The sequence below is a fragment of the Phoenix dactylifera genome, chromosome 14 (assembly GCF_051530095.1).
Source record: "Phoenix dactylifera cultivar Ajwa chromosome 14, Ajwa_hap1_PhDact_Kaust_v1.1, whole genome shotgun sequence".
Taxonomy (NCBI): domain Eukaryota; kingdom Viridiplantae; phylum Streptophyta; class Magnoliopsida; order Arecales; family Arecaceae; genus Phoenix; species Phoenix dactylifera.
This window is the reverse complement of record NC_143203.1, coordinates 1,246,858-1,318,946: the sequence shown is the minus strand read 5'-3', so window position 1 is coordinate 1,318,946 and position 72,089 is coordinate 1,246,858. Positions and strand designations below refer to the sequence as shown.

The window sequence follows — 72,089 nt, the reverse complement described above, 5'->3', positions numbered from 1 at the left end:
TCTAAAGGAAAGTAGAAGGCTGGCGGAAGGTGCGGTAACCCTTCGGGTTGGCAACGGGGCAAAGGTTGCTGCTGTGGCTGTAGGCACCTACCATCTGCGACTACCGTCTGGATTTAGTTTAATACTTAGAGACTGCTATTATGTACCTGTTGCTAGCAGAAATTTGATTTCTGTTTCATGTCTAGCACAGGAAGGTCATGTTTTTACATTTGACAAAGACTGTTGTTCTATTTATTTAAGAAATAAAATAGTCGCACGCGGTTTCATGATTGACAGTCTCTATTATTTACATATGGATGTATCTGTGAATGTTACCGAGCAAGATGTGAGTGCCAAAGGATCCAAAAGATCCAGAGATGAGATAAACCAAAAATATTTGTGGCACCTCAGACTTGGCCATATTGGAGAAGATAGGATGAACAAAATGGATAAAGATGGGCTTCTCGGCTCATTGACTTCCGAGTCATATCCAGTTTGCGAGTCCTGTCTTCAAGGAAAAATGGCTAGACTGCCCTTTGTAGGACATGGGGAGAGGACCACTGAAATACTTACCCTAGTACATACAGATGTATGTGGCCCATTCGATGTGCTAGCCAGGGGACGTTATTCCTACTTCATTACCTTTACCGATGATTATTCACGGTATGGGTATGTGTATCTTATGAGACACAAGTCTGAATCCTTTGAAAAGTTCAAAGAGTTCAAAAATGAAGTAGAAAAACAAACTGGAAAACCTCTTAAGGCTCTTCGATCAGATCGGGGAGGAGAATACCTTAGTGGGGAATTCCGGGACTATCTCAAAGAAAACGGCATAGTCTCACAATGGACACCTCCGGGTACACCTCAACTCAACGGGGTGTCAGAGAGGAGAAATCGGACCCTATTGGATATGGTCAGGTCCATGATGAGCTTCACTGATTTACCTATGTTCCTTTGGGGAGATGCCTTACTCACAGCGATTTATTTATTGAATAGAGTTCCCTCTAAATCCGTTCCTACCACACCGTATGAGATATGGCATGGTAAGAAACCAAGTCTGGGTCATCTCAAGATTTGGGGATGTCCGGCCCACGTCAAGCGACTACAGGCGAACAAGTTAGAGGCTAGGACCATAAGTGCTCGTTTTATAGGATATCCTAAAGAGTCATTAGGATACAATTTTTACGTCTCAGAGGATCACAATGTGTTTGTGAGCCGTCATGCCATCTTCTTGGAAAATCAGTTTATCCTTGATAGAGGCAGTGGGAGGAAAATTGAGCTTGAAGAGAAAGTCTCTGAAAAGCAACGAGTCATGGATCCTATAGAACCTATTCATAAGGAGCCAGTACACGATGTCCCTCAACCACCTCGTAGATCTAGTAGAGTCTCCCATCCTTCCGATAGATACTTAGGTATACTTGAAGAGGATACTGGGGAAATGTTCCTAGTGGGAGATAGGGATCACATACAGGATCCCAAAACCTACAACGAGGCGATATCTGATATCGATTCCGAGAAATGGCTGGAAGCTATGAAGTCAGAGATAGACTCCATGCATTCCAACCAAGTTTGGACCTTAGTAGACCCACCAGAAGGTATTGTACCTATTGGATGCAAATGGATCTACAAAAGGAAAATAGGTTCGGATGGAGAGGTAGAGACCTATAAGGCAAGGCTTGTGGCGAAAGGGTATAGTCAGCGCGAAGGCATTGACTATCAGGAGACCTTTTCACCTGTAGCCATGCTAAAATCCATCCGAACATTGCTTGCCATTGCAGCATTTCATGATTATGAAATCTGGCAGATGGATGTGAAAACTGCTTTCCTGAATGGATATCTTGATGAAGATATCTATATGGAACCGCCTTTGGGTTTCACTTCCAGTGATGGAGATCACAAGGTCTGCAAGCTGCAAAGGTCCATCTATGGACTAAAGCAAGCCTCTCGGAGTTGGAACACTCGTTTCGATGATGCAATCAAAACGTTTGATTTCATCAAAAACGAGGAGGAACCATGTATTTATAAAAAGGTTAGTGGGAGTGCTGTCGTTTTTCTCGTACTGTACGTAGATGACATTCTCCTGATTGGGAATGATATTCCCATGATAACCTCGGTCAAGGTCTGGTTGTCAAAAGAATTCTCCATGAAAGACCTTGGGGAAGCATCCTATATTTTGGGAATAAAGGTCTATAGAGATAGATCTAAAAGGATGCTTGGCCTGTCACAGAAAATGTACATAGAGGAGGTGCTGAAGAGGTTCAGCATGGAAAACTCCAAGAGGGGTCTCTTACCCCTAAGGCATGGAATTCATCTCTCCAAGAAGATGTGCCCCAACACATCTGAGGAGATTCAACGCATGAGCAAGATTCCTTATGCATCGGCAATAGGAAGCCTCATGTATGCCATGCTATGTACACGACCTGATATAGCTCTTGCTGTGAGTGTCACAAGCAGATATCAGTCGAATCCAGGTGAAGAACACTGGACAGCTGTGAAGAATATTCTTAAGTACTTGAGAAGAACTAAAGATTTATTCTTGGTTTTTGGAGGATTATCAGAGTTAAAGGTAGAAGGGTACACAGATTCAGACTTCATGACTGATGTCGATGACAGGAAGTCAACATCTGGATACGTGTTCTTGTGCAATGGTGGTACGGTGAATTGGAAGAGTTCTAAACAACCGATCATTGCTGATTCGACTATGGAAGCCGAATACAACGCCGCCTCTGAAGCTGCTAAGGAAGGCTTCTGGTTCAAGAAATTCATTGCAGAGCTGGATGTGATGACATCAGATGCCATAACACTCTACTGCGATAACAATGGCGCCATAGCCCTTGCTAAGGAGCCAAGGTCTCATCAGAAGTCTAAGCATATAGAGCGGCGCTTTCACCTCATACGCGACTATGTGGAGAAGAAATATGTAGAGGTGCAGAGAGTAGACTCCGCGGATAACGTGGCAGACCCTTTCACTAAGCAGCTGAGTCAGCAAAAGACTGAAGCCCACCTTGAGAAGATGGGCCTAAGATATATGACCAATTGGCTTTAGTGCAAGTGGGAGATTGTTAGATGTATGCCCTAGAAGCCAATTTGGCTGACACATTGTTGATTTTAGGGACATAATTTTGTACTTGACTATTTATTATTGAATAAATAAAAGGCATCTTTTTCATTCATATTATTTATGTGTCTATGAATCGTCCAAGAAATTAATAAGATGATGATACATATTCTCAAGAGTTGAGAATTTGAGCCATGTATCATTGGTGATTAATTTCTAAATGCTCCTGATCAAAGGATCATCACGAGGACGGTGATCGATCCGATCAGTGCACAGATCACTCTCCTTCTGGATGGACGAGACTTGAGTCCACAGTGTAGGGACACTGAAGTGATAGTGCAGGTGCTTGTTAGAGAACAAGGGTACTGAGCGTGACCAATACAAGAAGTCACTTGGATGTCTATCCACTCGTCAGTGACTTGCTTGATGTTGCAGTAGTGTGACTGGTCCTTTGACCTGCGGTGCTTCGGCTACTCACAGTGAGGTTATTGTAGTTTGACTGCACACATACATGGTCTCTAGCCATATGGGTCCATGCAGTGTAGATTGGCTGCAGTAAGTTCACTGTAGGAGTAGGGTATGCACCTATATGGAATCTATCGACCTTGATAGATAAGGAGAGATCCTATGTGATTTATAAGACTGAGTTCGTAAGACCTCGGCCGGGGCAGTATGCACAGTGGAGAAAGAGTTTTTCACTATCGAACTCGAGTCGAATAAATCTTGACATATGACAGACGATGGGGTTTGACGAGTTGTCCATGACCTCCGTCCTGTAGGGATCCACGATAGTAGGACTGTATCACATGTTAACTGCACCTAGAGGTTCATCATTCCATTCTGCTGGGTAGCCACTACATGCTGCTAGGTGTCACTGGTGGATGGTGGGACTCATAGGGATTATCTTGATGATCGATAAACCCTAATGAGTTGAGTTGGAATCGTTCCAACCCATTGAAAGGAGTTTTCAATAATATAGTGATAGAGATCACAATATATCTCACTACCAGTTAGAATAGAACCTATGAGGTCACACACACTAGAAGTATTGACCGATCCGATGGTTGAAATCGTGATTAGGAATCACAAGAAATCAATTTGATTGATAAGAAGTTGAAGAAGGAAAAAGGAATTAATTAATTGGACTTGAAACAAGAATCCTACTTCGGGTAGGATACCTAGAGTTCTAATTGGATTAGGACTGGGATTCCTACTTGGAATAGGATTCCTCAATCCTAATGAGATTAGAAATTTTGAATCTAAATCGGATTCCTACTTGGAGTAGGATTCCTAGGAATCCTAATTGGATTAGGACTTCGGATTCAAATCTAATCCTAATTGGATTAGGACTAAATACATCCTAATATGGATTAGGGTTTCTTAAGTCACAATTAATTATTAATCTAATAAATCAATAAGACTCCTAATTGGATTAGGATTGAAGAGTTCAATTGAGTCAAAATTGATTCAAGTTCTAATTGGATTAGGACTTACCTAGATTGGATCCATTGGTTCACCCTTGGGCTAAACCTAATAGGATTAGGGCTTGACCACATTAGGGCAATGCAAACCCTAATGTGGACTAGGGTTTACCAAGAGGGAGGGGCGCAAGCCCCTCCCCCTTGATCCATTGGTGCGGCACAAGAGAGGGGGCCGGCGCCCCCTCTTTGGAAAGATGTCTAGGGCTCCTACTTAGTAGGAACCCTAGATGGCTATAAAAGGAGGTGTGAGGCCGGCGCCCTAAGCATAGAAGAACTCCTCCTTCTCCTTGCCGTGAGCCTCCCTCTCCTCTCCTCTTGTGATCAGCCGCAAGCAAGGAAGATCAAGGCCAAAGGTTGGCGGCATCCTCTTCCTCCCTTCTTCCTTCCAACGCAGGGAAAAGAAAGAAGGCTGCGTGGGGATTCTTCTTCTTCCTCTTCTTCAACCTTCTTCTTCCTCCTCTCAAGCACTTTCAAGAGTTGAAAGAAAGAGAAGAGATCAGCCATCAAAGGAGTCTTTGCAAGGGAGCTAGCACCCCGGGAAGACAAGAAAGCTTTGATCGGTTCTCTACTTCGTGTGGATACCCGTAGAGGCCGGACGTTTGAACGGCTTCAAGCGAACCCTCTCCCATAACCACGAATTCAGATTCGCGGTGATCATCTACCCGCGCAAGGTGAAGATTTGATCTTCCTATTGTTTTTAAAAGCTTTAATTCTTACCTAATTACGAAAGGTCTCGAAACAAGCGTTCATGCGATGAACGTCGAACCCGTGCATGCCGATTCCGCTGCCATCTGAAAAATTTTTGAAATATCAGCGGCATGGGCGGGTTCCCAACAACCCCTTGGCAACCAGACGGGCTTTATAGGTTTCCACCTTTCCGTCTGCGCCTCTCTTTCTTTTGAAGATCCATTTGCACCCTATGGGTTTTATCCCTTCGGGTGGATCAACTAGTGTCCATACACTATTGATTTCCATGGATTCCATTTCGGATCTCATGGCGTTAAGCCATAACTCAGAGTCGGACCTTTGCATAGCATCCATATAGGTAATCGGATCCTCATTGTTCTCATCAAGCTCAATAGGATCTGCATCTTGGACCAAGAAATCGTAGTATCTGTCCACTTGACGCGGTACTCTACCTGATCGCCTTAATGGTGCTTCTACATTGGGCTCCGGGTTTGATCTAATCGAATCCGGTTCTGTGGGTTCAGTAGTTTGTGTTAAATCTTCCATCTGCTGAGCTTCATTAAGTTCAACCTTAGAGGCAACAATTCCTTCACTAAGAAATTCTTTTTCCAAAAAGGTTGCCTTAAGTCCTACGAACACCTTTTGTTCATTAGGAAGGTAGAAGTAATAACCCCTAGTTTTCTTGGGGTACCCTACAAAATAACACTTATCGGACCTAGGACCAAGTTTGTCAGTTTGAGAACGTTTAACATAAGCCGGACATCCCCAAACCCTAAGGTATGAAAGTGTCGGCTTACGCCCAGTCCATATCTCATATGGAGTCTTCTCAACAGACTTACTTGGAACCTTATTTAGTATTATACACGCAGACTCTAAAGCATAACCCCAAAAAGATACAGGCAGACTAGTAAACCCCATCATGGATCGAACCATGTCTAACAGAGTTCGATTCCTCCTTTCGGATACACCATTGTGCTGAGGTGTTCCTGGAGGGGTCCATTGTGAGAGAATCCCATTCTCCTCTAGATAAGTCAAGAAATCACCAGAAAGGTATTCTCCTCCTCGGTCTGACCGAAGGATCTTAATACTCTTTCCAGTCTGTTTTTCTACTTCATTACGAAATTGTTTGAACATTTCAAATGATTCCGACTTGTGCTTCATCAGATAGACATACCCATACCTGGATAGGTCATCTGTGAAGGTTATGAAGTAGGCATAACCACCTTTGGCACTTACGTTCATAGGTCCACATACATCAGTATGTATGAGGCCAAGAACATCGCTGGCTCGTTCACCCTTTCCAGAAAAAGGTGACTTGGTCATCTTACCCAGAAGATAGGATTCACAAGTTGGCAATGATTCACAATCATTGATTTCTAAAATGCCCTGTTGGGCTAACCTGTTTATCCTGTTTTTATTTATGTGACCTAACCGGCAATGCCACAAATAGGCTTCATTGACATTATCTAACTTAGGGCGTTTATTAGAGGTGTACATTACATTCACAGGCAGTGATAGAGTATAAATGCCATATTTCAATTGTCCACGAAAAATTTTAATACCATTCAAAATGATATCACAAAAATTTTCTTTTATTGATAAACAATAACCATTTTTGGCCAAAAGGCCTACAGAGATGACATTCATTAAAAATGTTGGACAATAATGACAATCATCTAATATGACTACTCTAGATTCAAAAACAAGCTGAATGACTCCTAAAGCTAGGACTGGAACTGATCTTCCATCTCCAACGTTCAGGAATCTCTCGTCATTCTTGAATCTTCTACTAACTTGAACTCCCTGCAACGAATTGCAAATATTAATTGGACTTCCGGTATCCAATACCCAAGTGGTAGAATCATAAATTGAAAAATTACAAGGTGTTATCATATAATTACCTTGTGCAGCAACTGTTTGCTGCTTTTTCTTCTTAGGCCTGTTTGGATCAAGGGACGCTATGTAAGCCGGACAGTTCCGCTTCCAATGACCCATCTTCTTACAGAAGAAGCACTCTGCCTTGCTCTTATCGGCTTTATGCTTCTTAGTCTGGCTGGGCTTAGAGACCCCAGCACGAGCTTTCTGCACCTTCTTCTTCTTTCCTTTCTTAAAGGAAGAAAGTCCTGCAGAAGTCCCACCTACCACATTCACCGACTCCTTTTTGAGTTGGTGATCCTTCTCATAGGTCTGCAGTAAACCTAGCAAACCATGATAGGATACTTCAGGTTTAGTCATTCTATAATGACTAAGGAAGGTCAGGTAGGACTTGGGAAGTGAGTTTAAAATGGCGTCCTTGCCCAATTGCTCGTGCAAAGGAAAGCCAAGTTTACTTAGGCGATCGATTTGTTCGACCATGTACAATACATGATCGGTGACCGATGCTCCTTCTCTCATGCGGGCATTGAATATAGCGCAGGAGGTTTTATGTCGTTCAACATCATCAGGTGTGCCGAAAGACTCCTTCAACATTTGAAGGATTTCCACTGGCTGCGCTTCCTCGAATTTACGACTAAACTCATCATTCATCGAGGCCCTCATGATGCAACGCACTGTAGTGCGATTGTTGAGCCACTTCTGATAAGCGTCTCTGATTGCACGTGGTGCATTGGCTGCAGGTTCCTCAGGTGTAGGATCCGATATCACATACAGGATCCGCTCATGCTCTAATACTATTTTCATCTTTCGATACCAGCTATCGAAGTTAGGTCCATTAAGCTTATCATTGTCTAATAGTGTTCGGAGGGACAATGAGTTAGCCATATCTGAAAAATAAAGGAAAAACTCAACTAATCATTATATGATTTATTTAATCCTAAAGACTTGGACTTTAGTCTAAAGTTTTCTCCCACTATTTTAATCGAAGTAATAGCCTCTACCTTTAATTCGAGGAATTACTTTAATTTCCTAGTGGGTACTAGAATCCGCATAGACTGCATACGGGCCCGAGGAAGGCTCGGCCAACCCATGTGCATCTAAGGGTAGGTACATTACCAATTATTTCTCTAAACAATTTCTAGCAATCAATTTTGCCCCAAGTGGTAATCAGTAGGCGGAGGCCTCCACTGAAAATCCTGGTTAGGTCCAACCATTAATGAACTAACTCGATGATACTACCTAATGTATGATCAGGCCCGAGGAAGGCTCGGCCAACCTAATCACAATTAGATAGCTCAAAAAGCTATCATATAATGAAGGATAATTCCAGTATTTAGAGGAACACCAGACGGAAGCGTCCTGCATGTTCAACTGTAATATTGGACCTATTATCATTCACCTTAATGGGAGGCTATGATCTAGTTATCTATATAACTTTATCATTTTAAGGACCTAATAATTTAGAGGATTTTAAATGATATGTAACACTGACCGATAATTCTAAATCCTCCCACTGACTTCACCAAATCATATAGAGGACCAGCTCTTATTGGTCTATTAGACACCTAAATCAGTCACACTGATTTTTCTTAATGGCATGGGTGAGTGCCAAGTATCAAGGTACCTTAATCAAAACTTGATCGACCAAATTGGCCAGGTAAGAGAGATCATGGGAGGGTTACGCCATTAACCTCTTTCCTAGACACCAACTATGTTGGCCAGGTAAGAGGTAGCCCCAATTAAAAACCATGATCAAATGCCGACTTACCTTAGACACCAATTGGTTTATCAAGTTGATTTAGGTTATCCTTGGGAACTCGGGCTCGACCACTAAGCCACAATCAGATCCAATTGAAATGTTTGGATATGATAAACTACAACTATTGAGTTTGATCATTTTATAAACCTTGATTTAGTCTAGTTCAACTATTGATTAGATTAAATCATGTTTCTTAAGTTAGTCCATTTCAATTTGATTTCATGATTAGGTCTAACCTAGTCAACTAATCTGATTGTGCTAACCCATCCCCAAATCCCATGTTCAAATTTAAATTTTAATTCGAATTTCAAATTTTGAATTTTAAATCTTTATTTGAAATTCAAATTTTAAATTTTAAATTCAACATTTAATTCTTTATTAAATGCATTATGATCATGGATTCAAGGTGTCAATTTATTCCAAATATAAACAATTTATATTTAAATTTTGTGGTCATAATAAATTTAAAACTGAAATTTCATAAACATCAATTATGCATAATTTCACAAAAATAAACTATTTATTTTATGATACAAATTAATCTCAATTTTGTGCTAGGACAACCTTTTCACTATAAGGGGTTAACCTTATAGCAGGACAACCTTATAATTCAGCACAAGATTGATATTTTATCAATAAATCTAGATCTAATCTAAATTTAAAAATTAAATCATGCATAATTCTAGATATTATAGGCCAATTCCATCGGCCAACCTGGCTCTGATACCAGTTGAAGGAAAAATTTCCCGAGTTGTCCGATAAGATCGAACGCCAGGCATGAAAAATCAGTTTTAATTTTTTTATTTTATTTATAACAATTATAAATATTAAATTTAACTTTTATGTAAAATTACCTCAAGCCCGTAGCGGAAGTTGGTCGAGGTAATTTGAATCTGGATCTGGATCTAGATCCCTGAAGGTAGCTCTGCGAGGCCTGGATCTGCAAGCCCTCTACTTCGCACGCACGTCAAACTTCGCAAGAAGGTTGGATGATGTTTTTACTCGTGCAAAACAATCTTTTACAAAAAGGACCCTTGGAAGAAAAGAAATCCAGAAAAAGGACGTTCCCTTTTCTCTTTCTTTCTTTCTTCTCTTTCTTTCTTTCTTCGGTTTCTTTTCTCCCGTTTCTTCACAGCACGCCTAAGCCACAGATGCCCGTCTCTTGATCCTGATCACAGAGGGAATGGAAGGGAGGAGAACACACCGGATCTGGGCCGAACTCCAAACCACCAGAGAGAAAGGACTCCTTCCTCTCTCTTCTTCTTCTTCTCCACAGAATCAAAAACTCCTTCTGTCTGACTATTTTCTTCTCAAGAAAATTCTCATCCTCTCATCTTCAAGATGATACGGTGGCCTCAAATAGGCCAACGCTAAGAGGAGTTAAGAGGCGTTATTGACCAAGCATTAAAGAATTCATTTATGGATGAATTTCATAACGCTTGTTTCAAAACAAATGGTGGGAAAAAACTAATGAATCGATGAAAACGTGCCAGATTTCAAAGATCTAAATGAACCGGAATGTAGCCGGTTCAAAACCGAACATTCCGGTCCAGACGGCAAGCCGAACGGAGTCCGGATGGTGGCACGTCGTGGCGTTAAACCAAGGACGGAGAAGACTCTGTTTTTGCTCCCAGGCTTCCTTTCCATCGCGGCTCACAAGCATCTCTTAAGGGTCCATGAGCTTAAGGGTTCATGGGTCCACAGGAGGTATTTAAATGGGATTTAAAAACCAAGTCAGCCGTTAACCATTGAAATGGTTTTAGCCAAATAGGAAATGGGTTAGCCCATTTTGTAATAAAGCAAGCCTATTTGGTTCTAATCCATTTGACTCGGAAAAAATTCCACATGAGTCCGACTCATGGGGAATTCAATTGGGTCCAGTTTCGGCTCGATCCAAGTCCGACTTAGATCAGAACAAATACGAAATTAAATCCCACTTAAATCATGATCGAGCCCAATTACACTAATTTAGACCCAATCAAATCCAATCTCAACAATTGAGTCCTGATCAAGTTCCATTACATTAATTGAAACTTGATTGACCCGAAATACAGACTTAATTAGTTGTTCATCCATGAAATTTAGCATGTACCTCATGTTCAGTGCTAGCTGAACATAGACAGAACCAAATTCCAAATGACCCACAATTTAATTCTTAATTAAATTGGGTCAAGACCTTCTTACTTAGTTTGACTAATGTGCGTGACTCCGATAGGTTCGAACACTAAGCCGGTAGTACATGGACTACTCCATGCACTAATCGAGGTGACCATCTAGCAATGATACCCGACGTCCGGATAGGTCGAATATGCAAAGCAACATTCAAGAACCTAGACGTATGGTTGTTGCATAATTCATCCCTATGACCATCGATGCTCAAGATGACCTCAGAGTGGACTGTCGAACTCTGGGTCCGGTCATCCATAGTGTATTTCAATTAATCAAATCAAGTGACCATCACTTGGTTTACCCTGGCCAAGGTTTTACTGAATTGAAATACAGCGAAACATCAACTCCTATAATCTGGAGCGGTCAATCCCATCTTGACTCGTACACAGACTTCGCGAGTACTTGACTGCACCCAGCATCCTTCCGATTCCTGAATTAGAAATTCAGGTCATCCAGTGCCTAAGTACAGTGAGTTGCTTGCAAGTCACCGTGACAGTCTCAGGTCTAAGGGGTACTTATGCCCATACGCTTTGCGAGCTAACTCCCGACAGTAGAGTGCTACGCAGGTGAGTCACTGTTCAGTGATGATGTACTCCTACATCTCACCTGTATGCCATACAGTGTCTCCACACTTCTTGGTTTAAGAGGACAACCAACTAAATGACACACAACGACCTATACTTGACATAGCTATTGTCCAATTGACAGCTTATCATTTGGTCGCGAACTGGTTTAAGGACTAAATGATAAAACCTCTTTTATCCACTAAATTAGTCCTAAGGACTTCATCACAATACACAGGAGTTCAATTTGAAGATGTAACACTTGTGATGAATAGAAAATTGCCAGAATAAATTTTTATTCATTTTAATAAAATATATACATAATCCAATTTCTTACAATTAAAAATTGGCTTTGGGACACAATTCCCAACAGATTGGCTGCAGTAAGTTCACTGTAGGAGTAGGGTATGCACCTATAAGGAATCTATCGACCTTGATAGAAGAGGAGTGATCCTATGTGATTTGTTAGACTGAGTTCTAAGACCTTGGCCAGGGCAGTAATATAAAGTGGAAAAAGAGTTTTCCACTATCGAACTCAAGTCAAATAAATCTTGACATATGACAGACGATGGGGTTTGACGAGTTGTCCATGACCTCCGTCCTGTAGGGATCCACGATAGTAGGACTGTATCACACGTTAACTGCACCTAGAGGTTCATCATTCCATTCTGCTGGGTAGCCACTACATGCTGCTAGGTGTCACTGGTGGATGGTGGGACTCACAGGGATTATCTCGATGATCGATAAACCCTAATGAGTTGAGTTGGAATCGTTCCAACCCATTGAAAGGAGTTTTCAATGATATAGTGATAGAGATCACAATATATCTCACTACCAGTCAGAATAGAACCAATGGGGTCACACACACTAGAAGTATTGACCGATCCGATGGTTGAAATCGTGATTAGGAATCACAAGTAATCAATTTGATTGATAAGAAGTTGAAGAAGGAACAAAGGAAATTAATTAATTGGACTTGAAACAAGAGTCCTACTTCGGGTAGGATTCCTAGAGTCCTAATTGGATTAGGACTGGGAATCCTAGTTGGAGTAGGACTGGAATTCCTACTTGGAATAGGATTCCTACAATCCTAATGAGATTAGGAATTTTGAATTAAAATTGGATTCCTACTTAGAGTAGGATTCCTAGAAATCCTAATTGGATTAGGACTTCGGATTCAAATAGAGTCCTAATTGGATTAGGACTAAAATTAAATACATCCTAATTGGATTAGGATTCCTTAAGTCTAAATTAATTATTAATCTAATAAATCAACATGACTCCTAATTAGATTAGGATTGAAGAGTTCAATTGAGTCATGGTTCATTCAAGTCCTAATTGGATTAGGACTAGCATAGATTGAACCCAATTTGGTTAATCCTAATTAGACTAGGACTAAACCATGAGAAGGGCACCTAATCCTCTTTGGAAGAGGATTAGGTTAACCAAGTAAGAGGGGCATCAGCCCCTCTCCAATTGGTTAGGGCGACAAGAAGAGAGAAGGGGCCGGCGCTCCAAAGAAAGAAAGTAGTCAAGGGCTCCTAACTTGTAGGAGCCCTTGATGCTTATAAAAGGGGACCTAGGGCCGGCGCCCTAGTGTGTGCTCTCTTCCTCCTCTTGCTGCCGCCACCCTCCCCTCTCCTCCCTTGGTTCAACCGCAAGCAAGGTGCAAGGGAAAGAAGAGCTTGGCGACATCCCTTCTTCCTCCTCTTGGCTTCAACGCATGAGAAAAGAAGAAGGCTGCGAAGGGCTTTGATCTTCTTCCTCTTCTTCATCCTTCTTCTTCCTCCTCTCAAGTGCAATCAAGAGTTGATTGAAAGAGAGGAGATCAGCCATCAAAAGAAGTCTTTGCAAGGGAGCTAGCACCCCGGGAAGACAAGAAAGATTTGATCGGTCCTCTACTTCGTGTGGATACCCGTAGAGGCCGGACGTTTGAACGGCTTCAAGCGAACCCTCTTCCAAAACCACGAATTCAGATTTGCGGTGATCATCTACCCGCGCAAGGTGAAGATCTGATCTTCCTAATGTTTTTAAAAGTTTTAATTCTTACCTAATTACGAAAGGTCTCGAAACAACGTTCATGCGATGAACGTTGATCCCGCACATGCCCCCTTTCCGCTGCCATCTGATTTAATTTTTGAAATATCAGCGGCATGGGCGGGTTTCCAACAGGGAGTGTGAGGAATTCGAGAAAATAGTGGGAGGTACATTTGTTCTAAAAGACCCTAGAACAAATTAGAATCAAGTACAAAATTCTAACTAGAATCTTTACTCTCTGAGGATTATAATGTCAGCTTCTAGATTTTTAACTCATATCCTATAGAACAACCGTTTGACCAAACCCAATTATAAAGACTGGCTCAGCAAATTTCAAAATAGTTTTGAATTGTGAGAAATTAGGGTATGTGCTAGACCATGGAATCCCCGTGTTACCAATCCGTCCGATCACTGATCAGCGTAAGACGCATGCTAAGTGGACGAACAATGACAATAAAGTTAGGTGCTGCACAATGGCATCCATGTCCAATGAATTACAATGCCAGCATGAGAAACATGAAGACTGCCAGGGACATATTAAATCACTTGCAAGAGTTGTATGGTGATCAGAGTCGCGCAGCATGGTTTGAAGTGTCCAAAAGGCTCTTCAAGACCAAGATGCGTAATGGGCAGTCTGTTCACGATCATGGTTTGACCATGATAAAGGACTTGAAGAAGCTTGAGAAGCTCGGCATGACCATGCACAAGGAATTGCAAACGGATTTGATCCCACAATCCCTTCTAGCTTCATATGAACAGTTTATAGTAAATTACCATATGAACAAGATTGTATGCACCAAATAAGAATTGTTAAATAAATTGGTAACTAACTTAGGGACCTTGAAGAGTTCAAAGGGGCATCGTTCTTGTTGTCGAGTTGGTTTCTACTTTCAAGAGAGAGTCTATTTGGAAGAAGAAGAAGCCTGCGAAGAAGCAGAAGACCAAGAAAATGCCAAGCAAGGAAGTTCCAAGAGAAAGGCCAAATGCAAGGAAAAGTGTTTCCATTGCATCATGGACGGCCATTGAAAGAGGAACTGTCCTATATACATGGGAAGCATAAAAAACATGAAGGGTGACAGACCTCCAGAAGGTATGTCAGATATGCTCAGGATACTTAGGGACTGTTATCTGTTGCTAGCAGAAATTTGATTTCTGTATCTTGTTTAGCACATAAAGATTTTTATAAGACTACTGTTCCATTTATTTGAGAAATAAATTGGTTCAACGTGGTTTTATGATTGACAGTCTCTATCACATACATATGGATGTATCTGTGAATGTATCTAAGCAAACAGTGAGTACCATAGGATCTAATAGATCCAGAGATGAGATAAATCTAAAGTATTTGTGGTACCTCAGGCTTGGCCATATAGAAGAAGACAGAATAAACAAATTGGAGAAACATAAGCTTTTGGGCTCATTGACTTTCGAGTCATATTCGATTTGTGAATTCTGCCTTCAAGAAAAGATGGCCAAAATTATCCTTTGTAGGACACAGGGAGGTCCACTAAAATACTTACCCTAGTACACATTGATGTATGTGGCCCATTCGATGTGCAGGCTAGGGGTTGTAATTTTTTACTTCATTTACCGATGATTACTCACGGTATGGATATGTGTATGATACACAAATCTGAAACTTTTGAAAGGTTCAAAGAGTTGAGATATGAAGTAGAAAAACAAACAGAAAAACTCATTAAGGTTCTTTGATCAGATCGAGGAAGTGAATACCTTAGTGGAGAGTTCCGTGATTATCTCAAGAAGAATGGTATAGTTTCATAATGAACTCCTCCTGGTACACCTCAGCTCAACGGAGTGTCAGAGAGGAGGAATCGGACTCTATTGGATGTGGTCCGGTCCATGATGAGCTTCACTGATTTACCTTTGTTTTTTTAGATAGATGCCCTATTTTCAGCTATTTACTTATTGAATAGAGTTCCCTCTAAAGTCCATTCCTACCACACCATATGAGATATGACATGGTAAGAAACTAAGTCTTGGTCATCTCAAGATTTGGGGATGTCCGGCCCACGTCAAACGACTACAGGCAGACAAGCTAGAGGATAGGACAATTAATGCTCGTTTTATAGGATATCCTAAAGAGTCATTAGGATACGACTTTTCGTCCCAAAGGATCACAAAGTGTTTGTGAACCTAGATGCTATCTTCATGGAAAATAGTTTATCCTTGACAGAGACAGTGGGAGGAAAATTGAGCTTGAAGAGAAAGTCTCTAAACAGCAACGAGCCATTGTGCCTATAGAACCTATTTAAGCCAGTACACGTAGTACCTCCTCCACCTCGAAAATATAGTAGGATCTCCCGTCCGCCTGCAAGGTACTTAGGTATGCTTACAGAGGATGTAAAGGAAGTGTTTCTCATGAGAGATAGGGATCAAGGTAAGGATCTTAATACCTATAACGAGGCGATGTTAGACATAAATTTCGAGAGATGGTTGGAAGCGATGAAGTCAGAGATGGACTCCATGCATTTCAACCAAGTCTGGACCTTAGTAGATCCACCAGAAGGTATAGTACCTATTGGGTATAAATGGATCTACAAAAGGAAAATAAATTCGGATGGCTAGGTAGAGACCTATAAGGCAAGGCTAGTGGCGAAAGGTTATAGTCAGTGCGAAAGTACTGATTATAAGGATACTTTTCATCGAGTAGCATTGCTGAAGTACATTCGAATATTGCTTGTTGTTGCAGCATATCATGATATTGTAATGGTGATCACAAAGTATGTAAGCTGCAAAGGTCCATCCATGGACAAAAGCAAGTATCTCGAAGTTGGAACCCTCGTTTCAACGATATAATCAAATCGTTTGATTTCATCAAGAACGAAGAGGAACCATGTGTTTATAAGAAGGTTAGTGGGAGGGCTATTGCATTCCTCGTATTGTACGAGGATGATATCCTTCAAATTGGGAATGATATTCCCATACTGACTAAGGTCAAGGTTAGATTGTTTAAGGAATTCTCCATGATAGACCTTGGGAAAGCATCCTATATCTTGAATTAAGGTCTATAGAGATAGATCTAAAAGGATGTTTGTCCTGTCACATAATATGTATATAGAGGGAGTGCTGAAGAGGTTCGGCATGGAAACCTCTAAAAGGGGATTATTATCCCTTAAGATGGGATAAATCTCTCCAACAAGATGTGCCCCAACACATCTGAAGAGATTCAGCAGATGAGCAAGATCCCTTATGCTTCGGCTATAAGGCGCCTCATGTATACCATGCAATGTACGTGACTTGATATAGTACATGCTGTGAGTGTCACGAGCATATATCAGTCAAATCCAGGCAAGAAGCGCAGGATAGCTGTGAAGAACAGTCATGAGTACTTAAGAAGAACTAAGGACATGTTCTTGGTCTTTGGAAGAATATCAGAGTTGAAGGGAAAAGGATGCACACATATTGATGATAGAAAGCCTATATTAGAATATGTGCAATGATGGTTCAGTAAATTGGAAGAGTTCCAAACAACCGATCATCGTGGATTCTACTTTAGAAGCTGAATGCTAAGCCGTATCTAAGGGTGCAGAGGAAACCTTCTGGTTTAAGAAGTTCATTGCTGAGTTAGGTGTAATGTCATCAGATGCCATAACACTCAACTGCGATAACAAAGACACCATAGCACTAGCTAAAGAGTCAAGGTCTCACCAGAAGCCGAAGCACATAGAGCGGCGGTTTTAACCTAATATACGACTACCTCGAAAAGAAATAAGTAGAGGATCAGAGAATAGACTCCATAGAAAATGTGGTAGACCCATTGACTAAGCAGCTAAGTCGGCAGAAAATTGAAGCCCATCTTGAGAAGATGAGACTTTAAGTTTTTGGGTGATTGGCTTTAGTGCAAGTGGGAGATTGTTAGAAGTATGCCCTAGAAGCCAATTTGGCTGACGCATTTTTATTCTGGGACATAAATTTGTACTTGATCTTATTATTAATTTATTAACTTGGGCATTCTTTTTCATTCATATTGTTTATGTGTCTATGAATCGTCCAAGAAATTAATAAGATGATGATGCATATTCTTAAGAGTTAAGAATTTGAGCCATCCATCATTGGTGATTAATTTCTGAATGCTCCTGATCAATGGATCATCACGAGGATGGTGATTGATCCGATCAGTGCACACATATTGCTTTCCTTATGGATGGACGAGACTCGAGTCCACAGTGTGGCGACACTGAAGTAATAGTGCAGGTGCTTGTTAAGAACAAGGGTACTGAGCGTGACCAATACAAGAAGTCACTTGGATGTCTATCTACTCGTCAGTGACTTGCTTGATGTTGCAGTAGTGTGACTGGTCCTTTGACCTGCGGTGCTTCGGCTACTCACAATGAGGTTATTGTAGTTTGACTGCACACATACATGGTCTCTAGCCATATGGGTCCATGCAGTGTAGATTGGCTGCAGTAGGTTCACTGTAGGAGTAGGGTGTGCACCTATAAGGAATCTATCGACCTTGATAGATAAGGAGAGATTCTATGTGATTTATAAGACTGAGTTTGTAAGACCTCGGCCGGGGCAGATTGCATAGTGGAGAAAGAGTTTTCCACTCTCGAACTTAAGTCTAATAAATCTTGACATATGACAGACGAAGGGGTTTGACGAGTTGTCCATGACCTCCGTACTGTAGGGATCCACGATAGTAGGACTGTATCACATGATAACTGCATCTAGAGGTTCATCATTCTATTCTACTGGGTAGCCACTACATGCTGCTAGGTGTCACTGGTGGATGGTGGGACTCACAGGGATTATCTCGATGATCGATAAACCCTAATGAGTAGAGTTGGAATCGTTCCAATCCATTGAAAGGAGTTTTCAATGATATTGTGATAGAGATCACAGTATATCTCACTACCAGTCAGAGTAGAACCTATGGGGTCACACACACTAGAGGCATTGACCGATCCGATGGTTGAATCGTGATTAGGAATCACAAGTAATCAATTCGATTGATAATAAGTTGAAGAAGGAACAAAGGGAATTAATTAATTGGACTTAAAACAAGAGTCCTACTTGGAGTAGGATTCCTAGAGCCCTAATTGGATTAGGACTAGGATTCCTACTTGGACTGGGATTCCTACTTAGACTGAAAATTCTATTTGGAGTAGGACTGGGATTCCTACTTGGTGTAGGATTCCTATAATCCTAATTAGATTAGGAGTTTTGAATTAAATTTGGATTCCTACTTGGAGTAGGATTTCTAGAGTCCTAATCGGATTAGAACTTCGAATTCAAATTAGAGTCCTAATTGGATTAGGACTAAAATTAAATAAGTCCTAATTGGATTAGGATTTCTTAAGTCCTAATTAATTATTAATCTAATGAATCAAGATGACTTCTAATTAGATTAGGATTGAAGGATTCAATTGAGTCATGGCTCATCAAGTTCTAATTGGATTAGGACTTACTTAGATTAAAACCCAAATTGGTTCACCCTTGGTCCAAACCTAATTAGATTAGGACCTAACCAAGAGTGACCTTCCTAATCCTCCTTAGAGGAGGATTAGGTTAACCATGAAGGAGGGGCACACGCCCCTCCTCCTTTTTCTTGCTTGGTGCGGCAAAGAAGAGGGGCCGGCGCCCCTCTTGGAATTTAATCAAGGAGCTCCTACAAAGTAGGAGCTCCACATGCTATTTAAGAGGAGGCGTGGGGGCTGACCTAGGGTATCATTGAAGCCCTCTCCCTCTCCAATTCGTGGCCCCCCTCTCCTCCTCTTTCCTTGGTTCAGCCGCAAGCAAAGGAAGAAAAAGAAAGGTGGCCTCTTCATCCTCCCTTGCTCCTTCCAACGCAAGGAAAAGAAAGAAGGCTGCAGGATTTTTGTTCCTTTACTATTCTTCATCCTTCTTCTTCCTCCTCTCAAGCATATTCAAGAGTTGAAAGAAAGAGAGGAGATCAGCCATTAAAAGTTATCTCTGCAAGGAAGCTAGCACCCCGGGGAGATAGAAAGTTTGGATCGGTTCCTGCTTCGTGTGGATACCCGTAGAGGCCGGGCACTTGAACGGCTTCAAGCGAACCTTCATCCAAAAAAAAAAACCACGATCATCAGTTTGCGGTGATCATCTACCCGCACAAGGTGAGGATCTGATCTTCCTAAAGTTTTTAAAAGTTTTTAATCCTTATCTATCTACGAATGGTTTTAAACAACGTTCATGCGATGAACGGTTGATCCCGCACATGCCCCTTCCGCTGCATTTTTGTTTTTGAAATTTTTTTACGGCATGGGCGGGTTTCCAACATTAACCAAATCATGAATCAATTGGGTTCAATCTATACTAGTCCTAATCCAATTAGAACTTGAATGAACCATGACTCAATTGAACTCTTCAATCCTAACCCAATTAGGAGTCATGTTGATTCATTAGATTAATAATTAATTAGGACTTAAGAAATTCTAATCCAATTAGGACTTATTTAATTTTAGTCCTAATCCAATTAGAACTCTAATTTGAATCCGAAGTCCTAATCCGATTAGAACTCTAGGAATCCTACTCGAAATAGGAATCCAATTTTAATTCAAAACTCCTAATCTAATTAGGATTGTTGGAATCCTACTCCAAGTAGGAATCCCAGTCCTACTCCAATTAGGATTCCTAGTCCTAATCCAATTAGGACTCTAGGAATCCTACTCGAAGTAGGATTTGTGTTTAAGTCCAATTAATTAATTCCATTGTTCCTTCTTCAACTGAATATCAATCGAATTGATTACTTGTGATTCCTAATCACGATTCAACCATCGAATCGGTCAATACTTCTAGTGTGTGTGACCTCATAGATTCTATTCTGACTGGTAGTGAGATATATTGCAATCTCTATCACAATATCATTGAAAACTCCTTTCAATGGGTCGAAACGATTCCAACTCTACTCATTAGGGTTTATCGATCATCGAGATAATCCTTGTGAGTCCCACCATCCACCAGTGATACCTAGCAGCATGTAGTGGCTACCCAGCAGAATGGAATGATGAACCTCTAGGTGCAGTTATCGTGTGATACAGTCCTACTATCATGGATTCCTACAGGACGGAGGTCATGGACAACTCGTCAAATTCCATCGTCTGTCATATGTCAAGATTTATTCGACTTAAGCTCGAGAGTGAAAAACTCTTTCTCCACTGTACAATCTGCCCCGGCCGAGGTCTTACGAACTCAGTCTTATAAATCACATAGGATCTCTCCTTATCTATCAAGATCGATAGATTCCTTATAGGTGCATACCCTACTCCTACAGTGAACCTACTGTAGCCAATCTACACAGCATGGACCCATATGGCTAGAGACCATGTATGTGTGCAGTCAAACTACAATAACCTCACTGTGAGTAGCCGAAGCATCGCAGGTCAAAGGACCAGTCATACTACTGCAACATCAAGCAAGTCACTGACGAGTGGATAGACATCCAAGTGACTTCTTGTCTTGGTCACGCTCAGTACCCTTGTTCTTAACAAGCACCTGCACTATTACTTTAGTGTCGCCACACTGTGGACTCGAGTCTCGTCCATCCATAGAGAAAGTAATGTGTGCACTGATCTCATCGGATCGATCACCGTCCTCGTGATGATCCATCGATCAGGAGTGTTTAGAAATTAATCACTAATGATACATGGCTCAAATTCTCAACTCTTGAGAATATGCATCATCATCTTATTAATTCCTTGGACGATTCATAGACACAATAACAATATGAATGAAAAAGATGCCTTTCATTTATTTAATAATAATAAAGTCAAGTACAAATTATGTTCCAGAATTAATAATGTGTCAGCCAAAATTGGCTTCTAGGGCATACATCTAACACAGCTTACATGCTACTTAAATGCATCAATACTCAAGGAGATGAACCTTGTTGATACACTTGGTACTAATGTCATTCTCCGAAGGCAGCAATGCCTTACTGAAGAGTTTGTGCCTCGTGCTGATTTAATTCTTTTTGTCATATCATCAGACCGACCACTGACTGAAAGTGAGGTACAGTGGATTTGTCATCCGAGACTAGAAATTTGTGAGCGAACCAAGGTAAGTGACCCTAACACAAATCTTATTGATTTCGAAATGCTGAAATTATTTTAGATATGAAATTATAAATTATATGACTGATTATGCATTTTCTCAAAAATTAGGACCAAGTATAAGTTAGCAAATGTTTCATAATTTTGACTAAAAGGCATCCTTCATGAATACTATATGGTGTATACGTGAATTATGATTATGTAGAAAATTGCATGAAAAGGATGTTTGTGGCATGGTTTATTTTTCAATCTATTTATAATGTATTAAAAGTATGAAATGATTTATGAATTTTCATATTGCTATGTACGGCCCTCGCCAGCGGGTTATCATAGCTCGGCCAACAACCCTCGCCAGCGGATTATAATACCTCGGCCAACAATCATCGCTAGCGAGGTATAATAGCTCGGTCAATGGCCCCGCCAACGGATAATAATAGTTGGCAAAGATTACGGCCATGTCACGGATTATAGTGACCATAGCTGCACTACCGTCTGAGAGGATGATTTTTAAAGCATGAAATAATGGCAGAATTTTACATTGCATCTCCATCTTTATGTATTTGCATGATTGAGCATGCATTGCTTTATGAATTGTTTTGGATATATTGTCTATGAAATGATTTACTTTGCTATAATTGTTAATTTTTTAAAATAATACATGGGCATGTGAAATGTTATGCTTGATTTGGTAAGATGATGCATGGTTACTTTCTGAGCCGCATGGCTCATATGACTCCGGTTGTTTTTTTCACATAAATAAGGTTGCTAGGAGCAGGGAGCCTGAAGACTTTAGGGTTTGCAAAATTGTTTCTAAATGTTCAAATTTTAGAGCTCTGTACCGTTGCCTTTTGGAAAGGATTTTACAAATAAAATGTTAGTTTTGTTATGATAAAATGTTACTTTTGTTATGAATTGTTATTGTGGCTTCGTGTTATTGTGGGCAATAGCTTGCAATAGCACGGCCATGTGACGGACCGGATTTGGGGCGTGACATTTCTGATGCCTATGATATAGAAAGCATGTCTTGTGAGAAGTTATAGAATATGGTAGAGCATCTATATGAGGATAAAGTTATAATGTTATTTTGTAGGGTGTCCATTTTGAATGGTAAGCAAGGAATGAGGATCTTGTTTGAAGATAGTCAGCATATAGAGATGATAGAGCTTGCATTGGATACAATGGAGATTTTTCATATTTATGTGGAACACGAAGAGGTAGTTGATGAAGCAGTCAATGTATCAGTTAGTGAAGTAGTCAATATTTCGGTCAATGAAGCAGTCAATGTATCAGTCAGTGAAGCAGTTAATTTACCAGTTAATTAAGCAATTCAAGAGGGAGGAGAAAGAGTTCAGGTTGGAAAAAAGAGTGAGAAAAGAGTAGCACAGAAATAAACTAAAAAAGGGAGCAATGGAAAGCAGAGAGTAGCAGAGAGACCTAGGGCTTGAAGCAAAGGAAAGAAGAAAGTAGCAGAGGCACGTAGGGCTCGAAAGGGTGTAGTTTCTTCGGATTAAGACTACAGTCCAAATGCTGACAATGAAGATGCTGAGAGCGAAGACAACTATTACACAAATGTTGAACTATTAATAGATGATGAGGAGTTGATAGATGCAAAGAGAGTAGTGAAGGAAGCAAGAATTAGAATAAGAATATGGTTGATGAGGTTCAGAGGAGCAGCCACCACTTATGAATGTGAGTATAGGACCAAGCCATTAGAGTGTTACTTTGGATGAAGTAGAAGAAGATACCGGATACTACAGTGTGTATCTTGATTCTTTAGAGTTTGATACCCCTATATTGACATGAGGGATGTCAAGTTTTGTGAAGGTATGACTTTCAATACAATAGAGGAATTCAAAGATGTTGTGGTCAAGTACAGTGTTGCTTAGAGGTATGATCTGAGGTTTAAAAAGAATGAGGTCAATAGAACAGAGGGCAGATGCACATTCAGGGGTTGTCCATTTAGCCTATGGTATTCATTTGAGAACCCTATAGATAAATTTCAAATTAAGACTTGTGTAGGAGAGCATAGATTTGTTAGGACTTATAAGACTATGCAATGACTGCCAAGTGGATTGCAATAGAGTTTCTAGAGAAGTTGAGGGTATGTCCTACTTATAAGCCAAGGAAGATGAAGCATGATATCAGGACCAAATATGAAGTTGATGTAACTATGTCCAAGTGTTGGAGGGCAAGGCAAATAGCACTGGAGAAGATTAGAGAGTCTCATCATAAGCATTATGCCAGACTATATGATTATTGTAAGGAGCTTAGGAGCAACAATGGCACTATAGTGATCTTGAAGGTTGATAGGACTAATGATGGAGTGTAGTTCTAGAGGTTGTACATAGGGTTTGAAGCACTTAGAAGGGGCTTCTTCGTAGCCTCCAAGCCCATTTTTGGGATTGATGGATGTTTTCTAAAATGGATTTGTAAGGGTGAGCTGCTAGCTTCCATTGATAGAGATGCCAACAATCAGATATTCCCAATTGCATGGGCTTTGGTTGAGTGGAATGCAAGGACTCCTGGCTTTGGTCCATTCATCTTTTGTTTGAGCATCTAGGGCTTGGAAACAGGCTAGGTTGGTCAGTTATTAGTGACCAACAAAAGGTAGTATACACTTTAGCTACTTACTAATTTTATTATTTTCAAACTTTAACTTTTATTACATATTTATATGTAGGGTTTCACACAACAGTTAGTGAATTGTTACCACATGCCAAGCACAGGCATTATGCAAGTCACATATATGGAAATTGGAGGAAGAGGTATAAAGGTGAAGTTCTAAAGTCCGCCTTCTTTAAGATTTCAAAATCCCCCAAAGAAGGGAACTTCCTTGATGTCGTGGATGAGCTAAAAGGCTAGGGCTATCAGAGAAGGCATAGAGAAACTTCATAGAGGTAAACCCAAGAAACTTGGGAAGGCCTTCTTTAGTGCCTTTCCACAGTGTGATGTTATAGACAATAATATGTCAGAGACATTCAACTCATCCATAATGAGGGAAAGGAAGAAGCTGGTGATTGAGCATGGAAGAGGGAGGACATTGAGAATTGCCATGGAAGAATATGCCCTTGGATTCAAGAAGAACTTGAGAGGAATAAGGCTGAATGTAGGTGGTGTGAGGTAATATATAATGGAGATAGGAAGTATGAAGTGACATACAAGAGGCAGTCTTATGAAGTTAGTTTGTTGGATAGCAGATGTGCTTGCAGTGCTTGAAATCTAACAAGTATACCATACATTCATACCATTTCTGCAATATAGCATAAGAATGATGTTGTTGAGGATTACGTATCAGAGTGTTATACCAAAGACACTTAGAGAAGGTGCTGAATTTGTTCTTCAACCTGTCAATGGGGAAAAGTTGTGGCTTAGGATTGGTGTAATGGCAATGGTATGTCCACCTATGAGGGTAATGACAGGTAGGCCCAAAAAAAATAGAAGGAAGGACCCACATGAGGATTCCAAAAATCCTCCCAAGCTTTCTGGAGCTGGAAGGCATATGACATATCATAAAAGGCAAGTATGCCCTAAGAGCAGTGAGGCATCATCAAGTGTTTTAACTCATGATCTACCACCAAAGAGACCTAGAGGCAAGCCAATAAAAACCTAGGTTATGATCTGATTCTTAACTTTCTTTTTGACTTTGGCAAGTGTTCTAACTCTCTGACAATTGTTCTTGTGTTATGGTAGGATACAACCAATGGGCTTAACAAAAGAAGGCAAGTAAAGCTGTCCATAAGGAGAAGGATTCAAGGCAATGAGTGGCGGTAGCATGAGCAAGGCTCCGGTGAAACCAGAACAGGTTAAAGAAAGAAAGGTTAACAGTGTGATAAGGGCTCTATGTGTCACCTAATACTAGGAATTTTTTTTTTTTTTTGGTAAGATTCATATCCATTTGCTCCTCTCTGCCACCTGAATATGCTAATACAAATGCACATTCTCACAGGGATTAGGTAGGGTGAGGCATTTGATTGGGGAAGGTGGAAGCTCTACTACAAGGGGTTTACTAAAAAATCATTTAGATGCCAGAAGAAACATGGTCATTGGTGAATCTAATCAGCCTATTTCTTCTCAGCCAAGCACTCAGGGAAGCAGTGTTGGGAGGACCAACATGTAGGATCAGTGTGTTGAATAGTCTTGGGGGAACCAACTTTTGGAACGGTTACTGGATCAATATGCTTTCAGTGTGCTGCCAATGGATGTTGCTTTGTTCTATCTCTAGATGTTAAGTTCTGTCATTGGGTGTTTGTTTTCCATGCTTGTTTTCGAGCAGTGCATTAGACACTGTTAGATAGTGTATTATAGGTTCAAAGGAAGACTATGAGACACTACTGTCAATAAATATTTTATAATTTGTCTGTATTTTGTTAGACACTGTTGTCTATGTATATTATAAGTTCAATGTTGGACAATGTGTTAGACATTTGTTTGTACTTTGTTTTAAAATTTCAATGGAAGAATGAGTTTTATAAGTTCAATTTGTTGTTCATACTGTTAGGTAGCAGCAGCATGAGGTTTTAGAGCTCATACCATTTATGAGTTTAATGAGTAATAAACTGAGTTCAACTTGTTGTTCAATTGAGTTCAACTTGTTCTACAATGAGTTTTCGATTGAGCTCTGTTAAGACAGCTGCAACATGAAACTGAGCTTTAGAGCTCATTCACAAAGTTTTAATTAAGCTCATACTTTGCTGTTGAGTTTTAGAGCTTAGTCCCAAAGTTTTAGATCTCCGAAATTGAGCTCAATTTCAATGTTTTAGAGTTCTACAACTAAGCTTAGTCTCAAAGTTTCAAGCTTTGAAACTGAACTCGGTCTCAAAGTTTCAAAGCTCTGAAACTACCCTCTGATTCAATGTTTTAGGGTTCTAAAACTGAGCTCTCGCAAAGTTTCAATTGAGCTCATACTTTTCTATTGAGTTTTAAATCTCAATCTCAAACGAACTCATGCTTTTTTATTGAGTTTTAGAGCTCAATCTCAAAGTTTCAGAGCTTTAAATCTGAGCTTAGTCTCAAAGTTTCAGAGCTTTGAAACTGAGCTTAGTTTCAATGTCTCAGAGTTTTGAAATTAATCTCAATTTCCATGTTTTAATTCTGAAATTAAGCTGTGAAACTAAGCTTAATTTCACCTACCTTTTGGCCAAAATAAATGTTTCAAAGTTTCAGTGCTCTAGTTCTAAAGTTTCAAAGTTTCAATTGACATGGACTCCTTTGAACTCTCTTCAGTCTCTATGTTTGACTAGCTTTTCAGCTTAACTTTCTAATTCCTGAGGTGTTAGCTTGCTCACCAAGAATGTTTGTATATATCAATTACATCCTAGAGGCACCCACCAAAGCTTTCAACATTCAAAAGCCACTTTGAGTTGTTTGGTTTGAGCTACTGAAGTCTCAAATCTTCCTGAGTTATTTTGAATTGGTAGGAAAATTAACCTAAGGCATAGCTTGTGCTGACAAAATCAAGAGATAAGAAGAAAGGAGGATCGAGGAACATTCTCATCATGTATATATGATTGATGCATCTCTTTACTTCTCTGTAGTAACATTACATGTAATGCAGTCAAACAGTTTCAGCCAAAAACTGTGTAATAACATTACATATAAAGTTCTCTATGCATAAAGTTATACATGATGCTGCTCTCTGTGAAAACATGTCAAACTGTTACATTACATATAAAGTTGATCACAAAATTGAATACAAAACATTTATTACACAGCCAACTTACAAAATCATAACATAAAATATGTCAAACTATTACATTACATATAAAGTTGATCAGAATATAGAACATTTATTACACAGCCGGCTTTCGAAATCATAACATAATCACAGATGTGTTCTTCACTCAAAACATAAGCATGAAAGCATTATTGCAATCATATATAAGTTTTCCCTTGCAGCGTACCCAGCACATTCAACCTTCACCCTTGCTATCTCCATTTTTATGTCTGTAGCCTCTCCTTTTAAAACCTCTGCTTTTTCTAACAAACCGATAGCCTCTCCTTTCAGTTCTGACACATTTTTTTTTAAAACCAGAATTTTCTCCTTTATACCTTCCAATAATTGCAGATAATTTTCGCACCTCGGTTTTCACATCTTTAGCTTCATCCCTTTTTCGAGGAGAGCTAGTTCTGCTCAATCCTTTATTTCAGGATCAACCAATGTAGAGTACTTGCAATATGAATCGTTCTGCAACAACAACAATTACCCACAAAGATCCCAAACAAACAATATAGATTTTAGATATGAGGCTGATCACACTCACCTGATAGTTTGGACAATCCCTAAACTTTTGTCTACAATTGTCATCGCTCCATGAAGTCCATATTTTAGGTATAAAGATGTACTTGCATTGCCTTAGACCTTCATAGCTTTCCGTTAAGTTGCTATAGATTGGAGACTAACGTATTGACATTCCAACTCTCCTAGATGCCATGTCTTTCAAATAAGCTTTAGATCAATGCTCTATGTGATATCTAGATATCGCTGGTCTCCGGACTCCAGTTGATGAATGTAACGAGGGAAATGGAAAGTAGAAATCCTAATCGAAAGATGGGAAAGGAGGGGAGGAGTTTAGGGCAACCTTTTCCATGTCAGCAACTCATCGTGGCTGTCAAACATAAATTATAATAAAGAAATTACAATATTTTGAAAGTTGGATGGAATGAAAGTTAAGAATAAAAATGAAATCATGCAAAGCCTAGGATTTTTACCGTAATTAAGCCCTACACAATTACGAGCATTTTGACATATGAGCTACTGTATGATACCGACATTACGCAAAAGTTCGTTACCCACGGCATCTCCAACCGCTCTCCTTGTTACGGACTCGCGCCTCTGTGCTTTTTCTGGAAGCCTCTCCAAAACCCTTGGACGCGGTTTCCGGGGATTGATCCTCGATCTCGGTAATTCCAGTTGATTTGAACGGTACGATTTGCGAATAATCGCATCAAAACCTTCTCGATTCATTCTTTTTGTCTTGTGATTTCTTTTTGATCTTCTTCAGCTGAAGGAAAATGGTTGTCATCAAGCCGGAAGCGGAGGAGGGAGAGAGCAAAGAAGCGCCGGAGAGCCTGCCGGAGCCGAGAGGTACGGAGTCTTTGGTGGTCCCAACGGAGGAAGGAGCCGGCAGCGAGGACGAAGCTTTTGAGGACGCTCTGACCGACGAGCAGTTGAAAGAGGTCCGATCTCGATAGTATTTTCCATGATTTTTCGAATTTTAGATTATCTCCAAGTTTTGATCTTGTCCCGTGGTTAAAGCTTAGATTTTGATATACAACTGGTACCTAGTTCAAAGGAATCTGATGTTGCCTCTTTTCACCTCTTGCAGCTTTCTTAGTCTCATGCTCTTTGTTTAGAGATTCTTCAATTACAAATTGGCTGTCTCTGGTGGTCCTGCAAAGTACCATGGCATCTATAATCTATATTCCTTTTTCGCAACTCTGTTCCACTTTTGGGTTTTCCAACATCTGCCATTGCATTGTTAAAATTTCTTTGCATTGTTTTTTATTTTGTGCTTATTATTTCTCAGTTGTTCCATCCTGTAGGATTAGTATTATAACAACATGCACGCACACTAGCATGCACTGGGGAAAAGGAAAATATTGGAGCAAAATAATGGGTTGGGTTGTTAGATATTTTGCTTTGCCTTTATTTATTTCTAAAGTTTGCTGAACTGAAATTTGCCTGCTAATAGCACATATGACTATTTCTTCTCATATTTTTTATTCGTATCAGTAATGTGTATTGTGAAGCTTTTTAGCTTGTTTTTAAGATATATTGAAGTGTTAGTTAATCCTTTCCTTGTGAAGCAGGATCTCTAAATCAGGCAAATGATGTGAAAGAAGAAGGAAATAAACTCTTTAAGGCTGGTAAGTATGAAGATGCCCTATTGCAATATGAACTTGCATTGCAAATTGCTTCTGAAGTGCCTTCTTCTGAAGTTTGTTCGATATGTCATGCAAACCGTGTTGTATGCTTCTTGAAATTGGTAGGCCATTTTTCACTGATATACGTACATAGAAGAATTCATATGATTACTCAACTGTGAAGATTCACCTAGTAAATGTTCTAGTGAAGAACATGATCATGTATATGCCAAACTTAGATAGTTGGAACCAAGGTTCGCCGTACCGGTACCGAACTCCGTACCGGTGCCGCACTAATCGAGGCGTACCGAGTGTCGGTACGGTACAGTATGCGATACCTCAGGCGTACCGACATTGGCATACCGATACCGGTACCCATCGGTACGGGTCGGTACGTCCGGTACCGATCGGTACAGCATACCATGGTTGGAACAATGTTTGATTATTATTGGTAGTGTTAATATGTATGGTATGGTTATAATATGCATGATTTACACAAGTTCTATTAACAGTTGCATGATTTTCTTTATTTTTTTGAAATGTGTCTGCTTCTTTGGTAATATATCTTATTTTTAATTATAATGTTATTTTTTGGGTTGGAATGCAATACAATACCAAAATATTTCTGTAATTCTTGGTGTAACTATGCTGCTCAACTTTTTTTGGAAAACTTTGCATGCCTTTTTAAGTACTAAATATGGATGAAAAGAAATTTATGTCAGTAAATACTGCATGGCATTCTGCCATGATTGTGTTTTCAGGAAATATTATGTAATTATTCTTCTATGGTTCTTTGAAAGTTATGTTGGTGATAAAGATTGCTCATATCTTTTTCAAATGAACATTTAGCTTTTCTTTTACTTTGCTGGGCATTTAAACTATTGCACGGGCTCTATCATAGCCTTACTATGGAATTTAACCTTATGTCTATTTTCGTCATATGAGCCTCTGTGCTCATGTATCCCCTTTAGACATATATTCATTTAATTTGAAGGCATGCTTATGCAGCCCTTTGAACCTAACCTTCTATAATTTGGTCAGTTATGTGTTTGACTAGTTCTAAGCACATGCTGTATTCTCTAGTTAGATTTTTTCAAGTATTAATCCCATTTTGGTGCCTTTCTTATAGGGTAGAATGAGTTGGATTGACTTCCCCTGAAATTAACCTTAGTTTTTTCCTTTTTGTAATGGTCATTTAAGCTATTGCAAGGACTCTATGGTAGCATTTCTGTGGAATTTAACCTGATGTTTATTTTCATTGTACGAGCCTCTATTCTCTTGTATGCCCTTTAGACAGATATTCATTTAATTTTGAAGGTATCTTTATCTTCAGCCTTTTGAACCTTTTTTAATTTGGTCATTTATGTGACTGACTAGTTCTAAGCATATGTTTTATTCTCGAGCAAGTTTTTTTTAAAAGTATTAGTCCCATTTTAATGCCTATTATATAGGGTAGCATGAGTTGGATTGACCTACCCTGAAATTGTGCTTATTCCACCTGATTTCAAGACCTGACATTCAGGTTTGTTTCAGCATATACTCTTTTTTGACTTTTTTTCGCAGAATGATTCTAGCTGTTTCCTCGACAAAACTTAAATGACCTGGGTATGTGCTGAACTGAGATCCACACTTTAGATTTTAAAAGCTGCATTTTTTTAATCGTATGTATAATTCCAGAAATTCTCCTAATTTTGTCGAAGTTTATACAAAATATTTATATCAATTGAACCTTTCTTATTTAAAACACTGACATCACTATTTTTTACCCTAGAATACCTGGCAGTTAGTTCCTTCTTATAATATGTGGGTGCTTCTAAGAGTGTTTTTGTGTTTTTGGGAGTTTGGGAGGGTGAAAATCCACCCACATTCATAAGTAAAATCAAGTTACAGTAGAGAAAGGGTGCTTCCAAGAGTTTGGCCTGTTCATGTTGGATGACTGGCACCTGAATGCTGAAATGATACTAATGGTATGGTTAAGTTTGATCAGAAATTGACCCCTACTCTGGTTTCAGATATTGGTCATTTTTGGCTGAATCTTAACTGGCTCAGGTCTTTGGTGGTTTTGGTTAATTCAGCTGGATTTTACCTCATTTGAAAGACCATATTGTTCTATGTGCATTAGGGAATACAAACGGCCCCTGTACTAAGATAGGTCATGCCATTCTACCTCATACCCATAAGTTATGGCGTGTCTGTAACCAGAAGAATCTAACCCACTTGCAATATTAGTCATTCAGCATGTATTTCAGTTTCATTTTTGTCATTCGAGCATTGTTCTCTTCAGGAAAAGTTCAATGACACTATCAAGGAATGCACAAAAGCATTGGAGTTGAATCCTTTATATATAAAAGCACTGGTCAGAAGAGCAGAGGCAAATGAAAAGCTTGAACATTATATGAAGAGGCTATTGCAGGTATGTTTTTATATAAGCTGTTGAAGATTTGCTTGGCTGTCATTTATTTTGCTGTATAATCTTTTCCATTTCCTTTTGTTGTCTGCCCCAGCGCCCCCCCCCCCCCCCCCCCCCCCCTCTCCTTCTTCTTTTTTCATATATCAATCACCGCTTATTTTAGTAAGAATTTCACAGTTGCCTGATGTTTCTAATAAATACTGCCTTAAATTATGATACTTATCTTGAAAAACTGTTCCTGCAGACTGGAAAAAAATTGTCGGCTTGGATACTTCAAATGACCAAGCTAGAAGGAGTATAAGGCGGTTAGAGCCAATTGCAGCAGAAAAGCGAGAAAAGATGAAGGAAGAGATGATTGGTAAGCTCATAATTTTTGTTTCATTCTCTATATTACCTTACTATTTTCTTTATGCAAATAAAGGTTATTTGGATTTCTGCTGCTAATTACAATGCTATTGCAAATCTTCATTTGATTATTTTGACTTAATTTTGTTTTCTTCTTTTAGACTTCTATTTCTAATTTATATTTTTGTTCCTGTGGAGTCTGTTGGCTAGTTTGTATATTTGGTGATAGTGAAATAGGCATGCAGACTTGTAAAAGACTAAAATTAGATTTGTAATTTCCATCAATCTTATTTTGTAGTCCTCTATTAATCAAGGAAGAACAAATTCCTTTCAGCGTGAATATCAATAGACAAGCATTAGGTTCAGATATGCTAACAAAAAATCTTGCTGGACTCATAAATGTTCGCTATGAGATGCATTTTGATTCAACAGATATTGTTGAACATGCACAAGTTCAAAAATGCTAGTAGAATAACTTGCAACTCAATTGTACTACATTTTTAACACCATATAGCTTGCATTCAGTGAACCCTTGTGCATCATCCATTATCATTTGACATTAGTGTAATTTCTCATCTCTTTTATAAAGTGCCACAATTTCCTAGCATGCCATATCATCTTTGACTGGACTTTAAAATAACACTTGAAACCCACTTTTTCTCACCATTTCTATTTCAAATCATGTAAAAGAGGAAGGAATGCTTCCTTTTCCCCTTCATAGAATCTTTTGTAGCCATTCTTCATTTTTTAGAGATTGTTTATAACACCTTTGACCGATTGCAGGAAAGTTGAAGGAGATGGGAAATTCTATATTGGGGCATTTTGGAATGAGCGTCGACAACTTCAAAGCTGTGAAAGATCCAAATACTGGTTCATACTCCATCCAGTTTCAGCGCTAGGCAAAGGGAAGTTGGAAGCGAGAATGTATACCCGAAGAAAAATGGATATATATTGTTCTTATGATTGGATTCATGAATTTGGATGTCTGGTCTATTGCAGTTTGTGACTGCTTGTTCTTGATATTAAAGTGGGCAAATAATTCTGGATGAAGCAGTTTTTCTTATGTCAAGCAGCGGTTTTCATCAGGATTAATGGTTTTCTGATCAGATTAATAACAATTGTCCTTGAGAGAACAGATTGTATGATATGATATGGTTCAAATTTTCCCCAACCTTTTCATTTCCTAATTCTGATTCTCTTTTTCTTTTTTATGACATATGGGTATAATGTAACCACCAGGGTTTGAACCGCCTCTCACTTGTGATTCTCTTTTCTTCGGAAGGTAAAAACATTTGGGTAGGAATGAAGAGGGGGAAAGCGCAGTCAGTTATAAAAAAAACATATTAGAAGTCCAAACTCATTCAACTATAATATTTATTTAAGCTTTCTCATATTTTCAGAAGCTTAAAAACATGGAAAGTAGTTCTAGTTAGGAATGTTTAGCAAATGGGGTATCCCAAAGTTCCTGAAATTGTGGGAATGAATAATAGGATATGCTGAAAAGAACAACTGGCTCAAAGGTGCGCAAAAAATTATTTTCTATTAGTTAAAGAACCTTGGATTAATGCTTGCTAAAGTAATAATGGATAAAATTGAAGTATGGTCTTTCATATATCATTACTGAAAGGAAAAGAGGAAAGAACTATCCATGGTCTTGAGTACTCGGAAGCTAGGTTTCCAAAGGTTGGTTTAATCGTGCTATCTTGGTGGGTTCCTAGGTGAAGATAAATTGAGACTATATCATTATCGATGGTAAGAGTTGATTTCACACATATCACTCTGGTGTTGCTAAGTATTAATACAAATAGGCTAAGAGTGGCAATTATATCAATTTACTTTATCCCATCAAATACCCGACCTCATCCTAATGGGATGAGTTTTATACTATTTACAATAGATCTATGGCGGGTACGGGTAATGGTAAAATCAGCCTCGAACTTGATTTGGATATATATAATTCATCACAAATATTTTTTTCAAGATAAAAATAATTAATTTGTATGCAAAAAAATTAAATTTTTATAGCTTTATCTGTCCAACCCATTCTAACTTTACCTCTCCTATCATGCTCCGAGATTTTCTCCGCCCCATCTTTCCCTGAGACTCTACCCGCCTCGTCCTGCCATGAGACTCCACCCGAGGCAAGTGCGGGCAATGGCCTAATCTGACCTATACCCAGCGTTTTGCCATTTTTAAAATGGGCATCTCACCTGAGATAAAAAGCCCTACAAGTGTTGCATAAATATGTAATTATATGATATAGATTCTTCATGGAAGGCCTATCTCTAGATGGGCCAAGGCCTCATATTTCCTATGGAGTTCCTCCATTTTGCCACCAAAGAGTAGCTGCCTCGTGGAAAAGGATTTTAAAGCGAAAAAGGAATTGTAGGGTGTAATATATCCTACAAATCATTATCCAGAAGGACTGAGGCTGTGGATATAACCAAAGCGGGACTTCGTCTTATCCTCTGCAAGGTGAGGCTGAGGTGAGGCAGAGAAGAGGATGGGCTCCCATAAAAAGAGCCTCTCCATCCTCGGCTTATCCTTGGAGGACCAAACCCCTTCCCACATAATATAACCAACCAACTCCAAAAGGGAACTCAGTTAAGGAGAAAGTTGAAAAGAGGTTGGAAGAGGGCATGGCTAAATTGGTAGCGGTGCAACAGCTGCAACCGTGCCATCATGTCCCACGTGTCTCTCCCGGCTCCTCCCTTCTCCATTCCTCTCTCTCTGAGTTCAATGGCACAGCCCTTAACATCTCTGTTCAGGTAGGTAAAGGTTCTTTCTTATGCAGTTGGATATGATAGTTGGAGGACTAGACACCTCTTTCTGAATGTTTCAATGGAACCCATTGAAATCATATGATAGAATGGCAGAGCACATTAAGACCAGACCATATGAATTTTATCTTACTTGTTCATTAAATGATTTTATCTGTCTTTCCTCCAATTTACTAGTTATTTCTTCTCTATATATATATATTATAAAAAAAAATCTATAATGGTTGAAGCCAGATAAAACCGAGGGTGCCGCCTATATTGTTTTTGAGGTTTTAAACAATAATAACGTTGCTCTCTCATGAGAAATGCAGAAGAAAAGGAAGGTATGGCAGCCAAAAGGGGCACTGCAGGTGAAAGCTTCCAGTGCCAAGAAAATTTTAATTATGGGGGGCACTAGATTCATTGGTGTTTTCTTGTCCAGACTCCTTGTTAAGGATGGCCATCAGGTTGGTTCCTTGGTTTTGTTAGTTAAGTGATCATAGCTTGTAAATGGCTTTTGATGATTCCAAGAGAACTTCAAGATATCTTTTGCAGGGATTTGGTGGGTAGCTAATGAAACTCTTCGTTGACAGGTGACCTTGTTTACCAGGGGGAAGGCACCCATCACCCAACAACTACCAGGAGAATCAGATCAAGAGTACGCAGAATTCTCATCCAAAGTAAGTGGAGAAAAACGTTGTCGTCAGTCTTCTGGTCTTCCTTCCACTTTTGTCCTTTGGTTGGAGGCATGCAGTTCGTGCCTGTTTGAAATGACATGGTGAAGTCACAGCCATTGGTTATGCTGGCTGGCTGCCACATTGGTGAGGAAATTGGGATAATGTCATGATGGAGAAAAATCATGATGATGGACCCAACGAACCCAATAAACCAAATGGATGAAATGAAAGTTAACATATTGTGGATTGCAATATCAATCGTGTATGTTGGTTTGGAGTCTCAAATGATGGGTTGGTTACTTCAGTTTTTTATGAGCCTTGAATCATGACTGAGTTGAGCCCATCCACTCAAAATTGTTGGGCCTCTAGGTGATTCAGTAGACTGTTTGTCTTCATTAACTATTGGCTAGCTTATATTATTCATTGTTTTTGATCAATCCTAACATTGTTAGCATCCGATGATAGTTTTCACCAAAGTAATTCTTTCTTTATAGATATTGCATTTGAAAGGGGACAGGCAGGATTTTGAATTTGTGAAGACAAGCCTAGCAGCCAAGGGATTTGATGTTGTTTATGATATTAATGGTAATAACTCAATCATCTCGCTTCTGAATTTTCCTAAGCTCATACTTTATCCATAGTTCATATTTCTCTAGTCAGTAATTGACATTATCATTGGACAAGTAATAACAGTTGAAGATATATGCACAAATAGCTTCTACAAGCACATATATAAGACAATTTTCATACGCTTTCATAACTTTACTGCCTAATATGACTCTTCATTCAGGGCGTGAGGCTGTTGAGGTAGAGCCTATATTGGATGCATTGCCTAAGCTAGAGCAGTAAGCATTTTCTCTCTTGGATCATGATATTTTCTGACCATTTGAAAGTATGTTCCATGGTTCAAGTACAAGCACTAGCTACCTTGATGAATCGTTAGGCTTAATATCATGACATGTAACTTGGTATATGAATTATGAATATTCCTGAAAAGGTTTGCCGTACTGCTCAGTACCATACCGTAGGCATGCTGTACCATACCGGTACTGAATTGGTATGCAGTTTTGTACCGTACTAATACTCAGTATGCCTCGCTGTCTCGTATTATACCACGTACTAACACTGTAATAGTATGGTACCAGTAAGGGTTCGGTACCAAGATGGCGAACCTTGATTTTTGGTCTATGTAGGAATGGGAAAATGAAAGCCATAAACATCTCTGAGGTCTACTTTAATGTAGCAAAGTTATGCTCCAATATCAAACACAAAACAATTTAAACATTGCATCACCATTAGCATAAAATATGTTAATTCCAAACATCAAATCTTTTTCATTCTTCTTAAGTTTGCATCAGTTGCTCAAAGTTTGGCTAGTTTTCTTTACCTCATATGTACTCTTGGATTAATTTGTTGCACAGGATGTATCTAACTCAGTTTAATCTTGGCCCAAATAGGTTTTACAATGAATTAGCCTATCATAGATGGTGAGGAGTAGGTACATCAAGAGCATGCTATAGCTTAGACACTAGGATGTAACTAAAAACCATTAATGGCCTAGGAGAACCAAAGTCACTGTTTCCTTTTTTTATCTTTTCCCAGATGTGTAACCATTAAGCTTAATCTTCTAAGTTATCCACTTAAATATGCTTTTTGGGGAAAATCTGCAGGTTTATATATTGCTCGTCAGCTGGAGTCTATCTCAAATCTGACCTGTTGCCACACTTTGAGGTGAGGTTTTGATTCTAGCATCTTAAAAATTTCTTGTTAGTCCAGTATTTAAATTGTCATTTTTCTAATTTATTGTTTGGGTGATTAATATAGGCCGATGCAGTTGATCCGAAGAGCAGGCACAAAGGAAAGCTTGAAACAGAGAGATTGTTAGACTCCCGTGGTGTCAACTGGACTTCTCTGAGGCCAGTCTACATATATGGCCCCTTGAATTACAACCCTGTTGAAGAGTGGTTCTTTCATCGACTGAAAGCTAGCCGCCCAATTCCAATCCCCAACAATGGAGTTCAAATCACCCAACTAGGACATGTTAAGGTTAGTAACAATCACACATGCTAGCATAAATATGCTGAGTTGGTTGGTCTAGAAGGCTCTTCATGCCTGCGTGCTCCTCCCTCTACTGGCTTAGATGTTTTTAGGAGGAAAAGGAAAAAATAAGAAAAGAAAAAGATTTTGTCCATCTATATGTCAAGTTGGGTATGTGAGTTTTTTTGGAGCCATTTCTTCCTATTATGGGTGGTAAAGTTTGTCAATGCAAACTTTGCCAACAGCATATAAAACCATGGTTTTTGTTTTTGCCATCATTTGTTCCTATGATTGCTCAATTCATGTTCGTTGCATGCTTTGTCTTTTATGGGACCTCATTTCGGTTTTCCTTGGTTCTTGAATTTCCATTTTAAACCCATTATTCCATTTAGTCTCCTTTTCATCTAGTATTTACTTCAAAAGTTCAGATCAACTCATGTTACTTGTTACTTTCTTGGTTAAACTTGAACCTTTTTTGATTAACTCTTTGGCCACTCCTTCCATCTAAAACTTACCACTCATCTCAACATTCATTGATGTACATAATGCACCATGAATAGTTACATAATTTCAGTAGTTTGTCTCCACTTCATTCCCGGATAATATTCCTTAATCACGTACTTGTCTATCCAACCTTTCTCAACTAAAATCTTTGCATGAAGAAATCCTTGGTTCATCAAACTCTTTCAAAGGCACATCTACATCCTTCCACTAGACATCCATTAATTTTTCCTTCATTTGAGTTTGAGCAGCTTTTAGGCCATTTCACTTGGGCACGTCATGGTCTTGGTTCAGCATTTGCATTTACTTCTGTTTTAGCAACTATTGAGAGGATAGGTCTTGTGGCAATCTCCTTTTTTTACTATATTAGTTTCAGATGCTGTTACATGTTGCCTTAAAAGACAGCTTGCTGTAAATTAATAATCATGCATTGTGACCTTTCTGATGGTCATCGAGTTGTAATGGTTATTGCTTTCAACATTTAAGAAATTTTAGGTGCCTTCTGTGTATCATAATTTCAATCATGGCACCTTGATTAGAGGTGTATCACACTTTGGAGATCTTGTGCAATTATTTCTGATAATGACTTTTTGGAAATTCTTCATACAGTTAAAGTTATTTGTGTTATAGGATTTGGCAAGGGCTTTTGTTATGGTTCTTGGCAATTCGAAAGCAAGTAAACAAGTGTACAACATTTCTGGATCCAAATATGTAACCTTTGATGGGTTAGCAAGGGCATGTGCCAAGGTAACAAGTCTTGAAGAAATAAAAATTGTAGTATATTTTCCATGAACGGGCTTTGATTGTTTAAGCTATTGCAGGCTGCTGGGTTTCCTGAACCAGAAATTGTCCACTATAATCCAAAGGAATTTGATTTTGGGAAGAAGAAAGCCTTTCCTTTCCGCGATCAGGTATGCTTAGTTGATTATAAGCCTCTGTCCAATGTGATTATGTAGTATTGCAGTGCGAAGTTCTCTGGTAAAGGTTGCTAAGGCTGATATGTCGTGCACGAGGCAAAGTAAAGATGAGAATGCAATGATCTCTGTATAGTAAAATATAAAGTATGGGTTAGAAATGATGATACTAGAACAATGATCAAGCGCTAGTTGGTAGCTTCCTCTCCAGGTGAGAGAGGTCTCAGGTTCAGACCTGAGTACTGAAAATATAATAACAAAGAGCAAACTAAAATGGTAAGGAACTGAGGAAAGAAAATCTAAACCCCTACATTTGGAGAGGGTATTGATTTATTAGGAAAGGTCATACAATGGAAAATATAAGATAGGATTGAGGATGTAATGAAGTTTGCACTGGTTGAAGATGTAACTTCAAATGTTAATAACCAAGAAGGATTCATATGACCAACCACATAATCTCCTAATCATGCATGTATAGCAAAATAGAGGATGAAACAATTTAACACAAGGATGTTTATTTATTTTTATAATCAGAAGTAGCTATTTACCTTCCTAACATAAGACACATTTCATTTTTGTAATGTTATTGCACATGCAAAACTTAAAGCTGGTCAGGGTTAGAGGAAACCAAGAGTGGTCTTGACTCTTGAGAGTATTAGAGTTGCGGTCTAATTGTTATCTAATACATAACCCATCTAGTTAATGTTTTCAATGGACTGGTAAAACTAAGGATGTTGCATTAAAATGCTCATGTCACTTATCCCAAACAGTTGACCCCTCTTTTTTCCCAAGCCTTGTGAACTTCGAACATGATCAGACAGAGCCATAAGAACAAGAAAGCAAGTGCAGCAAAATAACCCAATAGATCACTTTCTGTATGAGATCAGGTTGTTATTGAAGTTTACTTTCTTTTGTTCATACAGTCTGCCTTCCTTGTGTACTACTCTTTGCATTGTATTAATTCTTTAATAAAAATTAAATCAGCCAATGCTATTCAACATTTTTCGGGAACATTAAACTGTTCGCCACTGTTGTTTGTGAAGACTGCTTGCATTCTTATTGCTATGAAAAAATGTTAAATTGCCGCAACAAATATACCATACAGAACCCAAGTATAAAGAAAATAGTTACGTTCTTCTCTCAAAATAATTTTGCAGCATTTCTTTGCTTCAATCGAGAAAGCTACAAGGGATCTAGGTTGGAATCCAGAATTTGGCTTGATAGATGGTCTTGCTGACTCATACAATCTAGACTTTGGCAGAGGAACTTACAGAAAACCAGCTGACTTCTCGACAGATGACATGATTCTTGGCAAGTCCCTTGTACTTCAGAGTTAAAGATTGTTTACTTTATCCACAGCACCTACCACCCCACCCTCCAAGGCGATTGATTCAAGGAGGCTGGAATTTAAGTCTTAATGTCTAACTCCTCATCTAATCTGGTGGAAATCAAAACTGTGATGAGAACATAGCTTGAGTTGTTGGATGTGCAGCAAAGAGCCCACTAAATTCTTGTAAGTAATTGTTGGTATTGCTGCAATTTGTTTTCGTTTGCATTGCATCATTCATGTTGGCTAGGTCAATGACATGCTGAACTCTTGGTGAAATTGAAAAGTGTATCGTAGCAGTTCCTTTCACCCCCATTATCCATATGTGCTCTATGGGTGGCAGAAGTGGATTTTTATGTATAAAGCAAGCTATGTTCTAAGCTGTTTTTTCTCATGAAAATGTTCAAGAATGACTTCTGGCAAAAGTTTGCACACATTAGTCACTCTAATCTCTAATTTGATTCATAAAATATAATAAAGTGGCGTAACAATCACAGACTGAGTTGTCATCAATGTTATGGCAGAGATAAGTTCTGTTGCTAACTAATCCGAGATGAGGTTGGAGGCAGCTTGGACGGCATTGAGGTCAGTTGGAGATGTGCTGAGCAGGTTGGCCGAGGTGGTAGGTGGATCTCCTCCAGATGTGGCCTGCAAAAAGTTCACTTGCCGGAGAGTTTCTAACGAAAGATCCTCCAATGTCTAAATCAGAATAACAAGGCAACAACATAGAAGGGAGAGAATTTCAGCGGAGTATTATCTCTGTTAGTAATATTGCATACGTGCTTGAGGTCCCCGGGGCTGCCCCGTTATATAGGAAAGTTTATTTTGTGCTTATGTTGCCCAGCTAGCAACCCGAGAAGGAGGGGGGGGGGGGGGGGGGGGAGGGTGAATTGGGTCTTAATTAAAAATGTGAAATTTTAACTCGTGATGAAATAGAAAGTGATTTATTGATCTAAAGTGTTAGTCTGAAATGCTAGAAGAATGAAGACAGTGAGATAATGAAAAGCACGGCATAAAGATAAAAGATTTATAGTGGTTCGGACCTAAACTTGCTCCTACGTCCACTTTCCAAGTTTCACTCGAGATTTTCACTATAATCTAAGAATTACAGCACGGTTGTTTTATAAGCTCACAACTAAACTTGTTGTTTTACCGGCTCACAACGAACCTCTTCGTTTGTTTTACTCGAGCTCACAAACAACCCGGTTGGTTTTCACAAAGGATCACCAACTACAACCTTAGACCTCCTGATTCAATCCCTTGATTGAATCAAGCACCCAAATATAAAAGTGAATGTGTAAACACAAGCTTCTTAAAAAGCAGATAAAACACTATTAACAAGAACAGGAAAAAGAAGCTTCTCAGAGAATTTTTGCCGATTGAGATGCTGCTTCTTTTCTTCTGAATCCTCTCCTGAATCGGCCAGCAGTAGAGGATATTTCTATTTTTTTTTTGCTCTAGTGCGGAGAAAGGATGAGTTCTTGATGAAGAGTTGCTTTCTTTCGATTTTCACTTTGAGTATCCTTTGAGCTCTTGTTTTAAAAGATTTGCTTGATCTTCTTTTTATGGATTTTTCTTCTGTACTTTTGTTTCACTCAGAATGGGTCCTCTTATAGCTCCATTTTTGAAAACTAGCCGTTAGACTGAGAAAAACAGCCGTTCTGTCACGCCTGGTACATCTGACAAAGTGTCCGTTGAAACTGGAGTCGTTTTGCCCATCCACGAGCCGGCTCGACTAAGGTGGGAGACGTCTCACATGATTCTGGAGTCGGCTCTGGCTCGGGATGTTGGGAACCCGCCCATGCCACTAATATTTCAAAACAAAAATCAGATGGCAGCGGAATCGGCATGCACGGGTTCGACGTTCATCGCATGAACGTTGTTTCGGGACCTTTCGTAATTAGGTAAGAATTAAAACTTTTAAAACTATTAGGAAGATCAAATCTTCACCTTGCGCGGGTAGATGATCACCGCAAATCTGAATTCGTGGTTTTTGGAAGAGGGTTCGCTTGAAGCCGTTCAAACGTCCGGCCTCTACGGATATCCACACGAAGTAGAGGACCGATCAAATCTTTCTTGTCTTCCCGGGGTGCTAGCTCCCTTGCAAAGACTTCTTTTGATGGCTGATCTCCTCTCTTTCAATCAACCCTTGATTGTGCTTGAGAGGAGGAAGAAGAAGGATGAAGATGAGGAAGAAGAAAGAACCCCACGCAGCCTTCTTTTGTTCCTTGCGTTGGATGAAGGAAGGGAAGGGGAGGAGGCCGCCAACACTTGGAGATCCTTTTCCCTTGCTTGCGGCTGAACTAAGAGAGGAGAGGGGCTGGTGGCGGCAGCAAGAGGGGGAAGAGAGCACACACCTAGGGCGCCGGCCCTAGGTCCCTTTTTATAAGCATCAAGGGCTCCTACAAGTTAGGAGCCCTTGATAACCTTCTTTCTTTGGAGCGCCGGCCCCTTCTCTCTTCTTGTCGCCCTAACCAATTGGAGAGGGGCTGATGCCCCTCTTACTTGGTTAGCCTAATCCTCTTCCAAAGAGGATTAGGTGCCTCTCTCATGGTTTAATCCTAATCTAATTAGGATTAGCCAATTTTGGGTTCAATCTATGCTAGTCCTAATCCAATTAGGACTTGAATGAACCATGACTCAATTGAACTCTTCAATCCTAATCCAATTAGGAGTCATGTTGATTCATTAGATTAATAATTAATTTAGACTTAAGGAATCCTAATCCAATTAGGATGTATTTAATTTTAGTCCTAATCCAATTAGGACTCTATTTGAATCCGAAGTCCTAATCCAATTAGGATTTCTAGGAATCCTACTCCAAGTAGGAATCCAATTTTAATTCAAAATTCCTAATCTCATTAGGATTGTAGGAATCCTATTCCAAGTAGATATCCCAGTCCTACTCCAACTAGGATTCCCACTCCTAATCCAATTAGGACTCTAGGAATCCTACCCGAAGTAGGACTCTTGTTTCAAGTCCAATTAATTAATTCCCTTTGTTCCTTTCTTCAACTTCTTATCAATCAAATTGATTACTTGTGATTCCTAATCACGATTTCAACCATCGGATCGGTCAATACTTCTAGTGTGTGTGACCCCATAGGTTCTATTCTGACTGGTAGTGAGATATATTGTGATCTCTATCTCAATATCATTGAAAACTCCTTTCAATGGGTTGGAACGATTCCAACTCAACTCATTAGGGTTTATCGATCATCAAGATAATCCCTATGAGTCCCACCATCCACCAGTGACACCTAGCAGCATGTAGTGGCTACCCAGCAGAATGGAATGATGAACCTCTAGGTGCAGTTAACGTGTGATACAATCCTACTATCGTGGATCCCTACAGGACGGAGGTCATGGACAACTCGTCAAACCCCATCGTCTGTCATATGTCAAGATTTATTCGACTTGAGTTCGATAGTGGAAAACTCCTTTTCCACTTTATATTACTGCCCTGGCCAAGGTCTTAGAACTCAGTCTAACAAATCACATAGGATCACTCCTCTTCTATCAAGGTCGATAGATTCCTTATAGGTGCATACCCTACTCCTACAGTGAACCTACTGCAGCCAATTTACACTGCATGGACCCATATGGCTAGAGACCATGTATGTGTGCAGTCAAACTACAATAACCTCACTGTGAGTAGCCGAAGCACCGCAGGTCAAAGGACCAGTCACACTACTGCAACATCAAGCAAGTCACTGACGAGTGGATAGACATCCAAGTGACTTCTTGTCTTGGTCACGCTCAGTACCCTTGTTCTCTAACAAGCACCTGCACTATCACTTCAGTGTCCCTACACTGTGGACTCAAGTCTCGTCCATCCAGAAGAAAAGTGATCTGTGCACTGATCGGATCGATCACCGTCCTCGTGATGATCCATTGATCAGGAGCATTTAGAAATTAATCACTAATGATACATGGCTCAAATTCTCAACTCTTGAGAATATGTATCATCATCTTATTAATTTCTTGGACGATTCATAGACACATAAACAATATGAATGAAAAAGATGCCTTTTATTTATTCAATAATAAATAGTCAAGTACAAAATTATGTCCCTAGAATCAACAATGTGTCAGCCAAATTGGCTTCTAGGGCATACATCTAACAATCTCCCACTTGCACTAAAGCCAATTGGTCATATATCTTAGGTCCATCTTCTCAAGGTGGGCTTCAGTCTTTTGCTGACTCAGCTGCTTAGTGAACGGGTCTGCCACGTTATCCGCGGAGTCTACTCTCTGCACCTCTACATATTTCTTCTCAACATAGTCGCGTATGAGATGGAAGCGCCGCTCTATGTGCTTAGACTTCTGATGAGACCATGGCTCCATAGCTAGTGCTATGGTGCCAATGTTATCGCAGTAAAGTGTTATGGCATCTAATGACATTACACCTAACTCTGCAATTAACTTTTAATCAGAAGGTTTCCACTGCACCCTTAGATACGGCTTAACATTCAGCTTCTAAGGTAGAATCTATAATGATCGGTTATTTGGAACTCTTTCCAATTTACTGAATCACAATTGCACAAATTCTGATGTAGACTTTCTATCATCAATATGTGTGCATCCTTCTACCTTCAACTCTGATCTTCTCCCAAAGACCAAGAACATGTCCTTAGTTCTTCTCAAGTACTTAAGACTGTTCTTCACAGCTATCCAGTGCTTCTTGCCTGGATCCGACTGATATCTGCTTGTGACACTCACAGCAAGAGCTATATCAGGTCGTGTACACAGCATGGCATACATGAGGCTTCCTATTGCCGATGCATAGGGAATCTTGCTCATGCGTTGAATCTCTTCAGATGTGTTGGGGCACATCTTCTTGGAGAGATGAATTCCATGTCTTAGGGGTAAGAGACCCCTCTTGGAGTTTTCCATGCTGAACCTCTTCAGCACCTCCTCTATGTACATTTTCTGTGAAAGGCCAAGCATCCTTTTAGATCTATCTCTATAGACCTTTATTCCCAAAATATAGGATGCTTCCCCAATGTCTTTCATGGAGAATTCTTTTGACAACCAGACCTTGACCGAGGTTAGCATAGGAATATCATTCCCAATCAGGAGAATGTCATCTACGTACAGTACGAGAAAAACGACAGCACTCCCACTAACCTTTTTGTAAACACACGGTTCCTCTTCGTTTTTGATGAAATCAAACGTTTTGATTGCGTCATCGAAACGAGTGTTCCAACTCCGAGATGCTTGCTTTAGTCCATAGATGGACCTTTGCAGCTTGCAGACCTTGCGATCTCCATCACTGGAAGTGAAACCCAAAGGCTGTTCCATATAGATATCTTCATCAAGATATCCATTCAGGAAAGCAGTTTTCACATCCATCTGCCAGATTTCATAATCATGAAATGCTGCAATGGCAAGCAATGTTCGGATGGATTTTAGCATGGCTACAGGTGAAAAGGTCTCCTGATAGTCAATGCCTTCGCGCTGACTATACCCTTTCGCCACAAGCCTTGCCTTATAGGTCTCTACCTCTCCATCCGAACCTATCTTCCTTTTGTAGATCCATTTGCATCCAATAGGTACAATATCTTCTGGTGGGTCTACTAAGGTCCAGACTTGGTTGGAACGCATGGAGTCTAACTCTGACTTCATTGCTTCCAGCCATTTCTTGGAATCGATATCAGATATCGCCTCGTTGTAGGTTTTGGGATCCTGTATGTGATCCCTATCTCCCACTAGGAACATTTCCTCGGTATCCTCTTCTAGTATACCTAAGTATCTATCGGGAGGATGGGAGACCCTACTAGATCTACGAGGTGGTCGAGGGACATCGTGTACTGGCTCTGTATGAATGGGTTCAATAGGATCCATGACTCGTTGCTTTTCAGAGACTTTCTCTTCAAGCTCAATTTTCCTCCCACTGCCTCTATCAAGGATAAACTGATTTTCCAAGAAGATGGCATGACGGCTCACAAACACATTGTGATCCTCTGAGACGTAAAAATTGTATCCTAATGACTCTTTAGGATATCTTATAAAACGAGCACTTATGGTCCTAGCCTCTAACTTGTCCGCCTGTAGTCTCTTGACGTGGGCCGGACATCCCCAAATCTTGAGATGACCCAGACTTGGTTTCTTACCATGCCATATCTCATACGGTGTGGTAGGAACGGATTTAGAGGGAACTCTATTCAATAAATAAATTGCTGTGAGTAAGGCATCTCCCCAAAGGAACATAGGTAAATCAGTGAAGCTCATCATGGACCTGACCATATCCAATAGGGTCCGATTCCTCCTCTCTGACACCCCGTTGAGTTGAGGTGTACCCGGAGGTGTCCATTGTGAGACTATGCCGTTTTCTTTGAGATAGTCCCGGAATTCCCCACTAAGGTATTCTCCTCCTCGATCTGATCGAAGAGCCTTAAGAGGTTTTCCAGTTTGTTTTTCTACTTCATTCTTGAACTCTTTGAACTTTTCAAAAGACTCAGACTTGTGTCTCATAAGATACACATACCCATACCGTGAGTAATCATCGGTAAAGGTAATGAAGTAAGAATAACGTCCCCTGGCTAGCACATCGAATGGGCCACATACATCTGTATGTACTAGGGCAAGTAATTCAGTGGTCCTCTCCCCATGTCCTACAAAGGGCAGTCTTGCCATTTTTCCTTGAAGACAGGACTCGCAAACTGGATATGACTCGGAAGTCAATGAGCTTAAAAGCCCATCTTTATCCATTTTGTTCATTCTGTCCTCTCCAATATGGCCAAGCCTGAGGTGCCACAAATATCTTTGGTTTATCTTATCTATGGATCTTTTGGATCCTTTGGCACTCACATCTTGCTCGGTAACATTCACAGATACATCCATATGTAAATGATAGAGACTGTCAATCATGAAACCGCGTGCGACTATTTTATTTCTTAAATAAATAGAACAGCAGTCTTTGTCAAATGTAAAAACATGACCTTCCTGTGCTAGACATGAAACAGAAATTAAATTTCTGCTAGCAACAGGTACATAATAGCAGTCTCTAAGTATTAAACTAAATCCAGACGGTAGTCGCAGATGGTAGGTGCCCACAGCCACAGCAGCAACTTTTGCCCCGTTGCCAACCCGAAGGGTTACCGCACCTTCCGCCAGCCTTCTACTTTCCTTTAGACCCTGCATGGTAGTGCACAGATGAGCACTAGAACCAGAATCTATAACCCAACTAGAAGTAGAAGAAACCGTTAGATTAGTTTCAATTATGAGCAAGTCTATACCTTCCGAAGGTGTGTCACCTTTCTTGTTCTTCAGGCTCTCGAGGTATGAAGGACAGTTCCTCTTCCAGTGGCCTTCGACATTGCAGTGGAAATATTTTCCTTTGTCGTTAGCACTTTTCTTTTGAACTTCCTTCTTTGGCTTCTTGTCTTTCTTCTGCTTCTTAGCAGGCTTCTTTTTCTTCCAAGTAGACTTTCTCTTGGAACCAGAAGTCAACTCAGCAGCAAGGACATTGCCCCTTGAACCTTTCAAGGCTCCCTCAGCAGTTACCAACATGTTGATTAGTTCAGTCTTAGTGCATTCAATCTTATTCATGTGGTAGTTTACTATAAACTGACCAAATGAATCAGGAAGTGACTGTAGGATCAAATCCACTTGTAATTCCTTGTGCATGTCCATACCGAGCTTCTCAAGCTCCTCTAGGTCCTTGATCATGGTCAGATCGTGATCATGGACAGACTGCCCCTCGCGCATCTTCGCTTTGAAAAGCCTCTTGGACACTTCAAAACGAGCTGTGCGACTCTGCTCACCATACAACTCTTGCAGGTGTGCCAGTATGTCCCTAGCAGTCTTTATATTTTCATGCTGGCATTGGAGTTCATTAGACATGGATGCCATCATATAGCATTATACTCTAATGTCATCATCCAACCACTTTTTATGCAACTCACGCTGAACATCAGTAGGACGTGCTGGTAGTGTGGGGATATCTGAATCGAGTATGTAGCCTATCTTCTCACAGTCCAAAACTATTTTGAGATTTCTAAGCCAGTCTTTGTAATTGGTTCCGGTCAGTCGGTTGGTCTCAAGAATACGGGTCAGAGGGTTTGAAGCCGACATTGTATCTGCAGAGAGTAAAGATTCTAGTTAGACTTTTGTACTTGATCCTAATCTGTTCTAAGGTCTTTTAGAACAAATGTAACTCCCACTATTTTCTCGAATCACTCACACTCCCCTGGTAGGAAAACGGAAATCCCACACGACTAGGGTTTCTAGTGGGTACTGCGGTCCCACCGATTTACATGCCACCTCACCTAACAGTTATTGGTGACACATAGATGGATGAGTGTACAACTCTTGTACAATGCTTCTCAAGCATGTTGCAGTGTAACTTGGTCTCTAAGCCATGAAGACCTCACCTAACAGTTATTGGTCCCATTTCTTAGTTAAGTCAGACCCACCGTATAACCGTAGGAATAAAGTCGTCATTGGGTCCTCACCTAACAGTTATTGGTGCCCAACCCCACCTTTACCCTACAACATCTCATGTCTATAGAGAGGTCCAGCCCCCCAATGCAACTTGACCACTGTGTCCAGCCGAGACAAATCAACATCAGAAAGGCCTTAGCAGCTCTACTACAGTGGAAGACCTATTGACTTAATATTGGTTAATCAGGTCTTAGTGTTTGCAACTTGAGCCCTTCATAAGAGGTAATCGAACAATTGGCCAGGTAAGCAGGTGGGAGGCTCCCCTTACTCAGAGAGTAAGGTCCTAATTAAGTAACCACCTTTCATGCTTTCCTAGACACCAATTAGATCAATTAATCTAATATGACTTGCTCATGTCGGTTCACTCTCGACTTGATTGAGGAGGTTTTGATTTAGGTCTCAATTGGGTTTGCTACATCACATGTAAACCTATCTACCCGACTCGCATTCACATCTCATGCAAACGGTACATCACAGGCAGTTATAATCGCAGCATCAAATAAAGTTAAACTTTAAATAGGTGATGATCATGGATTCTAATTAGGTCGTATTACAAGCACATGCACATCAATCGATCAAGTGGTCTTCAACTCTTGAATTGGTTCTAAGCCTCCTTGATTCGATCCTTGATCAACTCTTGATCCCATCGCCATCAACCGCTTAGATCACCTTTCATCTCATGCCTTTGCTTCAACTTGATCGTTGATGTACATCACATCACAGAAATACAACCAGATGTAAAATAAAAATAAAAATAAATTACATCTCCTTTTAGGAGGCACGCAGGCCTCTCAAAACATCAAATAAGATGCATGCAAGCATCTGAAAAATTACATGACATCGCAGATCACATCGCAGGTCATTACATTTGATACCAAAAGGGGTTGAATCCTATGATCATCACCGTATGCAACAATTATAATTTTCAGATCTGAAAACTAACTGATTGTATCATGACATAGGTCGCTGATCATGCTAATCATGATTCTAAACTTTGTAATCCCATTAACAATGTAATTAGAATCATCATTTTATCACATAAAAATCAGCATGCAAAAATCAGCACCCCTGAAAAATCTGCATGCAGAATTTTTCAGCATGCATGATCATTCAATTTTCAGATCTAATTAGCCTTTAGATATTTAATTCTTACCTTAATCTACGAAGCCTAGGCTCTGATACCACTGTTGGGAACCCGCCCATGCCACTGATATTTCAAAACAAAAATCAGATGGCAGCGGAATCGGCATGCACGGGTTCGACGTTCATCGCATGAACGTTGTTTCGGGACCTTTCGTAATTAGGTAAGAATTAAAACTTTTAAAACTATTAGGAAGATCAAATCTTCACCTTGCGCGGGTAGATGATCACCGCAAATCTGAATTCGTGGTTTTTGGAAGAGGGTTCGCTTGAAGCCGTTCAAACGTCCGGCCTCTACGGATATCCACACGAAGTAGAGGACCGATCAAATCTTTCTTGTCTTCCCGGGGTGCTAGCTCCCTTGCAAAGACTTCTTTTGATGGCTGATCTCCTCTCTTTCAATCAACCCTTGATTGTGCTTGAGAGGAGGAAGAAGAAGGATGAAGATGAGGAAGAAGAAAGAACCCCACGCAGCCTTCTTTTGTTCCTTGCGTTGGATGAAGGAAGGGAAGGGGAGGAGGCCGCCAACACTTGGAGATCCTTTTCCCTTGCTTGCGGCTGAACTAAGAGAGGAGAGGGGCTGGTGGCGGCAGCAAGAGGGGGAAGAGAGCACACACCTAGGGCGCCGGCCCTAGGTCCCTTTTTATAAGCATCAAGGGCTCCTACAAGTTAGGAGCCCTTGATAACCTTCTTTCTTTGGAGCGCCGGCCCCTTCTCTCTTCTTGTCGCCCTAACCAATTGGAGAGGGGCTGATGCCCCTCTTACTTGGTTAGCCTAATCCTCTTCCAAAGAGGATTAGGTGCCTCTCTCATGGTTTAATCCTAATCTAATTAGGATTAGCCAATTTTGGGTTCAATCTATGCTAGTCCTAATCCAATTAGGACTTGAATGAACCATGACTCAATTGAACTCTTCAATCCTAATCCAATTAGGAGTCATGTTGATTCATTAGATTAATAATTAATTTAGACTTAAGGAATCCTAATCCAATTAGGATGTATTTAATTTTAGTCCTAATCCAATTAGGACTCTATTTGAATCCGAAGTCCTAATCCAATTAGGATTTCTAGGAATCCTACTCCAAGTAGGAATCCAATTTTAATTCAAAATTCCTAATCTCATTAGGATTGTAGGAATCCTATTCCAAGTAGAAATCCCAGTCCTACTCCAACTAGGATTTCCACTCCTAATCCAATTAGGACTCTAGGAATCCTACCCGAAGTAGGACTCTTGTTTCAAGTCCAATTAATTAATTCCCTTTGTTCCTTTCTTCAACTTCTTATCAATCAAATTGATTACTTGTGATTCCTAATCACGATTTCAACCATCGGATCGGTCAATACTTCTAGTGTGTGTGACCCCATAGGTTCTATTCTGACTGGTAGTGAGATATATTGTGATCTCTATCTCAATATCATTGAAAACTCCTTTCAATGGGTTGGAACGATTCCAACTCAACTCATTAGGGTTTATCGATCATCAAGATAATCCCTATGAGTCCCACCATCCACCAGTGACACCTAGCAGCATGTAGTGGCTACCCAGCAGAATGGAATGATGAACCTCTAGGTGCAGTTAACGTGTGATACAATCCTACTATCGTGGATCCCTACAGGACGGAGGTCATGGACAACTCGTCAAACCCCATCGTCTGTCATATGTCAAGATTTATTCGACTTGAGTTCGATAGTGGAAAACTCCTTTTCCACTTTATATTACTGCCCTGGCCAAGGTCTTAGAACTCAGTCTAACAAATCACATAGGATCACTCCTCTTCTATCAAGGTCGATAGATTCCTTATAGGTGCATACCCTACTCCTACAGTGAACCTACTGCAGCCAATTTACACTGCATGGACCCATATGGCTAGAGACCATGTATGTGTGCAGTCAAACTACAATAACCTCACTGTGAGTAGCCGAAGCACCGCAGGTCAAAGGACCAGTCACACTACTGCAACATCAAGCAAGTCACTGACGAGTGGATAGACATCCAAGTGACTTCTTGTCTTGGTCACGCTCAGTACCCTTGTTCTCTAACAAGCACCTGCACTATCACTTCAGTGTCCCTACACTGTGGACTCAAGTCTCGTCCATCCAGAAGAAAAGTGATCTGTGCACTGATCGGATCGATCACCGTCCTCGTGATGATCCATTGATCAGGAGCATTTAGAAATTAATCACTAATGATACATGGCTCAAATTCTCAACTCTTGAGAATATGTATCATCATCTTATTAATTTCTTGGACGATTCATAGACACATAAACAATATGAATGAAAAAGATGCCTTTTATTTATTCAATAATAAATAGTCAAGTACAAAATTATGTCCCTAGAATCAACAATGTGTCAGCCAAATTGGCTTCTAGGGCATACATCTAACACGGGATCCCTCTGACAGATTTTCGGTTGATTCTTGTTGGAGTCGGCTCGCGCGGTTCGGGAGTCGTCTCGTGCCTGGTCCGCAAAAAATGAGTTCTTAGTCTTGTCTGAGAGAGTCGACTCGTAACAGTTGGGAGTCGACTCGCGCTTCATCTGAAAGATGTCCTCTGTGACCATACTATTGTGGGAGATGGCTTGCGCTTGACTCGAGTTGACTCGCACTCTACGACCCGAAGTACTATTTTCTGTCTGTCTGAGAGAGTCGACTCGTAACAGTTGGGAGTCGACTCGCGCTTCGTCCAAAAGACGTCCTCTGTGACCATATTATCGTGGGGGACGGCTCGCGCTTGACTCGAGTCGACTCGCGCTTTGCGACCCGAAATACTGCTTTCTGTCTGTCTGAGAGAGTCGACTCGCGCTATTGTGGAGATGGCTCGAAGGGTGTGCCAGTACCCTATGCTTGTGCCGGAGTCGACTCTTACTTTCTGGGAGTTGACTCGAGTTCTGAAAAATGCTTAATTAGTTCCAAAACTTGAGTTTAAGATCCATGAACCATTTCCTAAGATATTCTTTTGAAGTTATAACATTGTTACCCTGAAAATACTTGTTTAAATCTGTTAGTCCAACAAGGAATGCACTCAAAATGTTTTGGCATATCAAAACCAAGTAGGAGAACAATCAATTACTCAGCAATCTCTCCCTTTTTGATGATGACAAAACATTGAGTGTTTGCAACCAAGTATCAATTACATAAATATCTCCAATCAAGAATGTATGCTCAATTTTAATTTATCCGATATATGAAAGGTGTGAGCAACAACTTCAATATTATAATGCTCCCCCTTTCACTTGGAATTGTGTGGTTATGTGAATTGTTTTGTTTAACCATTGTGAGTCTTTATATCCATGATGAGACTTCTCTCCCCCTTAATTTGAGCATTTGTTTAAACATTGTTCATTTAGCTCCCCCTAAATTAGTGCATTTATTTTGCCTTTACCATTTGTACTTAGTTCTTCCTAGTTTTTCTCTTCCTAACTCTTCTCCCCCTTTTTGTCATCAGCAAAATATATTAGAGGAGTGCAGTGATCATAAGACACAGAGAAGATGAGGAAAGAAATTGATTATTTCATTTCATCAAGAGATTGTATACATGACTGATTCAAAATGAGGTACAATAGGTCTAAAAAACTTTCTCCTATACATAGACTTAAGTTATTGGGGAGGAATTCTTGAGGAGGACCCTGGTGAACTTGGGATAAGTTGGGTGATTGCCATGAGGATATCTCCAAGACTTTTGAGGATCTCAAAGCTCTCCAACTGCTGAAGCTTACTAAGTTGACTTATCATCTGAGTGTTCTTGTACAGTTACTCCAGTAGTAGGTTGGCAAGTTTTTCGGCATTCTCGTTTAGCTTCTCCACGTCTCTTTGGACCGATCCTTGCAAACTCCGTGTGTTTTCTTCTATATCTAGAAACTGTTGGTATTGAGCTTGAAGAAGGCAACGGAGGCTTGTCAACTCAGCTTTTATCTCACTTACGGTCCAGGTGAGAGCCACTGTAGAGGGTATGAGCTCCGAAGAAGATGCTCCACTAATCAGACCTCGGGAGGCCATCTCATCAACCATGAAGGAGGCCATCCTTCGCAGCTGATCATCACTCAATGTGGGTGGAGAAGCCTGAGTAGAGGGTTTCAGAAATTCTGTGGCTAAAGTAGGAGGAGGTGGAGGAGGAAGTGGTGGTGAAGGTGGAGCTCTGGAGGGAGAGGTCTTCTCGGTGTGACCGAGCTTCCTAACCCAAACATTTTCTAACTTTAGAAAACCCATTCTTTGAAGGGTCTTCTCGTCTACATAGTCAGTGTGTCGTAGCTCACGAGACATATCCCCTTCAGATATGGGAACTTCGGATTTCCTAAAAATTAAGGTGAAGGCCATGCCATAGGGTAAATTGGTTTTATTCTTGGACACGGCTTCTAGGATGTGGAGGTACATCAGTCTAGCGAAATTCAAAGGCAGTTCGTTTACAATGTGATACATGACTGCTAGGTCTCTTTCTGAAATGAAATTGAATCTTTCCATTTTTGGGAAGAGGACCCGACCTATAATACTAAGAAGCAGTCGCATTTCAGCTGAGAGCTGATTTGCGAAAACTTCCTCCATTGGACTAATGGGCTCTCGTCCTAATTTTGTTATGAGTGCTTCTGCCCTATCAGGATGGGAAGAAGGTGAAGGCCCTATATTGGGAAGGCAAAATATTCTGGACAGTAGGGCTCGGTTACAACCACTTTAACATTCTTGACCCAACCCACCAAGGCACCGTCTCCCTTTACTACGATGCTGAAAAATTTTCTAACAAAGCCTGGGTATGTAGGGATGTTTAGTGAGCAGAGAAGTTCTAGACCTAGAGCTTTTAGATGATTTTCCAGGCTAAATCCCTCGCGAGAAAGGAAGCCGAAATCGACCTTTCTACCAGTCGTGACCGCCCTCGTGTCGCACGAGCAAAGGATCTCCGGTCTAGGAGAGGAAGGAGCCACGGATCTGGAAGGATTTGGCTCATTCCTCGCTTTTGACCGTCGCTCCGACTCATTCGCCACGATATGATGTTTTCTACGTGAGCTGGAGGATTTCTTGGGAGCCATGGAGACCTAACCTAGGTTAGACTTGGAGGTGAACCTGAGGTTTTGGAAATACTGGATGATCCTAAGCTCGGGGATAGAGAAGACCTTAAGTAGAAAGCTCAGAAAAAATGAATGAAGAGACAACTCGGGTAAAAAAAACATCAATTCATCCTTCAAGACATTTCCTTCGAGACGTCTCACGCAAGAGTTTGAGACGTCTCATGCAAGATAGGTCACTGTGAGTCTGACCTCGAGACGTCTCACACAATAGCTAGAGACGACTCGCACGCGAGTCGTCTCGGATTTTTCTCGAGTCGGCTCGAGGTCTGCTTTTCTTCAAACCATTTATAATGGTTAGTCCAAAAAGTTCTAGAATTGATTTGATTGACTTTTATCTTTAGAAAATACTCATGAAGGCGCAATTTGATTGGGAATTAGGATATGAAGGAATGAATTGGGGGAAGTGAAAGCATGATCATTGAAAGGGGTCAATTACTCCCAATTTTTTTCTAAGAGTACATAACCTATCTTCATTCAAGGGTTTTGTAAAGATGTCGGCTAGTTGATCATCGGTGCACACAAAATCGAGTGATATGTCTCCATTTGAGACATGATCCCTTATAAAGTGATGTCGTATTTCAATGTGTTTAGTTCTTGAGAGTTGAACTGGATTCTTAGATAAATTTATAGCACTAGTATTATCACAATTAATGGATATTTTTGTTTGCTTAACCCCATAATCTTCTAATTGTTATTTAATCCATAAGATTTGAGCACAACAACTTCCGGCTGTAATATATTCGGCTTCTGCTGTTGATAATACAACTGAATTTTGCTTCTTACTAAACCATGAAATTAAGTTTTCACCTAAAAGTTGACATGTACCACTAGTGCTTTTTCCATCTAATTTACATTCTGCAAAGTCAGTATCTGTGTATCTTATTAATTTCAAACTAGAGTCTTTTGAGTACCATAACCCTATATGCTGAGTTCTAAGTAGATATCTAAAAATCCTTTTAACTGCAAGTAGGTATGACTCTTTTGGATTTGATTGAAATCTGACACACATGCATACACTAAACATAATATCTGGCCTACTTGCGGTAAGATACAAAAGGGATCCAATCATACCCCTATAGAACTTTTGATCTACACTCTTACCTGCCTCATCTTTGTTTACCTTGCATGACGAGCTCATTGGTGTACCTATGGACTTATTAATCTCCAAACCAAATTTTTTTAGCATTCCTTTGATATATTTGGCTTGATTAATATAGATTCCATCCTTTAGTTGTTTGATTTGTAATCCAAGAAAGAAATTTAGTTCACCCATCATACTTATTTCAAATTCACTTTGTATTAATTCCACGAATTCTTAACACAAATTATTGTTGGTTGCTCCAAATATAATATCATCTACATAGATTTGTACTATCAACATGTCCTTATCTTTTCTTTTCAGAAATAAAGTTGTATCAACATGTCCTCTAGTGAATTTGTTTTCCAATAAGAATTTACTCAATCTATCATACCAGGCTCTTGGTGCCTGTTTTAGACCATAGAGTGCCTTATTAAGTTTAAACACATTATTAGAATACATGTGATCTTCAAATCCTGGAGGTTGTTCTACACATACTTCTTCAGTTATATACCCATTTAGAAAGGCACTTTTGACATCCATTTGATATAGTTTGAAGTCCATAGAAGTGGCAAAGGCAAGCAACAACCTGATAGCCTCTAGTCTAGCTACTGGAGCAAAGGTTTCATCAAAGTCTATTCCTTCTTCTTGGTTATATCCCTTTACTATGAGCCTAGCCTTGTTTCTTATAATAACACCATTTTTATCTAACTTGTTTCTAAAGATCCATTTTGTACCTATTACAGGGTAATTCTTAGGTCTTTCAATTAGTTCCCAAACATTGTTTCTTGTAAATTGGTTTAATTCTTCTTGCATGGCATTTACCCAATTTGCATCTTCTTCTGCCTCTTCTAGAGTCTTTGGTTCAATTTGAGAGACAAAGGTTAAGTAGTTATTTGCATTTCTAAGAGATGCCCTTGTCTTAATTTGATGTGCTGGATCACCTATAATTAATTCTTTAGGATGGCTAGCTGCATATTTCCACTCCTTAGGTAGATTATGATCTAATTCCTCAACTACTTCATTTTCAACTTGTTCAATATCTTCTTCATTGTTGGAATTGGATGAATCTTTAAAAGTTATTTTTTCAAACTCATTTTTCAGAATTTCTGTGTCATCTTCAGCTTCATCCATCCTAAGTGAATGACTAGAATTCTCATCAAAGACTACATGTACTGACTCCTCAACAACAAGTGTTCTTTTATTAAATACCCTATAGGCTTTACTAGTTAATGAGTATCCTAGAATCTGATTTTGAATCAAACTTTCCTAGATTATTTTTATTATTATTGTGTATGTAGCATTTATAACCAAACTCATGAAAGTGACTAATATTTGGTCTTTTGCCTTTCCAAAGCTCATAGGAAGTTTTCTTAAGAATTGGTCTGATGGAAACTCTGTTTAAAATGTAGCATGCTGTATTTACTGCTTCAGCCCATAAGTACCTTGAAAGATTTTCCTCACATAGCATGGTACTGGCCATATCTACTAGAGTTCTATTTTTTCTTTCTACTACTTTATTTTGTTAAGGTGTCCTAGGTGCTAAGAAGGTGTGATTAATTCCATTTTCATCACAAAATTCCTCAAAAAGGCGATTTTTGAATTCAGTCCCATGATCACTTCTTATTAAGATAATGGTTGCTCTTTTTTCATTTAAGACTTTCTTATAGAATTTTAGAAAGATTGGAAAGGTTTCATCTTTATGTGCTAGAAACATTACCCATGTGTACCTAGTGAAGTCATCCACTATTACTAAACCGTACTTCTTTCCTCGTAAGCTAGTGGTCCTAGTTGGTCCAAAAAGATCCATATAAAGCAATTCTAAGGGCCTGGATGTTGACACATCATTTTTAGACTTGAAGGAGCTTCTTGTCTGTTTTCCTAGTTGACAAGCCCTACATATTCTATCTCTTTCAAAGTTCATCTTAGGCATGCCTTTAACTATTTTCTTATTAATCAATTTGGAGATTAAGTCTAGACTTGTATGCCCTAGCTTACGATGCCATAACCAACTAGTTTCATTATCTTTTGCGTCTGTGACTACTAAGCATTGACTACTTCTTACAAGATCATCTAAGTTTATCATATAGATATTACCATGCCTGTGTCCTACAAAGATAGTGTTGTTGTTTGTTGAATTAGATACAGTGCATAATGAGGCTTCAAAGGTGACTTTGAAACCTTTATCATACAATTGACTAATGCTAATAAGATTATGCTTTAATCCATTTACATACAACACATTATCTATAAATGTAGAAGAAGAAATCTGAATTTGACCTTGGCCATTATCACCGAAGGTTACCACTCCTCCTTCTTTGGACTCGAGGGTGACGAATTGATCTTTGTCATCGGTCATGTGTCTTGAGCAGCCACTATTGAGGTACCAATTCCTTTTAGCTTGGTTGGCCGCAAGATATACCTGTATGAGAATCAAAAGGCTTTAGGTACCCAAGTCTTCTTGAGTCCTTCATGGTTAGTGTGAGTGGTTCCTTTCAGAACCCAAATTTTTTTTATGTTACTTTTCTTTAATATTTGTCTGTAGTTGCACACATAAGATTTATACCCGGGTATACCACAACAGAAACATGTAGATTCATTAGATTCAGTCTTTGTTGCTTTGACAAAAAGGTTCTTTAAAAGTTTTTGTTCCTGTTTAGGCCTAAATCCTAGCCCGGCTTTGTTAAAAACAGCTCTTTGACTGTTTAGAATCATATCTAATTTTTTAGAGCTGCAAGTGAACTTATCTACAATGAACTTATACTTATCTACTTCTTTTTTAAGGTTTTGGTTCTCATTTAGCAGCTCTTCGTTTTGTTTGACTTTCTTCTACTTTTCAGATTTCAGCATTTGCATGTCATTGGTTAAGGATTGTTTTTCTTCATTGTATTTTTCAGATAATTCATTTAGAGTTTTGTTTTCAATTCTTAACTCCTTATTTTCATACCAAGTTTCTTATAATCACTAACTAACTCATTAAAGGCATCATATAATTCATCGAAAGTGAAACTGGGTGATGCACTAGAACTTACCTCATTGTCTTGAGCCATAAGGCAAATGTTGGCTACTTCTTGGGGTTCTTCTTCAGATGAGGATTCGTCGCTATCTCCCCACATTGCAACAAATGCCTTCTTCCTTTTTTTTGGTGGTTTCTTCAAGAGTGGACAGTCTTGCCTAAAATATCCGGGTCTCTTACACTCGCTATACACTAAGGGGTCTTTACCTTTCTCCTTATCCTTTTCTACCTCACCTCTTATTATAGGATTCCTTTTGAGGTTCATCCTCCTTCTCCTCATAAACTTACTAAATTTTTTTGCGAGGAGGGCAATATCATCATCCTCATTCTCATCTTCTCCTTCATCACTACTCTTATTATATTTCTTTTGGGTAGAAGCCTTTAGTGCTATTCCTTTTCTCTTCTGATTCTCATCCTCAAGGTGTTGGTTCATGGTGAGTTCATGAGTCATCAAGGATCCCAGAAGCTCTTCTAGAGGAAGGATGCTGAGGTCCTTGGCTTCTTGTATTGCCGTCACTTTGGCCTTCCAAGAGCGTGGTAGTGAACGGAGAATCATCCTGACAAGATCACTGTTAGAGTACACTTTTCTAAGGCTCTTCAGTCTATTAATGATATCAGTAAATCTAGTAAACATGAAAGTAATAGTTTTAGATGGCTCCATTTTAAATAATTCATATTTATGCACTAGCATGTTAATTTTTGACTCCTTAACTTGATTTGTGCCTTCATGAGTGATTTCAAGTCTATCCCAAATCTCCTTAGCGGAGTTACATGTTGATACTCTATTGAATTCATTTGCATCTAAGGCATAATAAAGCACATTCATAGCCTTGGCATTTAGTTGTGCCTTTTTCTTATCATTTTCATCCCAGTTCTTTTCGAGTTTGGGAATTACTATGTTATCAACAGTGTGTGTAGGAATGTGAGGCCCATTGGTAATAATGCTCCAAACATCATAGTCTTGGGCTTAAATGAATATTCTCATTATTGCCTTCCAATAGATATAGTTTATTCCATTAAATAGGGGTGGCCCATTGGTTGACTGTCCTTCACCTGAGGTTGATCTAAATTGAGGTGCCATTAAATCTTTTACTCAAGGAGAGACTTAGACAACAGTCACTATTAAAGAGCACTTGCTCTGATACCACTTGTTGCCCAGCTAGCAACCCAAGAGGGGGGGGAGGGGGGTGAATTGGGTCTTAATTAAAAATATGAAATTTTAACTCGTGATGAAATAGGAAGTGATTTATTAATCTAAAGTGTTAGTCTGAAATGCTAGAAGAATGAAGATAGTGAGATAATAAAAAGTACGGCACAAAGATACAAGATTTATAATGGTTCGGAGCTAACCTTGTTCCTACGTCCACTCCCCAAATTTCACTCAAAATTTTTACTATAATCTAAGAATTACAGCACGGTTGTTTTACAAGCTCACAACAAAACTTGTTGTTTTACCGGCTCACAACGAATCTCCTCGTTTGTTTTACTCGGGCTTATAAACAACCCGGTTGGTTTTCACAGAGGATCACCAATTACAACCTTAGACCTTCTGATTCAATCCCTTGATTGAATCAAGCACCCAAATATGAAAGTGAATGTGTAAACACAAGCTTCTTAAAAAGCAGATAAAACAATATTAACAAGAACAGAAAAAAGAAGTTTCTCAGAGAATTTTTGCCGATTGAGATGCTGCTTCTTTTTTTCTGGATCCTCTCCTGAATCGGTCAACAGTGGAGGATCTTTCTATTATTTTTTTTTTTGCTCTAGTGCAGAGAAAGGATGAGTTCTGGATGAAGAGTTGCTTTCTCCTGATTTTCACTTTGAGTGTCCTTTGAGCTTTTGTTTTAAAAGATTTGCTTGATCTTATTTTTATGAATTTTTCTTCTATACTTTTGTTTCACTCAGAATGGGTCCTCTTATAGCTCTGTTTTTGAAAACTAGCCATTAAACTGAGAAAAACAGTCGTTCTATCGCGCCTGGTAGATCTGACAAAGTATTCGTTGAAATTGGAGTCGTCTAGCCCGTCTAGGAGTCGGCTCGACTAAGGTGGGAGACGTCTCGCATGATTCTGAAGTCGGCTCTGGCTCGAGATCCCTCTGACAGATTTTCGGTCGATTCTTGTTGGAGTCGGCTCGCGCGGTTCGGGAGTCGTCTCGTATCCTGGTCCGCAGAAAATGAGTTCTCTGCCTTGTCTGAAAGAGTCGACTCATAACTGTTGGGAGTCGACTCGTGTTTCTTCCGAAAGATGTCCTTTGTGACCATACTATTGTGGGAGACGGCTCACGCTTGACTCGAGTCGACTCGCGCTCTGCGATCTGAAATACTACTTTCTGTCTGTCTAAGAGAGTCAACTTGTAACAGTTGAGAGTTGACTCGCACTTCGTCCGAAAGACATCCTCTGTAACCATATTATCGTGGAAGACGGCTCGTGCTTAACTCGAGTCGACTCGCACTCTGCGACCCGAGATACTATTTTCTTTCTGTCTGAGAGTCTCGACTCGCGCTATTGTGGAGACGGCTCGAGGGTGTGCCAGTATCCCATGCTTGTGCCGAAGTCGACTCTTACTTTCTGGGAGCGACTCGAGTTCTGAAAAATGCTTAAATGGTTGCAAAGCTTGAGTTTAAGATCCATGAACCATTTCCTAAGATATTCTTTTGAAGTTATAACTTGTTACCCTGAAAACACTTGTTTAAATCTGTTAGTCCAACAAGGAATGCACTCAAAATGTTTTGGCATATCAAAACCAAGTAGAAGAACAATCAATTACTCAGCAGCTTGCTTGGCCTGACGTGGCGCGCTATGATGGCCAGGGAATGACCAGTAGTACAGTCGAGGTGTGGATGCCAGTCTACATGGGTGGTGGACAACGCTGGTGGGGCATAGGCCGTGGTGCTGCCATGACTGCGGGCTGCTAGAGCAGTCGGTTATTAGGACTGTCAGTCCTTATCGACATATGCTGATCGTTCTTTTTTGCTGATGGCTCTTTAGCTAATCGGCTCCTCAGCTGCGGCCGGGGTAGCTCACTTCGGTTGATCGGCCACACGGCTGGGGCCGAGGTTATTCTCCTCAGCTTACATCCGAGGTCAAGGAGGTTCTTTTCTTTTACTTCCTTTTCCTTTTTCCTTCTTCTCCCGAAGCCTCTCTTCTTTAGCGGAACAGGGGATTGTGACCCCTCCCCCTTTCTTCTTCTTCTTCCCTCCTCGGTCGAGTCCAAGGGCGGCCACGGTGGCCGGCCCTGATGGCGACAGGAGGTAGCGGAGCAAAGCCGACCACCCCCGGCAGCTAGCGGCGGCGAACACGGCCGGCGGCGAGTGTTCTCCGGCCGAACAGAGCTCCCATTTTGAACCCAATTTTCGGCGATTGACAGGCTCAAAAACCACAATAAATCATGGCTAAACATCACGAAAGGAAGGGAGGAAAGCTGGGAGTCCCTACCTCGGCCCCGACGATGGTCCGGTGGCTTTCTTTCTCTCCGGCAGCAATGGAGGAAGAGGAAGACCCGTGCCGAAGAAGACCCACTTTTCTAATGGCTCTCTCTCTCTCTCTCTCCCCCCTATCTCTCGGCCGGCAGCGGCTCCTCTTCAAAATGCTTTCAACGAGAGGAAGAGAAGCCCTAAAAAAGGAGAAAACCAGGGGAGCCGGCTTCTTCGGGATGGCTCCCCCCTCATCATGCGCCCTCACGTGCACCGCACGTGAGGCCGAAATCCTTGGGCTGGGCCGGTCAATGGACCGGGCCCAGTTTCAGGATCTCACATCCTTCCCCCCTTGAAAAAATTTCGTCCACGAAATTTTCATACATGCAGTTCAAGAGTAGAGAATACTTCTTCCAAACTAAGTCATAACACTCTTCAAATCAAAGTCGTCTTGTCTGACCAATGTCAAATAATTCCATTCACCACACTTTCTCTGCACACACTGATTTAAGCCTCATCATACGCGTGTCAAGTCTAGATTTTTTTTTCTAGAATTACTTGCTTATTGGTACATTCATTATTATGTCTTAATCCGTGTGAACACTTTTAAAATTTAAAAGTTCATATTCTTCTTTTGACAATTAATCAAAAAAATATTATGTAACTATTTAATCTTTTCTAGCAGCATAATGAGTTGTCTAACAAAGAGCAGTGGGCATGGCTAGACAATAAACAGAAATCAATATTGGAACTAGATTAATACCTGTCGTCAACACATCAGAAGCCTGTGCATCTTGCTGTGTAAGTGCAAATACTCTTCCTTGAGTCTTTGGCCCCTAGCTTCCTTCCATTGCCTGAGTAGATCTATTCTCATTTCTTTGTGGGCAGTCTGCAATTTTATGACCTATCTTACCACATCTAAAACATGCATCGGTGTTCCAATGGCAATCCTTGTCAGCATGAGCCTTACCACATCTGGAACATTTATTGCTATTCATCTGCTTGGGGTTGTTACTCGTGGATTTTTTGTTTGAACTTTCGGCGTTTTCATTGCTCTGCCCCTGAAATTCATTTGATTTGTTCCTCTTCTTTTAATTTCTTTCCCTTTCCAACCGTTCATCATTAACTTCCCTTTCAATTATTAAAGCCTTATTTACCACAACTGCATAGGTAGTCAATTCATAAGGTACCACTTGTTTTCTAATTTCAGTTTTTAGTCCCATCTCAAATTTATGTGCTCGATCTAGCTCATCCTCGACTAACTTTAGAACAAATTTGCCTAGCTCGGTAAATTTAGCTTCATATTCTGCAACAGTCATATTTCTTTGCTTTAGATGAATAAACTCCTGCTCTTTCTGCGTCCTTACACTCCGAGGAAAATACTTATCATAAAATGCTCCTCGAAATCTTTTCTAAGTGAGTGGCTCCCTATCCTGCTCATATTTATGTTCCAACATCCGCCACCAGTTGAATGCCTCACCTTACATCATGTATGATGCAAACAAAATCTTTTCATCATCCTGGCATCTCAAGACATCAAATGTTTTTTCCATCTCTGTAAGCCAATTATCTGCTTCCAACGGTTCTGTAGTCCCCTTGAAAGCTGGAGGAGCCAACCTCTTAAATTCAGCTATATTGCTACGTTGTTCATACTGTTCCCCTCGTTCTTGCTGTAGCTGTGTCTGGGGCAACTGCGCTTGTTGGAGCAACTGCTGTTGCACCAGCTATTGCATCTGCATAAGGCCTACTATGGTCTGCATAACCTGTCCTAAGCCCGGTTCTTGTTGTCTTGTCTGAGTATCACTAGCAGGATTGACGACTCTCTCCTGCTAAGGGGTGTTACCAACTTGTTGGGGTGCGCTGCTATTTTGTGGGTTTGGTGCCTTATCAGTAGCTCTGCAAGTAGTCTTTCTCATCCGTCGTGGAGGCATCCTGACTTATATGTATCAAATAGCAGCTTGCCAATAATAAGCTTACCAATTAATTAATAGTATATAGAATGGCTTGTTACAATTATCATAAACTAACGTCCCAATGTCCCTAGTGTCTACCCACCTATACTCATGTCATGTCAGATTTTCTTATTTTAGAATTTTTTTTTTCCATTCATGCTCTAATACCATAAAAGTTGTCATGCCCCCGGCCCGAGATTGCGAGCCAGGGGTCGTGCCAACCGTCGCACACCCGTAGGAAGCTCTCCCCACGAGCATGCAAGGCATCTTAACCAAATCTCAAAAATATAACTAAAATAATTCGGCTGAAATAAATGCAATGTTACTCCATTGACTGACCCAAATTATAATGTCTCACAGTTCTCAATACGCAGCGGAACAATAAAGATAAAACATCAATTTAAAAAAAGCCTAATCTAAGATAACTTGTGCTTCAGTTCTTCTAGTCGCTCTTCCATTTTAAATCCCCGATAAGTTAGTTCTCAAAATCTATAAAATAATAAAAAATTATATAATGAGCTAGACAGCCCAGTAAGTAATAAACACCTTAACTAGATAATTCATATAATAACATAAAATATAAATTCAAATTACGATGAATCAGCATAAAGACATAATCAATTTCTTTTCAAACACAAATCCATTGAAATCCGTATCTTTCAAATATCCATATACATAATCATAAATCCAATTCGAAACAAATCACATTCAACTCAACAGCCTTTAACTTTGACCACACTTATATGTTGGATTGCCCCATAGCGGCACGACGTTCGCGGCGGAATCCGCATGCCGGGCCCGGTGCATCGCATACGCCGGAATAGGATCGGGTAGATTTCAAAATTTTTCTGAATCAAAACGATTCAGAACCCTTTTGAATTAAGATGGGGACTAAACTAAGATCTAATAATTAATTATGAATTGTTAAACTACTAGAAAATCAGAAATATAAAATTTCAAATGAAGATCTCATCTTCACCTTTGTGCGGGTAGAAGAACACCGCAACCGATGATCGTGGTTTGGTTCCTTGTAGCCGCACAAACGTCCGGCCTCTACAAGTATCTACACGAGGTTGCTGAAGATCAGAGATGGGGCTTCACCGGGGTGCTAGCTCCTTGCAAAAGCCTCTCTTGGATGTCGAAGAAGAAGGAAGAAGAAATCACAAGGATCCCACCTTGTGCAGCCTTCAAAAAAAAGAAGAAAACCCTTCACCTTTTTTATTCTTTTCTCTCCCTATTTGCTGATTTAAAAATCCCAAAAAATCCTTCTTGCTGCCCCACGGCTGGGAGAAGTTCTTATCATCAAAGCATGGGACGTGGGGCTCCCATTTATAGGGTTCAAAACCCTAGGCGCCAAGGGTCCTAGTCCCACTAGGATTCCTTGGCGCCTCCTCTTTTTTTTGGCATTGGCGGGCCCCTTGATTCCTTGAATCAAGGGGCGCTGGCTCCCAGCAAAGAAGGAGAGGGGTCCACGCTCCTTCTTGCCCTCTTGGCTGCCCCTTGACTCCACAAAATAGGGCATTAAAAGGGAGGCTCCATATAAAGAAAAAGGCTGAATTTAGGTAGGATTTTTGGGACTCGATCTAGCCAACTCTTGACTAGGATTTGAGTCAAATTTCTTTTGGATCAGACCCATCATAATTTGACTTAATTAATCAGCAATAAAAAACTTAATTATAATCTAATTATAATTATTTAATTCTTCCATTTAACTCACTAACTCTTAGTGGGTTATTTTGTACATCAATCTTATTGACAATTGACATTGTGATTCCAAATCACAAATCGACAATCCTAATAATCAGAACCTCTAATGTGTGTGACCTCATAGGTTCTAATCTGACTGGTAATGAGACATATTGAGATCTCCATCTCAGTATCATTGAAAACTCCTTTCAATGGGTTGGAACGATTCCAACTCAACTCATTAGGGTTTATCGATCATCAAGATAATCCCTATGAGTCCCACTATCCACCAGTGACACCTAGCAGCATGTAGTGGCTACCCAGCAGAATAGAATGATGAACCTCTAGGTGCAGTTGTCATGTGTTACAGTCCTTCTATCGTGGATCCCTACAAGACGGAGGTCATGGATAACTCGTCAAACCCCTTCGTCTGTCATATGTCAAAATTTATTCGACTTAAGTTCGGGAGTGAAAAACTCTTTCTCCACTGTGCATACTGCCCCGGCCGAGGTCTTACGAACTCAGTCTTATAAATCACATAGGATCTCTCCTTATCTATCAAGGTCGATAGATTCCATATAGGTGCATACCCTACTCCTACAGTGAACTTACTGCAGCCAATCTACACTGCATGGACCCATATGGCTAGAGACCATGTATGTGTGCAGTCAAACTACAATAACCTCACTGTGAGTAGCTGAAGCACCGCAGGTCAAAGGACCAGTCACACTACTGCAACATCAAGCAAGTCACTGATGAGTGGATAGACATCCAAGTGACTTCTTGTCTTGGTCACGCTCAGTACCCTTGTTCTCTAACAAGCACCTGCACTATCACTTCAGTGTCCCTACACTGTGGACTCAAGTCTCGTCCATCCAGAAGAAAAGTGATCTGTGCACTGATCGGATCGATCACCGTCCTCGTGATGATCCATTGATCAGGAGCATTTAGAAACTAATCACCAATGATACATGGCTCAAATTCTCAACTCTTGAGAATATGTATCATCATCTTATTAATTTCTTGGACGATTCATAGACACATAAACAATATGAATGAAAAGATGCCTTTTATTTATTTAATAATAAATAGTCAAGTACAAAATTATGTCCCTAGAATTAATAATGTGTCAGCCAGATTGGCTTCTAGGGCATACATCTAACAATCTCCCACTTGCACTAAAGCCAATCAGTCATATATCTAAGCCCCATCTTCTCAAGGTGGGCTTCAGTCTTTTGCTGACTTAGCTGCTTAATGAACGGGTCTGCCACGTTATCCGCGGAGTCTACTCTCTGCACCTCGACATACTTCTTCTCAACATAGTCGCGTATGAGATGGAAGCGCCGCTCTATATGCTTGGACTTCTGATGAGACCTTGGTTCCTTAGCAAGAGCTATGGCGCCATTATTATCGCAGTAGAGTGTTATGGCATCTGATGTCATTACATCTAATTCTGCAATGAATTTCTTGAACCAGAAGCCTTCCTTAGCAGTTTCAGAGGCGGCGATGTATTCAGCTTCCATAGTAGAGTCAGCAATGATCGGTTGTTTAGAACTCTTCCAATTCACCGTACCACCATTGCACAAGAACACATATCCAGATGTTGACTTCCTATCATCGACATCAGTCATGAAGTCTGAATCTGTGTACCCTTCTACCTTTAACTCAGTTGATCCTCCAAAAACCAAGAATAAATCTTTAGTTCTTCTCAAGTACTTAAGAATATTCTTCACAGCTGTCCAGTGTTCTTCACCTGGATTCGACTGATATCTGCTTGTGACACTCACAGCAAGGGCTATATCAGGTCGTGTACATAGCATGGCATACATGAGGCTCCCTATTGCCGATGCATAGGGTATCTTGCTCATGCGTTGAATCTCTTCAGATGTGTTGGGGCACATCTTCTTGGAGAGATGAATTCCATGCCTTAGGGGTAAGAGACCCCTCTTGGAGTTTTCCATGCTGAACCTCTTCAGCACCTCCTCAATGTACATCTTCTGTGAAAGGCCAAGCATCCTTTTAGATCTATCTCTATAGACCTTTATTCCCAAAATATAGGATGCTTCCCCAAGATCTTTCATGGAGAATTCTTTTGACAACCAGACCTTGATCGAGGTTAGCATGGGAACATCATTCCCTATCAGTAGGATGTCGTCCACGTATAGTACGAGAAATACGACAGCGCTCCCACTAACCTTTTTGTAAACATACGGTTCCTCTTCGTTTTTGATGAAATCAAACGTTTTGATTGCGTCATCGAAACGAGTGTTCCAACTCCGAGATGCTTGCTTTAGTCCATAGATGGACCTTTGCAGCTTGCAGACCTTGTGATCTCCATCACTGGAAGTGAAACCCAAAGGCTGTTCCATATAGATATCTTCATCAAAATATCCATTCAGGAAAGCAGTTTTCACATCCATCTGCCAGATTTCATAATCATGAAATGCTGCAATGGCAAGCAATGTTCGGATGGATTTTAACATGGCTACAGGTGAAAAGGTCTCCTGATAGTCAATGCCTTCGCGCTGACTATACCCTTTTGCCACAAGCCTTGCCTTATAGGTCTCTACCTCTCCATCCAAACCTATCTTCCTTTTGTAGATCCATTTGCATCCAATAGGTACAATACCTTCTGGTGGGTCTACTAAGGTCCAGACTTGGTTGGAATGCATGGAGTCTAACTCTGACTTCATAGCTTCCAACCATTTCTCAGAATCGACATCAGATATCGCCTCGTTGTAGGTTTTGGGATCCTGTATGTGATCCCTATCTCCCACTAGGAACATTTCTCGGTATCCTCTTCTAGTATACCTAAGTATCTATCGGGAGGATGGGAGATCCTACTAGATCTACGAGGTGGTCGAGGGACATCGTGTACTGGCTCTGTATGAATGGGTTCAATAGGATTCATGACTCGTTGCTTTTCAGAGACTTTCTCTTCAAGCTCAATTTTCCTCCCACTGCCTCTATCAAGGATAAACTGGTTTTCCAAGAAGATGGCATGACGGCTCACAATCACATTGTGATCCTCTGAGACGTAAAAATTGTATCCTAATGACTCTTTAGGATATCCTATAAAACGAGCACTTATGGTCCTAGCCTCTAGCTTGTCCGCCTGTAGTCTTTTGACGTGGGCCGGACATCCCCAAATCTTGAGATGACCAAGACTTGGTTTCTTACCATGCCATATCTCATATGGTGTGGTAGGAACGGATTTAGAGGAAACTCTATTCAGTAGATATACTGCGGTAAGTAAGGCATCTCCCCAAAGAAACATAGGTAAATCAGTGAAGCTCATCATGGACCTGACCATATCCAATAGGGTCCGATTCCTCCTCTCTGACACCCCGTTGAGTTGAGGTGTACCCGGAGGTGTCCATTGTGAGACTATGCCGTTTTTCTTGAGATAGTCCCGGAATTCCTCACTAAAGTATTCTCCTCCTCGATCTGATCGAAGAGCCTTAAGAGGTTTTCCAGTTTGTTTTTCTACTTCATTCTTGAACTCTTTGAACTTTTCAAAAGATTCAGACTTGTGTCTCATAAGATACACATACCATACCGTGAATAATCATCGATAAAGGTAATGAAGTACGAATAACGTCCCCTGGCTAGCACATCGAATGGGCCATATACATCTGTATGTACTAGGGTAAGTATTTCAGTGGTCCTCTCCCCTTGTCCTACAAAGGGTAATCTAGCCATTTTTCTTTGAAGACAGGATTCGCAAACTGGATATGACTCAGAAGTCAATGAGCCGAGAAGCCCATCTTTATCCATTTTGTTCATTCTGTCCTCTCCAATATGGCCAAGCCTGAGGTGCCACAAATATCTTTGGTTTATCTCATCCCTGGATCTCTTGGATCCTTTGGCACTCACTTCTTGCTCTGACACATTTATAGATACATCCATATGTAAATGATAGAGACTGTCAATCATAAAACCACATGCAACTATTTTATTTCTGAAATAAATAGAACAGCAGTCTTTGTCAAAAGTAAAAACATGACCTTCCTGTGCTAGACATGAAACAGAAATCAAATTTCTGCTAGCAACAGGTACATAATAGCAGTCTCTAAGTAATAAACTAAAACCAGACGGTAGTCGCAGATGGTAGGTGCCCACAGCCACAGCAGCAACTTTTGCCCCGTTGCCAACCCGAAGGGTTACCGCACCTTCCGCCAGCCTTCTACTTTCCTTTAGACCCTGCATGGTAGTGCACAAATGAGCACTAGAACCAGAATCTATAACCCAACTGGAAGTAGAAGAAACCGTTAGATTAGTTTCAATTATGAGCAAGTCTATACCTTCTGAAGGTGTGTCAGCCTTCTTGTTCTTCAGTTTCTCGAGGTATGAAGGACAGTTCCTTTTCCAGTGGCCGTCGACATTGCAGTGGAAATATTTTCCTTTGTCATTAGCCTTTTTCTTTTGAACTTCCTTCTTTGGCTTCTTGTCTTTCTTCTGCTTCTTAGCAGGCTTCTTTTTCTTCCAAGTAGACTTTCTCTTGGAACCAGAAGTCAACTCAGCAGCAAGAACATTGCCCCTTGAACCTTTCAAGGCTCCCTCAGCAGTTACCAACATATTTATCAGTTTAGTCTTAGTGCATTCAATCTTATTCATGTGGTAGTTTACTATAAACTGACCAAATGAATCAGGAAGTGACTGTAGGATCAAATCCACTTGCAATTCCTTGTGCATGTTCATTCCGAGCTTCTCAAGCTCCTCTAGGTCCTTGATCATAGTCAGACCGTGATCATGGACAGACTGCCCCTCGCGCATCTTCGCTTTGAAAAGCCTCTTGGACACTTCAAAACGAGCTGTGCGACTCTGCTCACCATACAACTCTTGCAGGTGTGTCAGTATGTCCCTAGCAGTCTTCATATTTTCATGCTGGCATTGGAGTTCATTTAACATGGATGCCATCATATAGCATTTTACTCTAATATCATCATCCAACCACTTTTTATGCATCTCACGCTGAACATCAGTAGGACGTGTTGGTAGTGTGGGGATATCTGAATCGAGTATGTAGCCTATTTTCTCACAGTCCAAAACAATTTTGAGGTTTCTAAGCCAGTCTTTGTAATTGGTTCCGGTCAGTCGGTTGGTCTCAAGAATACGGGTCAAAGGGTTTGAAGCTGACATTGTATCTGCAGAGAGTAAAGATTCTAGTTAGACTTTTGTACTTGATCCTAATCTGTTCTAAGGTCTTTTAGAACAAATGTAACTCCCACTATTTTCTCGAATCCCTCACACTCCCCTGGTAGGGAAACGGAAATCCCACACGACTAGGGTTTCTAGTGGGTACTGCGGTCCCATCAATTTACATGCCACCTCACCTAACAGTTATTGGTGACACATAGATTGATGAATGTACAACTCTTGTACAATGCTTCTGAAGCATGTTGCAGTGTAACTTGGTCTCTAAGCCATGAAAACCTCACCTAACAGTTATTGGTCCCATTTCTTAGTTAAGTCAGACCCACCGTATAACCGTAGGAATAAAGTCGTCATTGGGTCCTCACCTAACAGTTATTGGTACCCAACCCCACCTTTACCCTACAACATCTCATGTCTATAGAGAGGTCCAGCCCCCCGATGCAACTTGACCACTGTGTCCAGCCGAGACAAATCAACATCAGAAAGGCCTTAGCAGCTCTACTACAGTGGAAGACCTATTGACTTAATATTGGTTAATCAGGTCTTAGTGTTTCCAACTTGAGCTCTTCATAAGAGGTAATCGAACAATTGGCCAGGTAAGCAGGTGGGAGGCTCCCCTTACTCAGAGAGTAAGGTCCTAATTAAGTAACCACCTTTAATGCTTTCC

The 72,089-nt window shown here is 40.2% G+C and overlaps 1 protein-coding gene and 1 pseudogene across 4 annotated transcripts; both read left to right on the top strand.

Annotated features, from left to right (window-relative positions):
- Positions 1–31,085: 31,085 nt before the first annotated feature.
- LOC113461342 (uncharacterized) lies at positions 31,086–33,430 on the top strand (annotated as a pseudogene). Its single transcript, XR_015972984.2, has 4 exons — positions 31,086–31,109; positions 31,789–31,917; positions 32,159–32,272; positions 33,043–33,430. The product of XR_015972984.2 is annotated as an uncharacterized LOC113461342 (transcript).
- A 1,261-nt stretch (positions 33,431–34,691) lies between these two features.
- CRB (chloroplast RNA binding protein) lies at positions 34,692–41,431 on the top strand. 3 transcript variants are annotated; one of them, XR_015972983.2, is made up of 11 exons: positions 34,733–35,027; positions 35,351–35,485; positions 35,612–35,698; positions 36,190–36,280; positions 36,486–36,540; positions 37,366–37,426; positions 37,520–37,741; positions 38,864–38,980; positions 39,055–39,144; positions 40,305–40,660; positions 40,999–41,431. XR_015972983.2 is itself a non-coding variant. In XM_008779351.6 (10 exons), exons 1-10 carry the CDS (start codon positions 34,899–34,901, stop codon positions 40,482–40,484), a joined length of 1,167 nt encoding a protein of 388 aa, XP_008777573.3. In that variant the 5' UTR covers positions 34,692–34,898; the 3' UTR covers positions 40,485–40,899. The 3 variants fall into 3 exon arrangements, 2 of the variants coding, with proteins under 2 accessions (XP_008777573.3, XP_088566534.2); XM_008779351.6 differs by lacking the exon at positions 40,999–41,431 and having other exon boundaries at positions 34,692–35,027; positions 40,305–40,899; XM_088710408.2 differs by lacking the exon at positions 40,305–40,660.
- Positions 41,432–72,089: the final 30,658 nt, after the last annotated feature.

What these genes read in the sequence shown, in the direction of transcription:
- CRB (XM_008779351.6), top strand. Translation starts at nt 34,899, where the DNA reads ATGGCTAAATTGGTAGCGGTGCAACAGCTGCAACCGTGCCATCATGTC. An exon ending in ACGCAGAATTCTCATCCAAA is followed by an intron (nt 35,699 to 36,189) that starts GTAAGTGGAGAA and finishes CTTTCTTTATAG; the next exon opens with ATATTGCATTTGAAAGGGGA. An exon ending in GCATTGCCTAAGCTAGAGCA is followed by an intron (nt 36,541 to 37,365) that starts GTAAGCATTTTC and finishes GAAAATCTGCAG; the next exon opens with GTTTATATATTGCTCGTCAG.